Source organism: Mytilus edulis, chromosome 8 (genome assembly GCF_963676685.1).
Source record: "Mytilus edulis chromosome 8, xbMytEdul2.2, whole genome shotgun sequence".
Taxonomy (NCBI): Eukaryota; Metazoa; Mollusca; class Bivalvia; order Mytilida; family Mytilidae; genus Mytilus; species Mytilus edulis.
The window spans coordinates 8,680,038-8,752,126 of record NC_092351.1 but is presented as its reverse complement, the minus strand read 5'-3'; the positions used below and the strand labels follow the sequence as shown (position 1 = coordinate 8,752,126).

General features: G+C 31.6%; 4 protein-coding genes across 4 annotated transcripts in view; 3 read left to right on the top strand and 1 right to left on the bottom strand.

Annotated features, from left to right (window-relative positions):
* LOC139486882 (uncharacterized) overlaps nt 1-939 on the top strand; it is a 3,200-nt gene extending 2,261 nt beyond the window's left edge. Inside the window, exon 4 of the mRNA XM_071271941.1 lies at nt 240-939. Coding sequence (XP_071128042.1) covers nt 240-802 — 563 coding nt within the window. The 3' untranslated portion in view covers nt 803-939. The remainder of the gene's footprint in view (nt 1-239) is intronic.
* Nucleotides 940-19,369: 18,430 nt separating this feature from the next.
* Nucleotides 19,370-25,691, bottom strand: LOC139484723 (uncharacterized). The gene is made up of 4 exons (XM_071268615.1): nt 25,594-25,691; nt 22,102-22,160; nt 21,040-21,141; nt 19,370-20,329 (listed from the first exon to the last, which is right to left on the bottom strand). The coding sequence occupies exons 1-4, from the start codon at nt 25,683-25,685 to the stop codon at nt 19,608-19,610; spliced, it is 975 nt and encodes a 324-aa protein (XP_071124716.1). The 5' UTR covers nt 25,686-25,691; the 3' UTR covers nt 19,370-19,607.
* Nucleotides 25,692-36,297: 10,606 nt separating this feature from the next.
* On the top strand, nt 36,298-40,452 carry LOC139486881 (uncharacterized). Its single transcript, XM_071271940.1, has 5 exons — nt 36,298-36,635; nt 37,337-37,642; nt 38,041-38,343; nt 39,686-39,765; nt 40,137-40,452. The coding sequence occupies exons 1-5, from the start codon at nt 36,320-36,322 to the stop codon at nt 40,137-40,139; spliced, it is 1,008 nt and encodes a 335-aa protein (XP_071128041.1). The 5' UTR covers nt 36,298-36,319; the 3' UTR covers nt 40,140-40,452.
* Nucleotides 40,453-43,886: 3,434 nt separating this feature from the next.
* Nucleotides 43,887-61,817, top strand: LOC139484722 (uncharacterized). Its single transcript, XM_071268614.1, has 13 exons — nt 43,887-44,008; nt 45,075-45,123; nt 45,376-45,564; nt 48,493-48,828; nt 49,409-49,723; nt 50,296-50,358; nt 53,315-53,656; nt 53,975-54,289; nt 54,561-54,863; nt 55,973-56,044; nt 58,356-58,550; nt 59,159-59,817; nt 60,429-61,817. Exons 2-13 carry the CDS (start codon nt 45,078-45,080, stop codon nt 60,660-60,662), a joined length of 3,069 nt encoding a protein of 1,022 aa, XP_071124715.1. The 5' UTR covers nt 43,887-44,008; nt 45,075-45,077; the 3' UTR covers nt 60,663-61,817.
* The last annotated feature ends 10,272 nt before the right edge of the window (nt 61,818-72,089 follow it).

Genomic DNA, 72,089 nt, shown 5'->3' with positions numbered 1-72,089 from the left:
AAGCAAAGTGATCACATGGCATGTAATTTGACCAACATCTGAAGTAAGGTAATCGCTTATCTCCACTTTACTGACGTCATGTGTTTAATTGCCAAGTTTATGAGCTGTGTGTCATGGAATTTAGTATTTCAGAATAAGTTTATTGTAAAACTCATACTTCATAGGATTTTCTTCCTTCATATTTTGAATTACAAATCTTCACAGTGTAATTTATCTTTAATTTCATTTTCTGTGTATAGATGTCAAGACAGAATCGTTGACCCAGATTGCTGCACAGTCTGATGACAAAAAGTTTAGTGCCTATATAAAACCGAGGTGTCGGATTGATACATGGGCTTTGGAAAACACGTACCTCAAATATGACAGGAAGTCATCAACATTATGTTATAGAGGACAAGAAGTTACAAGCAAGGAGCCACCTGAAGCCTTGAATGATTTTATACACTTTTTAAAATCCCTCAGAAGACCAATCATTTTAGCTGCACACTATTGTCACAAATATGATGCACAGATTTTGTATAAGCAGTTAGTTGATTTTCAACTATGGGAGCTTTTTTCTTCTGTCGTGACAGGTTTTGCAGACACTTGTGTGATGTTTAAAAAAATCAAACCAGCTCTAAGAAATCACAAGTTAAAGGACCTCGCTTCATTTTATTTACCAGCGGAAAAGTTTTCACTTCATAATGCCGTTGATGATACGAGAATTTTGAAGTCACTTGTAGAACAACAAGGAAATGAAGATATGTTACGGAATGTTTGTTTCCAAACATGCCACCAAACTGAACTATACTTTTCAGTGTAAGGTTTAGACATTTCTTTGGGCAGCTTTCATACTATTCAATATTTCGAAATAGTAAATAGAATTATAATAAGATAATTTATCTAATATTCATAACATTTAAATGTGGTTACCTATATGTTTTCGAAGTTGAAAAACAATCATATTTTCTCTAAACAAATGTTGAAAATTTTGACAAACAACCGACAAACAGAATTCCTTTTTACATGAAGAATTTGTAAGCCTTCCTAGAATGTTACGAAACTTGAATAAAAACTGAAAGTTGAAGAAACAGTTTCTAAAAGCAAATATGTACTGATATATAAATTCAATGTTTAACAATAAACAGTACACTTCTACACTGGTATCAGTCTTCGTAAACGACAAGGGATTAGTAGGTACCCTTTAAGAATTTGTTGTTTACACAAAAGATCAAATACATTTATTTAACAAAGATAAACAACTTTAAGTTGACAAATTACAAGCTGTCCGTATCTTTTGCCATCTTTGTTATATCAGAAAGTGTTTTTGAAACGAATAATGAAATTTTGATAAAATATTCTACATAAAAGTCTTTTTGACCTGTGTTCTATTAACGATGTATTATATAAAAATACAACATTTAATGACATTGATACGAATAAAAAGAGTCTTTTTTTGCTGCTCGTACCCCAACGTCTAAGTACTGAATGATGGTCACTTTATTTGCTGTCTGCACTTTTTAAAGCCTGTATATGTTTGGGTGTGGTCTTATTCTTATATAGTACTTTACGTACTTTGATTTACGTTCGTTGAGTTACTTCTCTTTGGTATCAGTCTGATATGATTTATGTAAACCCCATATTTTATTTTGTAACATTATTCATGTGGAATACAAATGAACACGCTTCTTCCAAATTTTGTAATTCTTGTTGTCGCCATACGGCCCCACATGTAATTAGAACTATACAATAGTGATATTTGTTTAATGAAAAAACGTAGCATTGTAGATATATTTTATAATTCATAAATTTGATTTACTTAATCAAAAGTGCATTAATCAGATGATCATTCATATATATTTTCATTAAATGAAAGTGTGAAATATTTTATTCCTATTTAATTTAGCTACCTTGTTGTTTTGAAAACGGTTTACTTCATTCAATAATGAGGAAACAATTAGAACTTTTCCTGACGAAAAATCAAAACTTTAAACATTAAAAAAAAGTTGGAATGAACCGTTGTAAAAGTTTATATCTAGATTAATAAGTGAGTTTTTGTATATTATGAATGAGCCGTAAACACAAATGCACAAGAAAAGAATATTTCACTGCAAACATTCGCAGAAAGTAAGTACCCATCTTATCGAAAGCTATATGATGATATAAAGTTTGTTTTATGCCATTTTTCTGGGGTTTCTGTTTGTTGATATACACATTGACACTTTTTTTATATTATTGATGCGATATTATATTTTGGATGGTGAGTGAGAAAACACATGATGACAGATTAGGCTATTTATTCCATTGACAGAATAATAATAAAATGTTTATTCGAATTTGTTTGTTTTATTTTAAAATCAGATACAGCCCGTAACAGAGTAGTGATCGAATTCGCGTATCTTTACCGTCAGAATAAGTTACGTTATCGACAAACTTATTTCAGAAGTGACATAATTTAATTTTCTTCATCGACAAAATATTTCATGTCCAACGTGTAAGTTTTCATTGTTTAAGTCGAAGTTTTTTTAACACAGTAAAACATTTTTTAACTCAACCTCTGTGATTGGCATTTTCATTTTAACGGTAAAGGATCAAATACGGGATCTCCGAAATTTCTATCATTTGTTACGAGGAAATCATTATTCAATCGAACATGTGTCTTTGTTCATGACACATATTATGAAATACAAAGGAGTTGAAATGATCAAATACTTTCGAACTGACGGAAACAAAAATACATAATCTAGAACAATGAAGAATAAACAATGGCTTCGTCGTGCGAATCGACGAGATCATGTTACATGTAACTGATCTTAGCTGTAGAAACAGTTGGTGCGACCTCGATAAAATCTTTATCAATTTAATATTAGCGATAAATATTCATGACTACAATGATAATGAATTTATTGGAGTCACATCCACTGTTTCTACTGTAAACATTAGCCTGGGGTCCTGGCTAATCTTGTCAGTACCTTGCAATGCGCAGCTAGATTGGGCCGGGATGCCAGGCTACTGTAATCATGAACTCGTCGGTTAGTGCAATGAAGACTCTTTTAAAGAGTGAGATTGTTAAATTTATTCTATACACCTTCGAGGTATTACAATTATTTCAGTGTTTATTTAAAGTTAAATTCATTTTCAAATTTCTTCTGTTTAAAATTGTCGAAACTTCCGTTTAAGATTTCTGTGGTAAACTATCTATTCTATAGTTAGGACCATTTTATAATAAATACCCTTTTGTACAAGAATACTTTCTTTATAGAAGTATAGATCTGCTGGTTATAGATTTTTTTATAACTTTCATTATTGTGACGACGTGCTATGAAATTCAGATTAATTTATAAATGAAGTTGTATATAAATTTTTGGTAATAAACACAAATCTTTTAAACAGTTCGACGAGTGCGTCAATGTTACAGTAGTCTGTTTACTGTAGGTTACTAAGCTTGGCCCGATTCATCTGTCATTTATGGAAACTAATTCACCACTTTCTGAGACATTCATTTTTATTTCACCATCAGACATGGAGCTACATTTGTAACTAAAGGAAAACTCTCAAATTAAAGAAATTTGACATGATATACTGAAACTTTCTTATAATCAATTAAACGACTGCTTTTCTTAGATATGTGATTTTTCATGGTCAAACTTTTTCATTGTTAAGGACATTTTGAGATTTTTTATTGTAAAATAATGGTGTTTTTTAACATGTTTAAAGAAATCAACATTCAAAATTTAGAACTTCATGAACATGTACAGGAAGCTGAATTATTGCACATCTATATACTACTTTGTACTTCGATCTGTTGCGTTCTTAAAATGTTCTGACCGTCCTAAGATTTAATGTACGGAAATTTTCGGTAAATTAAATTCAAATATAAATTGAACGTTTATGACACACAAAAAGAGAAACCAGAATCTCTTGATGACCAAACGTATGTACACGTTGGATCGATTTAGAGCTTTTCAGAAGGAGTGAGATTCCACCCTTGTTGAAAGCCTTGTGGAGACCTCTAGATTTTTAAATTCCCTCCGTTTTTCTCATGGATGGAGTGTGGTCTCTCTGTAAATGACCCCATATCTTTTCATTTTCCTATTTACCGAAGGTTCCATGTGAAAATTTCCATTGGATCACTCTGTTAAACTAAATGTACAAAACAGGCTCAAGAAAAGGCGAAATTTCTTTTTCAAACCCGAACTGGAAATCCATTTTTTTTCTAATAGAGCACCTTACATTATAGTCATTGAGTTCAGGCATGTGAAAAAAAATATTCTCTGTGTGGCCCATTGCAAGAAATGGTTTTGCTCGTTATTTTGTCATATTAAAAAAAAATCTCAACAAAATTTTCCCGTTTAAACTGTACTAGAAAAAAGTTTGGCATGTGAAACGGACGAAGACATATTCTAACAGAAGTACAAATACCAGTCCTCCCTTTTGTGTATACATATGAGAAAACATTTCAAAGTTATTGATTGAATTCAAATCCATCACACATACGGTACAGTCCGAAAAAATAAAGGACTTCATTCCTATCAAACACCTTTTTAATTGTTTACCAGTATATTTTTTTTAGTTTTGGGTAAAATTGAAAAGGAAATAATACTATCAAGACGTCCTTCAATAAATTTTTTTTTCTTTTCTGACTTTGAAGAAATGCTACTTTTCGCCCAATCGAAATGGTGCATGGCCATATCAGTTTGTTTCATATTATTAGAATTATTTTCAATATTATCGGTATTAACCGTGATTATCGACGCATGAAAGTTTGTCAGCATTGTTAATCTTTTTAACGTTAAAGTACCAATAGTTCGGTCACTACTCAATTAAGTTTGTCGATAACGTAGTTAATTTTGACGGTAAAGAAACATCAATTCGATTACTTCTCTGTTACGGGCTGTATATATTTCTTATGACGCCAGAGACATTAAGCATTATTCTGAGCGTATAAAAATAGGAAATGTGTCAAAGAGACAACAACCCAACCAAAGATCAGAAATCTATCACTTTTAATGTTTCATCTTCTCCCAAAGTAGTGGACAATCCTCAACTAAAATATGTGTGAAACAGAGTGAAATATAAGGTCTTTTTTATAATGTCTTTTGAGGACTTCTATCTAAGGACAATTGTATTCACACATTACATATCTTTGATTGTTGAATTTTATTTCTGGTAAAATAATATGTGAGTTTGGGTTGCATAGATAATTTTGTATATTCTAGAAAATCATTAATCCCAACTACGCAGGAATAATACATTAAGTATCATCAATGTCTGTTTCTTATTGTTTCCAATTGAAATTAAAATCTTATAGTTCCTGAGTCATTAATTAATTTCAAATAGTTTTAAGTAATCCTAGCATGTTCAAAGGACTATGTGAGCTGTTGTCAGTTATCCTCTAATTAATGCAGATAACACTCATGATCTCTTCTGACACCATGGTTACCAAATGCATCATATACACGTGATTTCCCATTTTCAAAAATGAAAGGCTTTGAATCTATAATTGATCCTCATTAGATAGTATTTTGTTGTAAAGAAATTTCCAAGGAAAAATTCTGTTTCCTTTTTTGAAGAGGGACGAAAGACACCAGAGGGACAGTCAAACTCATTAATCGAAAATAAACTGACAACGCCTGGCTAAAAATGAAAGAAGACAAACAGACAAACAATAGAACACATGACACAACAAAGTTGCTGAAAGTGCTTGTCAAATTGTATCCAAATTTGGTGGGAATTATTTATGAAAGGTTTTCTTTCATTAACACTCATTTCTTCCTGATATGATGCAAACTATTAGTGCTAGAGGGAATCTTTTATGTAATGTGGACTTTATCCAATATTTGAAAATGTCATATAGAACTTGCACTTCAGCAAAAATGTAAGACACAAGTCATAATAATATAAAAAAAAGACCATAGCAAAATAACACAAAGGCGGGATTTATAAGTACCATGCCACAAATAAAGGATATTGCAAAATATATACAAAACAGTAAAGGTTAATATAGTGCGGCGGCTACAAGCATATTTCAGACGAATTGTGCACATCCTGCTACAAGCATGAAATTTGGCATAGACCTTCCTCAACTATTACTCTTTTATTTCAGATAGGGAGGCATTTGAAAAAAATGTCTCACTTCCGGTAAAATCCAAAATGGCGGACATCATACTTGAATCAGCCCAATATCGAAGTCTAGCATGAGAAAAGGTATTATTATCATGCTACTATCATAATATTTGGTAAAAACCTTTGTTATGTACTACTTTTGGATATATTTTATAGATTAGATGTCTTCAAAAACCCTACTTCCGGAAAATTCTACATGGCGGACATTGCACTAAAATAAGCTAAGTTTTTAAGGGAGGGTAATTGAAATGTGTTTTAACGTATTGCTACTATCATTACATAGCGCTGGAACCTTTCTTTGGTGCTTCTCGTGGATACAATTTATAAGACATATGTCTTTAAAACCATTACTTCCGGTAATATCCAAAAGAGCAGAAATATCAATTTCTTACTTTAATATTCAACTGTTTTCAAAATGAAAAGATTTTTTTTTTTGTGCTGGTCATTAAATTTTTGGCTTGAAGTTATCCTTTAAACCACTTATTTTATTCTGTTGTAAATGTGTAAATACACTCTTACCACTTTCGGTAAAAAAAACCAATATGGCATCAATTTCAAAGATAAGTCCTCAATCCATATCTTCGATGTAGAGTTTTGGATAGATTGATTACAACAAAATAAAATCACTAAAGTAATCAAACATTTAAAAAGAAATTACTACTATTCGGCCAAAAATAAATGTTTATTCACGGTCAATACCACATGCACACAAGGAGGTGCACGGGAGACTAGATTTTCCACATTAACAACGACTGCGTAAGAGCCAAGAGCCAAGAGCACCAAGTTCACTTTAAAAGACAGACACTAGAATCATGGTGCATGTGTCTGATGCAGTGAAACACGAACTTAAACGAGTCATGATTTGAACAGTCGTTACTGATGATGCTGTCATTACTGTTGCGCTATTCCGTGACATAGGGGTAGACGAACTATGGATTGTGTTTGGAAAGGCAAAAACTTTGAATCAATATCTATCAATGGCCTTTTAAATGCACTAGACAGTGAGTGATCACACACACTTATTGTGATCCATGCCTTTACCGGTTGTGAAACGGTTCTCTGTTTGCTTGAAAAGAAAAAAGACTGCATGGGAGACAGTAATGGCATTTGAAGATGTGACTTTAACATGCAGAATGATGATTGATCAACCTAAATCACCAGGGTTTTACTGTAAGATCGCACAAACTTAACAGATTGGGTTAACATGGTCAACGAAGGAAGAAAATAACTGTTTGCGCAAAAAGGGAATGGTAATTGATGCTATTCCCTCAACTTGGTCTAGTCTTTTCCAGCATGTAAAACATGCAATATGCTAAAGACTCATCAGTGACGCTCAGATCACAAAAGTTATAAAGCCAAAAAAATACAAAGTTGAAGAGCATTGAGGACTTTCCAGGTTGACGTTTGTTTTTGTAGCAGGTCAGTGTTTCTGTTGTTCTGATGTTTTCCTCTTATAGGTGATTTTTTTCCTATGGTTTGGTTTGTGACATGGATTTATTTCAATTAAATCGACTCATGACTAATGAATAGCGGTATGTCTTATTTAGTGGTATTTTACCTGTGCCAGTGTTTCTGACGTACATATATATAAATACAAGGATTATAAGGTTCATTGTTTGACATTGTACAAAACCACAAGTAAACAAAAATGATAGACGTATCTATAAATTAAGTTTCCTTTATCATTATAAACGTGATCATGGATGACTCTTGAAAAAACAACACTTCCTGTTAACATCCTTAGGTATTTCATTTATCTATCTAAATAACTCTTCTTTTTTTCCGATTTATAACTTATAATTTAATTAAGATGACAGATGAAACTTTTGCTGGCAGTACTTTGCAAGACTTTAACAACGAATATCTCATGAAAATGATAGCACCAGTTGTGTTTCTAATAATTTGTTTATTACTGGGAGTATTTGGAAATCTAACTGTTTTATTCATCTACGGTCGAAAGTATTCCGCAAGTGTATACAGATCAATTATATGGAATTTGGCTCTTGCTGATCTGATGTTTTGTTTGTTTGGAATAACATTTGACATAGCTCGAATTTTTAACTATTATACATTTAAAAGACAGTGGATATGTTCCATTTGTGTTAGTCTATTGGTATTGGGAATATTCTATTCATCTCATTTGCTAATATTGTTGTCAGTGCATCGTTTTCGACAAGTTTGTATGTCTTTAGGATCACAGGTCACACAACAGACAGTAAAGTTCTGGATCATTGGCTGCTTTGTAACTGCAATAATTGTAACATCTCCAAAGCCTGCATTACAGTTCTATGAAGCAGTAAAATTTAGAAACAATATAACAGGACACACGTGCCCTATTTCGTCATCAAATCCCTCCACTAATGCCGTCATTTATAGCTATTTTTCACTTGTTTTATTTGCATTTTACACTGTTATCCTATTTGTTATATATTTCGCCATTGGCAGAAGAATATATAAGCAGCATAAAGATAAACAGAGAAAAAGTGAAAGTGCTACTGAGGAAAAGATTTTCAGTAAAATGACAAAAATTACTTTGACTGTCTCCGTAATATTTGCGCTGAGTTATTTCCCAGTTTTTCTACTGCAGATTACTTTACAATCGATACACGAAGACCAGTTAAGCTCTGTTGAGATAGCGTGTTTGCATATAGTTGAACGGTGTTATGTTATCAATCACGTAGCAAATCCTTTTATATACAGTGTTTTCGATAACCGTTTTAGAGGCCACTTTAAGAAGCTTTTGTCACTGAAGTTCAGGAAACCCGTAGAGACCAAGACCACTGTCTCCGCTACTTGCGATACATCAACATCTGCAGTTTTAGAAAGAACATTTTGAACTCGAAAAAATAAATCCACATATACTACTTCTTTGTACCACTTGAAGGATTACCAAAAACATTTCAGAATTTCAGAATCAATTCAAAGCATGGTATTTGTATTCTAAAATATTAAATCAATTTACTTTGCACTTTTTAAATAAGATACGATTTATAACTAAAAATACTGAGAATCAATTTTAATTTTTAAAACAATATTTGTATGCATTTATATTTTGGAAAAGTAACTACTAGTAATTTAAAAAAAAAAGCTAACAGCGTACGTATTTCGAATCATTTAATATTTTTTTTTAAATGAAAATTAACATCTTATATATGTTTTATGCGATTTCAAACATGATCTTTTCACTGTTTCACGCCCGTCATATATACTAATGCATCACAAAACTGTCCTAATTCCAAAGCCCCGTAAGTCTTTGATAATTTCGGGGGGATTAATTTGTTCCTATTTGACTTTGATGATGATGACAATATGTTTTAAAGTTACCTCCAAAATATAAACAAACACTTCCAAATTCTTTGTTGCTGAAATCCGTATGTTGTTCTGAAAATGTTGTTTTGTTTCGTTGTAGTTAGATTGCTGTCGCATTGATGTTAACTAAACATGTGTTTAAATAGTTCATTAACTAAAGTAAAATTCATCTGACAATGCACATTAACTTTTTCAAATACAAAACGACTTTTTCTTTACAAATGACCTTTTCAGAATGACTTATTTCAAATTTATTTTTCAGAAAATATTCATAAATAATTAATATAAAAAATTCTTCCTGTGTTTAAATTAACATTTTAATTAACAGATTTTCTCAAACAACGGGTTTGGCTACTAACATTTATGAGAATATTCACTTCTGTTTTTAAACATATTTTGGCTCTGTTTCAGATCTTTTGTGATAAAGGTTTACGAAACGCGAAATAATCGCTTGCAGTTAATCTTCTTTTTGAAAAACCTTTAATCTTCAGTTTATGGATTGAATTTTTTTTTTTAGCTTTATTTCATTTTTCATACAATTTGAACTTAATGAGGTCTAAATTAAAAAAATCAGACATTGGTCTTTTTAATGATAAGTCTCCGTTAATGTTTACTTCTTAAGCTTAATCAATTCTTTATTATCGAATCTCCCAAGGATTATGAATTTTAGAAATTACTGAACAAAAATATATGTATATATCCTGTACCTCTGACCTTGATATGAAATGTTAACAGGAAACAACGTTAAAAAACCCGATAAAGGACGAACACTACTCGACAAAATAATCAATGCACATGATTTTAAACTAGTATTTTTTGGGCCTTTACCTATAATGATTTACTTTTATAAATTGTGACTTGGATGGAGAGTTGTCTCATTGGCCCTCATACCACATCTTCTTATATCCAGTTATGTCAATAGTTATTTTAAGAATTCGTTTTAATAGCAGATCAGTGATTGTTTCTATTACATTCATCTGCAAATGTTACAGAAATGCAAATGTTACAGAAATGGGAAGAATTGGAGCTTAACATCTGTGTATTGTGTATACACCTGTCTATAATAAGAGCATGTGAACCCAACATCTTCTTCCGTGGATTCAAAACAGAAAACTAAACGTTGAGCATAACGATCCCAACCGAAAACCATATTGCAAGTGTATTTCACAGTGGTCAACCAATACATGATGGCGTAATTAATTTTTGGCCATGGCGTTATCAGTTTTGTTTTATCTTTAAGTTTGAATGTCCCTCTGGTATCTTTCATCCCTTTTAAAATTTCTCTTTTAAAATTTGCTAGAAGATTACTTCTAGTAAACCAATGAATTCTTGATTTGTGATTTTATTTTTGTGGTTTATAAAAATTTCAATGAAAAAAACCTTGAACTGAACAAACATTATTACATTATTTTATTTCTCCTCATAAATCGTATACCCTACTTTTACAAAACTTCCCACACTCAGTTTACTAGTAGATGTCGCGAACATCAGTTTATTGAAACGACTTTTGAATACATGGACCAAATAATGTAGTAAACGGCTTTGATGAGGTTGTTGTCATTAACACATTTTCTAAAAGTAATTAGGAAGAATATTGACAGACAGACATTTCATAATAAAACGTTCATACCAAATATATTTTCTAAATGTGATTAATATAAAACAAACACGCGATTTGTTTCTTGCTCTCTAACTTTGTGTAATGGTCTTTCTAATAAATGATTTGTAGGTTGACCTCTGGTTCCATCTGGTTAATCGTTTACTGATTCACTGATATATATCACATATCTTTTCATACATGTATTTTTACCTTTGCTGATTAGATTTTGTTAATGACTTATTATAGAAAACTACGACTGATATTGTTTCGGTAACAATGTGTATGCTATAATTTCTCTGACTTTTCTGTCAAAGCTCGTTAATTATTCTTTTGATGGATTATGGAATAGTTTTTTGAAATTGTGTAACCAGTGAACTATGGCCATATTGATCAATCTTATTATTAAAACAAATTTATTTTTGATTGTCATTTAATAGTATATACTACACGAGGAAATATTTGAATGAAAAAATCCTTGGAAAAAAGAGGAAAATTAAATAAAAAACATCATATATCGAAAAAGATCACATGTTCATAAGACATTTGTTGGTAGACATCAGTATATATACATTAGATCTACGTGTATATATTTTCAATGGTGGTACTTATAAAAAAATAATACGAAAAAACTGTTAAATGATTTATATTAAATAATTGAAAAAACCTAACATGGTATGCCATCAATGTAATATCATTTTGTACACTCTGCATCTACAAACTTATATAAATAATATGATTCAAATTGTAAATTGATAAAAAGATACATGAGTCAGCAGCCGATCAACACCAAGCACCAGAAGGGATTGAGTCCAAAATACAATCTACAACATTAAACACGCGTTTAAAAAGATGTTAGACTTTAAATTACCCATTATATATACAAATATCGAATGCATTAAAAATAAGTTATTAAAGACCTGCTATCAATGTAAAATTTCATTTCCTTCCCAAAATTTAATCTCGATTACATGAATATTTAGGGGAAAATTGCAGGATGTTCAATAAAATCAGATCAGGAAAAAGCTATCAGCTAAACAAAAGCACAAGTGGGAGCAAAACAATAATGAATAACATTCATACAAATTGCACCAGACATTTCCTGTGCAATATCCTACGTATATTTGTTATAAGTTCATAAAATTAATCTTTTTTGCATTATGTTATTTGGAGTTGGCAATTCATCGAAATGTCCAACGCAACTTTTGATGACAAAACTTTGCAAGACTTTAATGACGGCTTAATTCAGCAAAGGATTGGACCAGTCGTGTTTCTTGCAATTTGTTTGTTTTTTGGAGTACCTGGGAATGTAATTGTTCTTATTATCTACGGTCGAAGGTGTGTCAGGAATGTATACAGATCAATAATATGGAACTTAGCTTTGGCTGATCTGATTTTTTGTTCCTTTGGAATAACATTTGACATAGCTCGCATTTTCAAGTACTATTCATTTACAAAAAGGTGGATATGTTCCATGGGTGTCAGTATGTTGGTATTTGGAATGATTTATTCGTCTCACCTGCTAATTTTGCTTACAGTACATCGATTGAGACAAGTGTGTATGTCATTGAGACCACAGATGACACAACAATCGGTAAAATACTGGATTATTGGTTGCTTTTTGGCTGCAATAATTTTTACATCTCCAAAGACCGAATTACAGTTCCACGAACAGATAAACTTTAGAAATAACATAACTGGACATATTTGCCCTATTTCATCCTCCCAGCCGTCCAAATATGCCGTCATCTATAGTTATTTTTCACTTTTATTGTTTGCATTATATGCCATTATCCTGGTCGTAATCTACCTGACCATTGGCATACGAATGTACATTCATTACCAAGATAGACGGAGGAAAAGTGTAAATACTATTGAAGAAAATATTTCCAGTAAAATGACCAAAATAACATTAACCGTATCCATAATTTTTACACTGAGTTATCTACCGGTGTTTTTGCTTCAGATCACGTTACCGTCGATACAAGCGGACAAATTAAACTATATCCAGAAAGCAATTTTGCGCATACTTGAACAGTGTTACGTCATTAACCACGTAGCTAATCCTTTTATTTACAGCATTTTCGATGAATCCTTTCGGAAAAACTTCATCCGGCTAGTATTATGTAAGTTCGTTAAACCAAAAAAGACGAAAACCAATGTTTCAGAATCTGCCGTAACAGCATCATCTGTAGTGTTAGAGTCAATGATATAGCATAGCATTTCCCTTTTCGTATTATACTGCAGGTACAACTAATCAAAAAGCTTTGGGAATTAAAAAACTTATTCAAAGCATTGCATAAATATGGTTTGTTATGTATATGATTTGAGATTAGCAAGTTTAATTACAAATGTATTTTGTTTCAAAAATGTTGCATTTTGCAAAAGAAAGACAACCAATTTGATTTTCAAATGTCTAATTTTGTACTATACTAGCATGTATTTATATCATTAAGAATAAATATTACATGAAAATATATATGAAAATTCTGGAATGCTTTCTTCATTGCACCTTCTAATTTTGAGCGTAATCAATTACCTATAAATCATGAATAATATTTGATTTAACTACATAATACACTTTGATATTCAATTTTCAACGTATTTTAATTGGAAAAATGTCTTTCAACCGGTTTTAGCTCAGTCACATGTTCATTATTCATGGACACAACTAAGTGAATACCCATTTACATTTGTATCGATATCGTGTTTTACTCTAACCTTACATAATTGTGGTGCTGATGACTGGACTCTTATATAGATGTAAGGTCTATTCCTACTGTATTCATTTCACACAAATGTAAACAACAAACGAATTCAATGAAGCCTAGTTTGAGGATGAAAAATGAAGATAAAAAGTAAAATAACAAAAATACCATTCTCCAAGAAAATTCAAAACAAAAAGTCCGTTTTTCAAATGCCAAAATTTAAATCTCAATCGCATCAAACGAGCAGGAAAATAACTGTCATATTTCTGACTTGGAATAAAATGGTGGCCATAACCTGGTATTATTTACCTCGCTAAACCTAAGACAGTCTCATAACCTTTATTTATATGCATGAGGGATACTACAAAAAATATTCCATTAAGCTTAAATGCTATTCAGTTGCACAAAGCTAGTTTTAAAGTAGATATGGAGTATGGATTGATGAAATCATAGATCAAAAACCTAACGCCATGATCACATTTATAAAAACAATAAAAACAAACCAACAGAAATAAAAGACAGAATACCAGTTCCCTTAGCAGTAAAAATATGCATATATCCTGTACCTCTAAACTTGATATAAAAAGGAGGCAAAAGATACCAGAAGAACAGTCAAACTCTTAGATCGAAAATAAACTGACAATGCATGGCTAAAAATGAAAACGACAAATAGACAAACAATAGTACACAAGAGACACCATAAAAGTCTTAAGAATAAGCAACACGAACCCCACCATAAACTGGGGGGATCTCAGGTGCTCCGGAGGAGTCATACAGGAAGAGTGTCTTAGTCTTAGTTTATGATTATACTAACAATGTTAAGTAAACCTTAAATAGAAAAGGAAAAACAAACATGACGAAAGGACGAACGGACGAAACTACACGACAAAATAATCAATGTATATGTATATGTATATGTTAATTTGAATACTTATTTTAATAACTTCATTTAAAAGCCGATCAGTGATTGCTTCTGTGGGACGATTTATAGCTTTTGTCTATTATCAAAACATATGAACCCAATATCTTCTTCCGTGGATTCAAAACAGACAACTAAACGTTAAGCATCACGATCCTTACAAAAACCATCATTGCAAGTGTAACTATCACGATTAATCACATTAATGTGGCATTTCTGTAAATATAGACAATGATCTTCATATTCATACTTTATTTGGCCCTACAAACTTTTTTTGATTCGAGCGTCACTGATGAGTTTTTGGGAGACGAAACGCGCGTCTGACGTAAATATAAAATTTAAATTCTGGTATCTATGATGATTTTACTTTCCATAGGAACTCCCTTTGGAGCTAAAACCGAGACACATAGAGCTGTGATGCATGTTTTCAATATCTATATGCCGTGAACTTGTTAGAGTTTAAACTTATACTAAAATTGTGTACTACCACTACCTTGATGTTTTGCCTAGTTCAGAGTTTCACCGCAATAATATGTTTTTATGTTAGTAACAGTCCCCGGTTATGTCTATATGAGATGAAACATTAAGATCATATCTTTGAAGCAGTATATCAATAAATCAAATTATCTTTGAATACTATATATCTTCCCAAAAGAGGCGTGGTTTGAGAAACAGCTGTATATACAAAGTGCAACATATACTAACACTTATTCAAATAGGAAACAATCCAAAAACCCTTTTTCTCAAAATTATTCTTATTCATCAGAATTATAGCATTAAAGAAATCACTGCGTATACTCTCAATTTCCTTTAACAGTACATTTTGTACCCCTATCCCTAGCTGTTTTAATTTATTTTAAAGAATTTGAAAAAAAGACTTAATTATTGCCAGCAAACCCTAGGTTTTATGACATGAAATGTCTAAAACCTCTTTGAAACTATTCTGATAACAAATTGAAAATATTTCAGAAAACTATAAATCAAATAATTAGTAGTTATTCATTCAAACATTCAAGATTATGGAAAATCTCAAATCCTGCCTCTGTCTCCAGTCCACATCTTACTGTTTGCCTATTTGGCAATGAAAGTTCACGATTTCTGCCTCAAATGGTAAGTTTAGAATTCTTTTCACAACAGTATCATCTCTTACCATATATCTAACATAATTTAACCAATATATGAACTAGAAGCGTTTTAACAAAACCATATTTGCAAAAGTTGTATGTATGAAGATACCAGTCTGGTGTATGAATTCATTAAAATTTTCATAGAAATTACTTCTTACATCTGATTTTTGCATGACTTCCAAGCACAGTTATTTTTTCCATACAAAATACTTTTAAAATAATAAAATCGTAGCATTATTTGTATTATGACCCAGGGGGTTGGCATTTTTATCTGTTTTTTGCCCCTATGGCCGCATATTACCTAAATGATTCCTCTGTTTCTAGTAATGTTGCATATTTAGAACATATTGAGGATATAACACACTATTGTAAGTTTTATTGAGGTCCTTCTGTACTTCTAGATGGTACTTTTTTTGCCGCGGTCACAAAAAGCACATTTAGATGCTACGGCTTACTTTTGGGTTATCGACAGGACACAGACACTCAACCAATAACATTTAAGAAGGATCAATGAGTTTCATTGACTGCGAAGAGTAAATATAAGCACTTCTAAACAATTTAAATTACAAATATGCCTATATTATGAATTTATTTTGATTTCAGGGCTTTAGGTAAACCATGCATACTGTACTGTAAACTGTGAATTTATGCTGTGTCATCATAGTTCAGGCTAAGGATTTTCTCAATCTTCATGACATATTTATAAAACTTCATAAATGAGTTAATTTCTTTAAAATCTCTGAGATATTGTGAAATTATGTATGTTCTCTTTTTTAACCCTATATAGTGATGTTACAATAGAGATTGAAGAGGACCGGATTATGGCTATGACATGTGGAACATATCCAAGGCTATCAACCACAGAGATATTCAACTGTGGAAAACCAATGCACAATGGTGTACTTATTACTGACGAGAAGTTGACTTCAAGTTAACCATATGAAATCCTTGCTTTTTTGTGATTGTACTTTGGTAGTCGAAGGGTGGGCGGAGTAATGTGGTAAATGGTTCAAACAATCAAGAAATTAAAATTCATATCATACCGAGTATAGAAAATGTATTTTTATTTTGGCACATAGGAGCGATTAAAAAGTTGCCTTTTTCATTAAGCGAAAAAATAGACAATTTGATATTAATTGCCGAACTTGTACACGACAGGGTGACTGCATTTGAGGGGTACAGAATCGATCCGAATATGCATCATGGTACATTTCCCGCTTGATATTTGGCAGCCATGAATAAATCAACATTTAGGCAATGTTTTCCTCTCCTTTATTGACTTTTAAGATATTTTCTGATTGTTAGCAGAATTTCTGATGATAACAATAGTTTATAATTTCATCCTTAGGGACATGCAATTTCAACTAAAGATAATTGTTTAATACATCCGTTTGCATCACAAATTAATGTATATTTGTAACTTTAAAATATTCTCTAGAAGCCGTGTTTTAATGACTGTTTGTATAAGCGCTAGAAATATTTGTAATCCGGGCAACTTACAAATGTATCATTGTATTTTTAGGAACGATTGGTCATATTTTCTTGTGCTGTATTGACTAAGTGATAGTTCCGCTGCAGAGGACGCCTTGATTGTCAAGAAGGCGGAAGGTCTGAGAATCCTGGCCGAAGATTGATATGATTAGTATTCGCCTCTTCTCGGACAAGCACTTTTAAAATACATTCATTTAAAAAACTGAAATGAAAAAGGAGAAGCGTTGACCTCTTTTCAATTAGCCTTTACTCGCCAAATGTTTATTAACATGTCCGAAGTCAGGATTGTCATTAGCAATTATGTGTCTTAGTATTTGGTATTAATTTCATTTGGAGAATCTGTCGTAGCAATTTGGTCTTTTTTTCCCTTTAACATTATTTATGAGGGGCCAGGGGTCAGCTGAAACGCCCCTTCGGATGCACGATTTTCTCGCTTTATTGAGAACCAATTGGTGGACTTGGGCTGTCTTTGTTCTTCGGTCGGATTGTTGTCTCTTTGACACATTCCCTGTCACTTACTTAACCATCAGCAGCCATGAATAGATTACTTTTGTGCCATGTTTTCTCTCCTTCTTTTTCTAATGCTGATATTGTTTTATTGTTAACATTTTTAAAATGTTTTTATTCCATTAATTAGAGCGTTGGTTTTTCGTTTGAATTGTTTTACATTTGAGATTTCGGAGTCTGTTATAGCTGATTATGCGGTATGGGCTTTACTCATTGTACGTTTTGTTTACCTATAGATGTTAATTTTATGTCATTTGGTCTTGTGGAAAGTTGTCCTATCGACAATACGAGTAGTGTCACATATTTTTTATATGCATATTTGTGATTATTTTAGAACTTGTATTTACTGAATATACTGGTTATGCTTTTATACCATAAACAGTTGTGTTAATTCCCTGAATATAGTAACAGAGCTTTATTATTTTCAATGACATTTCATAATGGATCTCTTTTTCCCCAATCAGGGGGTCATTCAAGGATGAAAATAAGTTTGAAATTTGTGTAACAATTTTAGTAGCTATCAATGTTGTAATTGAAGTTGCAGTATGAAAACAATATAAGGTCAATATAAGGAAAATTTAAAATTAGTTATATTCGGCACAAAACTTGGGAGAGGCTCGGTACAACCTCGCCCTTCTCTATTTTCCCATCCTCTTACAAACAAGTCTTTATTTTTCTGACAGTGGTCAATATAATTGTTGTTTACCAATTATATCTGAAAAAGCAGTGGTTATTGGTGACTATCATATAGTGTCGTTTACGTTATTACCAAAGACTACATAACCTCAAAATAAATTCCAAATCTGATGGACTATGCTACATACAGACTGTAAGTTGAGCAATAACGAAACAAACATGTCTAATTACATATTTATTTACATTTTATTAATATGTTATCAAACTGAGGTTCATGGTCCATGTATGTGAAAACCTTTCATTTTTATATATCATTGTCATGAGATAAAGAATACAATAGATACAAATAAGTCTGCATCATATCTTGACTTAAACCTAAAAATTGACAATGATATCGGTTGAAAATAAAATTTTACAAAAGAGATAATTTAAGCTTCCCGATATTGAACTGTCTATGTTTAGGTGGCTTCGTTCAAGCAGTTCCTGCATGCGGAGATTATATCTCACGGTTAATATGATATTCAAGGACTTATCAAGATTTTCTTCACAGAGGGTTGCTGATTAGGGACTTTCCGTTTAGATTTTTTCTTGGAGTTCATTATTTTTGTGATTTTACTTTTTGCTTGCTGTCCACGGGAAAGCTATCAAACAAGTTGAAATCATGCCTTCGTAAATTTAGAGACGCCATCACGAGTTGGTTGACCTTTATGGTATATCCGTTTCACAGAGGACAACGTTAACGAATATGTTCCGATTGTCATTACTGCAATCCCGTTCTCTTTCCCCCGAATAAGACTTATCATCGAATTTCTACTAATACGAGCACTACGGGTACCACATGTAGTTAAGGTGGAATTCTTGTGCTCAGTCTTAGGTTTATATGCTATATTTTGTATATTTTTGTTTGGATGTCTGTGTTTTTCGTTCTTTGCCAATGAATTTTCAGTTTATTTTTGACTTATGAGTTCGATTGATATTATCATTTAACTCTTTCCCATTCATTGTTTTAAAGTATATTTATAAATTTATATCTATATAATGGTATCGAATTTGTATCAAAGGCATTTCAGCAAAATCTATATTAAAATTACTTCTATAAAATTACAATGAATATTATATCATTATGATTAATTTCTTTTAAATTAATCTTATATTTCATTAAGTAAGCGGATCGAGTTCAAACATAAAACTCGTGGTCATTTATATGTTCATGTTACATTATATGTTGACGGTATACAATCAAATGAAGTTGATACAACGCATTTTAGTTCCATATATTTAAGTGGCTGTTCCTCTGAGGTTTTCTGTAAAGAATAATATGGATTGAGATAAGCAGATTTGTTCTCGACACCTGACGAAGAAGATGATTCACAGCTACGTGTTGATCCTTTATATGTATTGCAATCTTCGTTTTCTTTGGGATCTTTAAACAATTCCTGTAACAAATTTTGATGATTTGAAGCTAACCCTTTTTCCTCTGATGAAGAATTAGGTAATTCCTCTGATCGTTTGTGTGTAGAAATATAAACATGTGGATCGGTATCAGATACAATTGGTTGATATGGATTAAGATAGCTATTGTTCCCCATGGAAGTATTATCATCGCTGTCTGATGATTTGCTACTTGTGCTAAGACTGTTTGTTTGGTCAGGTTCAGACCCACCTGAAAGATTTTGTTCACTTTGGTTTTCAGTTGAGTTTAGTTCAAGCTCCATAATTGATTCATCTATCGTTTCATATTGGTTCTCAATTCTGTCCTCGGGAATGTCATGCATGATCATACTTTCATGTGGCAATTGCTCGTTGGTTTCTACGGAATGTCCAACAGATCTACTTTTATGTCGACGAAAGAATACAATGCATATTAATACACCGATGGAGCATCCACCTATACCAACCGAGTATACTATCACTTCTCTTTTCGAGAGTCCTAAGAAAAATAATAGAAATTGTTTTAGGTTTACAGGGAACCAGGGAACGGTCTAAAAATTACAAGATGTTGCTGATAAGAATCTATGAAATTTATGTTTGTTTTGGGGTTAATATTATTACTCAGTATTTGACATTTTAGCCAATTGTGTCTGGGTTTTTTTCATACGTCAATGTCAATATGTTGGAATTTAAATCGACTTCATACAAGGAGAGGTTTAGCTAGCTTTAACACCAGGTTTGATCCACCATTTTGTACATCAGAAATGCCTGTACCAAGTCATGAATATGACGGCTGTTTTCCATTCGTTTGATGTGTTTGAGCTATTAGTCTTGCCGTTTGCGTAGAGACTTTCAATTTGGAATTTTTCATATATTTTGGTTTTTGTCTTATTTTACCTTTTGATATGTACAATGGCAAACTCATAAACATTGACTATATTGTGGCTGCTAATCTCAATGAAACCGACAGTAACGAGAATAATGCCAATACCTTTTTATTCTTGTAAAACTTACCTTAATATTATCGTCTATATGGTAGTAGTAAAAACAATAATTAATCAAAATTGTGTTTTCTAAATCACATAAAATAAAGAATAATTACCCGTTGCAAACTACATATACTATTAAATCTATGCTTGATTTGAAAACATACTCATCAAATGACAGAAAATATGTGCGGATGATGTTAAAATACCACTAATGTTTTACCGAAAGGAAATAAACCAATAGTAGATGACCCAGCGTTTATGTTACTAGTTGATCTTATAATTTCAGTTGTATGGCATTTATACGTATCTTGTGTTTTTGAATCTGAAAAAAAACAACAAATCATACATTGAAACATGTGTGCATTTATCATAAAAAGAATAAACTTGTAAACCCACTGATCATGAGCTTCTCAGTGCAATGAATTAAGTCAATGCTCATCTTCAAGTCGTTTTTTTAAGCATTTTCATAAGAAATCATAATTGATTGGTATGTTCTCGACTTTTCACATATACTGAGGCGGATTTCCACTAAATATATTATATCAATCAAGTTAGATTAGCACTTTTCAACTGATTTTTTTAGTTTGGTCATAACTTGTACTGTCACTCCTCTGTCCTAGGTTAGGGGGATGTTGGGCTCTTGCTGAAATGTTTAAGTCCGCCACATTCGGTATGTGCCTGTCCAAGTCAGAATCCTGTAATTCAGTGGTTGTCGTTTGCTGCTTTGTATCATATTTGTATTTCGTTCTGTTTCATTGTGAATTCTTTATGGCTAACCATGGGGTATGGGTTTTGGTCATTGTTGAAAGGCTGTACGGTGACCTATATTAAAGTTGTTACTCCTATGTAGTTATGTCTCAGGTGGAGAATTTTACCACTACTGGATCATTGTTAAAGTTCATGTCGACAGTTGATTTGTGGTCATTAAATGAAATAAACACTTAAGTAATTCAATGCGTCTGAAAACTTTTCTGGATTTACCTCCATCAGGAAAATTCAAATCTAAATATTTGATAGCAATAAATGAGCAAATACGTTAAAATGAAAAGTCTTCAAAAAATAGCCACTCTTGTGTGATTTTCCCTGACTGAATTAAAGCCTTAGTTTATTACAGTCATAATATTTCAATATTCAAATCATTTAGACTATCATTTCGTCCGCTCATAATTAATGTTTAAAATAAAAACTTACTCCTGGTTATACTATTTTTTTTAATTTTGGTTCATAACTAGTATAGACTCTTATGAATTAGTTATTAATAAAAGTATTCACATATACAAACCTGATCTAACAGTAGTTGTATCATCTGTCCTTACAACACATCCATGTATATGATCACACCTGAGGAAAATATAGTCATTTTTATAGTAATTGCATAATTTAATTATTTATAAATTGTGTAAATGTTTAGTGTTTTGACAAAAGTAGAGATTATTCAAACCAATATTACTTGATTGCCTAATGTATTTTAGAATGTGAGTTGCATTGAAGTTAGCAGTAAATACTAACATAAGAGTTAAAACTCCACCAGCAGTCACATCGACCCAGTGGTTGTAAATAAACTCACCATAGATACCAGGATTGAAATTGTGTCTTAACGCCAGACGCAAAAAGTCACACGGACAAAGCACACTAGCAAAAATAAAAGATAATACAAACAACACATTGACGTGATGCATAAGTACCGAGCCACGTCAAATGGATATCACAAAACACACCTACAGTAAAAGTAATGTTAACTAAGACAAGTAAAAGGACAATATAACACATGATTAAGATTATAAACAAAGTCAGTACTCAGAATCTATATACCAATACCATCATGTTTTATTTGTGAAGTTGATACGGAATATTTATCAACAAGGTCTTGGTACCTACCGATGGATTGTTTTTAGAAAAAGGACGAGAAGTTCTAATTCATCAAATCCCTGCTCAGACAATGGTGACGTTTTTCAAAGTCTAAGTATGAGATGCAAGCTCTTGAATATCGAATAAGTTGGGACTTGTTTCTTTATTATTATGAGGCTGACTTCATACAGAAACTTCTTATGAAGAAAGATAAGAAGTTAGCGATATCCTTTAACTCTACTTTCCGCTATATAGATGATGTTCTTTCACTAAATAATTCAAAATTTGGTGACTATGTGGATCGCATCTATCCCATCGAACTAGAGATAGAGTATACTACAGATACAGTTAAGTCTGCCTTATATCTTGACTTACATCTAGAAATTGACAATGAGAGTCGGTTGAAAATTAAACTTTACGACATAAGAGATGATTTCAGTTTTCCAATTGTGAATTTTACATTTCTGAGTAGCAACATTCCAGCAGCCCCTGCATACGGGGTATATATATCTCCCAATTGATACTATATTCCGTGCTTGCATTTCCTATCATGATTTTCTTGATAGCGGGTTTCTGCTCACAAGGAAGCTATTAAACAAAGAGTTCCAAATGGTGAAGTTGAAATAATCCCTTCGTAAATTTTACGGACGCCATCACGAGTTGGTTGACCGTTATGGAATAACCATTTCACAAATGATATCGTATATGTTTCTTATGTCGTAACATCAATCCCCTTCCCTTTCATGAATGTGACCTACCGAATTAGACTATTAACCGGATGTGTAATCACATAAGCAACACAACGGGTGCTTCATGTGGAGCAGGATCTGCTTACCCTCCGAAGCACCTGAGATCATCCCTAGTTTTTGGTAGGGTTCATGTTGCGTATTCTTTAGTTTTCTATGTTGTGTCATGTATACTATTTGTTGTCTGTTTGTCTTTTTCATTTTTAGCCATGGCGTTGTCAGTTTATTTTCGCTTTATGAGTTTGACTGTCCCTCTGGTATCTTTCGTCCCTATTTTGGGAAATGAATATTCCATATGCAGGTGTAAAATATTAAATCTCCCTCAGCCTCATTTATAGTCTTATAATAAGGATATTTAAATCTGGTATGGAGTTGGTATACTGTGGATTTATTTATTGTCATGGATTGCTGAAAACCTTCACTTTCGTGGATATTTAATTTCGTGGTTTTCCCAATGTCTGCATACAAACCAAAGTCAAATATGCAATTGGTTGAACAGTTTTATTCGTGGTTAACTTGAAACCACGAATTCTACGAAAATTGGTATCCAACGAAAACGAATGAATCCACAGCATTGCAACTAAGGTAGTGAATATTGATAATTTAAAAATTTAAAATCGTCTCGTTTGTCATAGATTCTGGTACTGAGATAACTGTGTATGTCAAAGTCGAAGTATAAGTTTAAAAATGAGGCTAAGGGAGCCATGTCTGTTGTAACTTGTGGCAATTGGACTTTATCGGGTTTGTTTCTTTATGTATCAATGTACTTTATACTCTGAAAGTTTAGTTAATTCGTATTTTAAACATTAAGTCTCGAGCGTGCATGTTAAAGGTTACATGCATTCCATAAAAAACGTTTTGCAGTAGCTTGCGAGAAAAAACAGATCATGCATTTTTGATCCACATGCAGTTTTGTATTGCGACTAATAAATAATAAATCTTAATTTAAAATTACAAGCCTTTTATTTTCTGAACAAGCACACGAGTATACACATTTTCGTCCATACGATCCATTTTTACATTGCTGACAATTCCCTCCAGATTCTGATAAGTATCCGTCTCTGCATACTTACAAGAAGAAAAATAATATGGACGCTGTTTAACCAGATAATTAATTTTTTGTTCTGTTAACTGAAAGTTCATGATATCTCAATAATGGCTCAGACTTTTAATAAAAATCAAAATATTTGTTTGCTTTTATAGTTATAAAGATTATAACACAGTGTTGAGTACTGTTCCCCTTTAGTTGCAATTTCACCTAGTGAGCTTGATTATTTTGTTCAAACCGCGTTGTCAATATCAAGGAATTGTATGCTACCGTCATACAAGTTAGAGGGTTAGCTAGCTATTAAACTAGGTTAAATCCACCTTTTTTACATGCCTGTGAGGAATATGACAATTGTTATCCATTCGTTTGATTTGTTTCAACTTTTTATTTTGTTATTTGATTGCGGACTTTCTGTTTAAAATTTTCTCCGGAACTCGGTATGTTTTTGCTTTTTACATTTTGAAATGAAGTATGGAAAAAAAAAGTAAATGAATGATTCAATAGATATTTGTTTTGGAAGTTAATGAGTAATGAGTATTCTTACCAACACATGTTCCATTTATTTCTTCATGATTATCACAACAGTATTTTTCGATTTCTCCAGTGCTAAAAGTTAATTGTAAAATTATTGACAAAATGTGGGAATGACACTTAATATGACGATTTTCATTGAATTATTTCTTTTTGATATATTTATTGTTTAGTTTTTAGAGAAAACAAAGTAAAAAAAAACGAACTCTGAGTTAAACCCAAACCGGAAAGTCGACAATCAAATGGCGAAATCAAACGCTCAAGCACATACAACGAATGGATAACAACTGTCATATTCCTGACTTGGTACAGGCATTTCCTTATTATATGTAGACAATGGATGGATTAAACCTTGCTTTATAGTCAGAGCTCCTCTCTGTTTGACAGTCCTATCAACTTCCATTAAATTGAAAACGGTGTGTTAAGAAAACAAACAGACGTAACAGGCGAAAATGTCGAAAATAGGGGTACAGCATATGTGTTTTAATCTTAATCGCTATAAAAACAAACAAATATCCCAACAACAAAAAAGCAAAAAGACATATAGACAAAGCACAGAAGCATAAGATAAGAATGCAAAAATTTACCATTAATCAAATACCTCAATGTTCTCTCACATCTTTGTCCATTAATTGTCTTTTGTAAGAAAATAATCATCAATATCAATACATCATTTGTAAATTTAGTGTTCATATTGTGTTTTATGTCGATACGGAAATAATTTTGAGAGCAATACATTTATTCTGATTTCCGGGAATTAATGACATTTTCATTTCCGTTTTTCTTTAATAGATACACTCAGTCTGTGTGATAAAATAACGTATTAAATATTAACAAAAACAGATTTGGAGTATGATGTAAATTCAGAAATAATTGTGTGCATTGATTATGGCAATTTTTGTAGAATGGACAAACAAGCGGGATTAAATATTGCGATTTCGTGAACATCTGCATGCAGATAGATTCGTGAATGTATATCGATTTGTATCAGATATCAGCATGAGTCAGCATGAGAGCTGGTAATATTGAAATACTCCAAGTTACATAATTTGAATTAATCAAAATCTTGCAAAAATACCGGAAAGGTAGATTTAATTCTTACACTTTTGATATTCGATTTCAAGAAATCATGAAAAATAACAAAAGTACACTCCGAGGTAAAATTCATAAAAGAAAATCCCAAATAAAGTTGCAAAATCAAAAACTCTAACGAATGGATAACAAATGTCATATTCCTGGCTTGGAAGAATTTAGTTACTTTTTTTTCGTCAATGCATTTTCTTATTTTTTTATTATTCATGTAAAATCCTGTGTTTGACATGTATCAGCCTTCTATGTTATAAACACAGCGGGTATTTTGAATTATTCTAAATCTTTTTATGTTATTTTGCATTTATGCTTTTCGTGTTTTTAAAGATTAGGTTGACATATTATATGTAATCCGTTTGTATAATTTTTGTATTAAAATGTAATGTTAAATTCGTTTCGTTTGTGTAAAATAGATCGAATATTTACTAAATTTAAAGACAAATCTCAATCTATTTATATTAGAATAATACTTCCTTGTTAATGGAGCATGGTATGTTACCTTTATCAAAGCTATTGACTATATATAACTATTGTTTTTATATGCATATCCTAATCTATGAAATATAGTGTAACATACTACTATTTTGCATTAAGTTTGAAATATATGATTATTGTATATGGTATATAGATCCATTGTCCCAATATCGATCAAAAGATTTGTGTTTAGATCAAAAGTTCAATTTTGTTTTAGACCTATTGATAAATTGTGAAATGGAGCACAGTGACATAATCCTATTTTCATTTAAAGCAGCTAGCGATTTAACTCGAGATTTCAATGCCGAACACGATATTTGACATGTTTGAGCTGGAAGACCTTATATATTGATCTATGGGTGAATGCAATACTGGTGTATATTGTGAATCATTATTTCATTAGATATTTCTAAATGCATGTCGCGAAAATATTATTTTAAGACACAATAAGAACTAGATGGTCTTCTTTACATCTACTTGTGAACATTGATTTAAAGTCTTTAGTTTATTGCGTTGTGATTTGTGTGCAGTTGTTGTTGATACGTTGTTCTGTTATCTATGGCGTTATCATTTTAATTTCAACTCTTGATCACGAAAGTATGTACTCTGAAATGAATATTTTACAGCTCTTCTTTCTATTCCTGTTGCTTAACTATAACACTGCTTATGAGTTATCGTGCCCAACTTCGTCCCATTGGACATCAAGAGCTGAAGGATTATGTACAATTAGACTGGCATTTCGGTATTATTGTTTATGGGATACCAATAACAAATCGTACACAGAATCATGTTCAGAAAAACCAGATGTTGCACCAAAAGGTAACAACTAATATACATAAACAAACATTGTTAAAATGTTTTGCTTATTTATAAAACGCAAAAGATTACAGAATATCAACTGCTATAAAAAATTACATCAGCAAAAGCATGTTTAAAAAGTTTATTTCTCAATCATATAAAAAAAAGTTAGAAATGGTGTTTTATCCCCTCCATGCAATATTAGTATTATACTCAATAGTTTTGTATATATAAAATTATATTCTGCTCTAAAGTTTCGAATGTAGTGTATCTACAAGTATTTTAAGAATGGAAACGTATGATAGTTTGGAATTAACGGAGATAGTAAGTATACGTCAAAAAGGCAGTGACCCAACGTCACACATCTAATAAAAAACATTTGGAGGTCAAGATGGAGACTTTTTTAAAAGAAAACTGCCAGCACAACACGTCAAGCTTTAATATAGTCTTTTTCGTAATTGTTACGACATGATTATGGTTAGTAAGGTGTAGCTTTAAATACATTTGAAAAATAAGATGATATGGTATGATTGCCAATGAGACAACTATCCACAAGACACCAACTAACATAAATGAAAGATTCAACAACTGAGAGTCATCGTACGGCCTTCGACAATTAACACAGCCAATACGGCATTAGAACAATCTCTAAAATCAGCAATGTACAAAATATCATTTTAATAAGAGGAAGATACAGAATTAAACACACTTGTCTTAATCTAGTGTTTTTGTCAAAATGATTTAAGATTATTACCTGTATTCTTGGACAGCGAGTGACAGTACACAGTTTAAATTTAATACGTTTGATTGCATTTAGGAAGAAAATACATTGTCGAAGGATTACCAACATTTGTTCCATGTTCACTTGAACGATATCAACCCATAACATTTTACCGCAATACAAGCAGTCATTGCATCTTACTCAAATCATTGTGCGCTGAAAAGGGGCAGACACTCTCAGGTCAGGGTTCGGCAGAAAATGACGTCAGATGTCGATGTGACTACAAACAAGGATATGATTATGTCATCAAACCAAAAGATATTTGTTCTTGTAATCCTACACAGGAAGACTGTTCCTGCTATCTGAAACAATGTAAAAACAACGAATATCTCTCATCTGGTATGTAAAGGTTAAATGCAAACATTAAAGATTACTTCAAAAGGTTTAAGATTGAGTGAAAATACTCAAAATTGAGGAAAAAAATGTGTTTTACTGTACCTGGCAAAAACACAAAATGTTGTTTTTATGTTATTATCTTTACAATTTAGTTTCCAGTTTTTACCGATGGGTCACTGACTTTTTGTTACAAAGGCCAATAATTTCATCTTTATTATTTAAGTTAATGTTTTTGCTGCTTCAAACTAACTGTTCTCTTTTTTCATCGATAACTATCAAGCACATCATGAATTTAAACCTTAAAATATACTTTTTATGTTAACTTTACTCATTACGTGCAAATCCAAACTTTTTGTAATGCTAAATGTTTTTGGAAACATGGGAACAATATAATCAAATGAGGGCTAAGTTAACAAATATATAAATAAGAAGAAGTGTTATGATTGCCAATAAGAGAAATATTCACCAAAGTTCAAATGAACTGAATGAACTTATAGACAATCGTACGGCCTTCAACAATGAGAAAACCCATACTGTATAGTCGGGTGTATGCAGTCCCGACATGAAAATATGAAACTATTCAATTGAAAGAAAACCAACGGTCTAATTTGAAACAAAACAATTTACAAAGAACAAATATGACAGACATGACCCAACAATAACCACCGGACTAATTGGGACAGGCTTATACATATGTGGCGGGGTTAAACAAGTTTTAGAATGTTCCACCCTCATTTCTCCCTGCACAGTGGTATTACAGCACAACATAAGAATAAATTATAAAAATCAGTTGAAATGAGCGTAACTCAATAGATCGAACCAAGGCAACTGCATCGTAATATTTTATTCCTTTAGAAATGGTACAGACAAACTTGGAAACTAAATTTGTGTATCTATGAAACAATTCATTAAAAAATGAAAATATATCACATTCGTCATAAATATTTTTCAATTTTTAATTTACCAAGTTTGCAAAATAATTGATTTCTACCTTTGCGTTTATAAATAGATAAAAGATCATCAAATGTGAATTTAGAACGATGTTTGCAGATAATGCCATTGCCATGATACTTATGCTTTCGTTGTCTTTTATCAATAATAGTCATGACTTCCGTTGGGGAGGTTTGAGGTATGTTCCCTTGACCCATGATAAGAGTTGTTTCTGAACGGTTTGAAGTGGTTGAAAGATTATGAATTTAATATTGTGTAAACGTCGGTTAATTAAACTTTTGGATTTCTTATGTCTTCTGAAGCGGTATAGATGTTCTTGAGTTTGTTTAAAAATTCACGTCCATTGCCCTATTGAATAGAAACTGATTTCATTCATGTTACAAGGTATATGAGGCTTTAGGATTTTCAAGTTATGGCATATGAAAAGGAGAAATAAAAGGTTCTTTTGTTCACTGACGACTAAACAGTATTATATGAACATAGTCTTGTGTGCAGGTTTGTAACTTTCACCCATTGCACGGGAATATTTGTAAATATCAACGTGCGTTTTATTTTAACGATCTTTCTGCAGAGGCATAGAGTCTTTTAACACAATTGTGAAATGTTCTAAATGTTGAAGGGAATTTCGATATGCAGCTATTAATGCATTTTAAGGTCGAAGCATTTATGTCAACGCTAATAAGACAGCAACACTAAATTGTCAGGAGAGATGTTTGAATTTGTAGCGCCAAACACAGCCTGAAGAATTATAAATAATATTATATAGAATTAAAAGAAAACTGCATAGTTAAAAAAAAACAACCTATAAAACTACATAAATCCGGAACTCTTGTCTTAAGGAAAATACCTGTGAACCTAAATATTGAAGTAAATATGTAATGTTTGCAGAGACAAATGCCTGTGTTAAATAATTACTTGTAATACTGGGGTTTTTTTGTTGCTTCTTTGTGTATTAAATCTTCTATGATTGCATTGGATTTTACAGATTATCAATGTTTGCTCAAGGATTCATTCCCAGTCAAGTTTCAATGTGGACAGATTAACGAATCACGGTTAGACATACTCTATATTGTAAAATTGTATTTTGAGGAAAGAACAATACTATTTCAATATTTAAAATTTAGTTTATATATCATATTTTAAGAGAAGGCATAGCTTGGTACATGTCCAATGGCTACATTTTTAAGTTATCTATAGTATCATGTATTCATATATTAGTATGTTAAGTAACAAACATATAATTTATCTATACATTTACATTACTTTCATAGCATATAATTTAAAAGGAAGCAGTATTTCATTGTCTTATTAATCAAGTATCTGAAACACGTTTTTCTTCTTGTTTTAGAGAGGAAAACAACACCACATTCCTTTCAAAGGTATTTACAATCATATTTCTACTTTAAATAGTTCATAACTTGTTTCCAAATCGAAGATGTGATCACTATATAGTCAGAAGAATATAAGAGGGACAAAGAGACAAGCTTATTGTTATGATAAAAAAGTAGTCCGCTTCTTTGAGTTATCATATGGAATTAATGGAATTAAACACATTCTGATTTAAGTAGTCCTCATTTTACTATAAAACTATCTCGAACCTACGACAGAGAAAAATCAACATTAGTGTAACTTACATCAGGTGGAAGCTTTCCCAATTCTCTAAGTTGTAAAAAAATATCATTCATGAGTAATATAAAATTGTAACCTAAGAGTGTGATGTAATGTCTTTTGTTCATGTTTAATTGTAGTTTCTGAAATGAGTACCACAACGAATGGACAGACGGGAGGAATTATTTTGATATTTGTTATTGCATTTTTTATTGGAGGTAACTATTTATTATGACAGCTTATTTCATGTAATTTCAAATCAATTCACCACAATTTTCAAATTGTTGTTTCATTGTATATGACTGTATGAGTTTTGCAACTTGTATAGCTACACAATGTGGCATTCTAATGTTACATGAAAAAGTGTTCGTTGCAACGATATATATATATATATATGCAGTTTTAACTAATGATACTTAAGCGGTAAAATGAAAAGGTGATTATCAACAGAAGAATAATAAGTAATGACAAAAAGTTATCCACTAGAGCAGAACACATAAAAAACAACTAAAAAAAATTGAGTAAAAGATGTCATTTAGAAAGATAAATGGTGATTTAATTTATTCAATGTTTTCTTTACTTGAGAATATAAACAAATATAACAAATTAAACATCGTCTTCCGCCAAATTAAACTTTTTTTACACCAAAAATCGAACTTATGAAATATGACACAGCATTCCAACATTTTTTTCCCGATTTAAATCAGTACCAAAAATGAACGTTTAACTCATTACAGTCCTATCGATTTATTTTATCTCAACACGACAATCTTTTGCACGACGAATCAAGTATTTGGATGAGATTTCAAGTTCTTCTCGTATGCATTGTTTTCATTTCAATTAATACTTACTACTATAATGAAAATAATATTTCTATTACATTGGTTTCACTGAATTATATCGATTTTCCAGTGAAATAAACACAAATAATTTCATATTTGAAATAAACGTGATTATTTCACTACTCTGGCGTCATACAACAAAAGGCGTTGTCAAGACGACGATAACGTCGGATCAAAACAAATTTTGAATTCGTAGAAAAAGATATAGTTCCTTACATTTTCTATAATAATTTCATAAGAAATGCATTTGCCAATGTGCTTAAAAATAAATAAATACACGCATCCGTGATTGATGTGTTGTTCGGTCACTCGTTGAATAATTTTCTCTATTTAAATTCTTTGATTAGTTATTCTATAATTATTAACATGTCATTATGGAGCTTAGATAATCACAAATGCATGAACTCAAAGGAAGTCTTTAAGACGAAATTCAAAAATCACTGGCAAAAAGATAGAAAGTTCGAACGATGAAATATATGTATCATGTTCTTGGCTGGTATCAAAATTTCGGACAGGATAAACATGTCATTTGACTATTCAAATTTCATTGCATACAAGCCCTGCAGGCAAATCATAAACTACACTTATTTTTAATGAAAATATAAAATTTTGAAATTATGTAAAATTCGTTTATCAGTGTACTCTTTTTCAGTTGCCAAAACCATATACCATCGCTTCAGGGGTAGGTTTTAAAATTTTGTTTCATGATATTATGGCTTTAATACCAGTCAATAAGCTTGACTTTAACACTGATGCCTTATATATGAAGATATTCTATTATTTTTATAAAGAATATGTATTTAGGGTAAATAAACAATTACTTTTGAAGTTTTGTTTTTGATAGTTTTAGAGCAAAATTATAATTTTGGCAAAATTTGCATCACTTTAAATAAATACATATTATAAATATATATTTTTATTTTGATAATAACATTCAGTCATCATATTGTGTCAAAAGATTAACATATTGGTGTTAATTAGATCTACAGCTGTCATATTCCTAACTTGGTACAGGCATTTTCAAATGTAGAAAATGGTGAATTGAACCTGATTTTATAGCACTTAACCTCTGACTTGTTTGACAGTCGCATCAAATTTTACAACGATGCGTGAACAAAACAGACATGATGGGTAAAATTGTCGAAATATGGGTACAGCAGTCATCACTGTTATTATATTTATTTTCTAGATCTTTCATCGTTTATGGCAGTAAAGTTAAGGTACACCTCTATGTCACTTATTTACTGATCTAATATATTTTTTCCAGTTCAAGTAATTTATAATAGTATTTCGTTAGAAAGACAGATCACTGGAAATTGGAGAGCACTAAAAGAAACAATAAATTACGAACTAATGCTGAGATCACTTGTTAAGGAGGAAGGAATGATCCACACAGATCGTATAAATGATTTTAAAATGAAGTCACCAAATAGTCAGAAGAATCATTACTTAATGTGTCTAATTCGAAAAAGTAGAGACCCTAGCAGTGTTAACAAATGTATAGGTATTTTACGAATGCAAGGGAATTCCACTATAAAAGTACTAAAGAGATCAGTTATCAGTCCAAATTGGAGAAAAAGAAGTAAGTAGTCTATTTTATGAGTTATTCTTTTAAGGAAATATCTGTTTTTGACAAATTCTTATTTGAATTTCTTCTAATAAATTGTTTCCATTAAAATACGCCATGCATGATCATTTGTATCTAGGATAATGTGCAAGCTTGAAATGAGTTTTATTTAAAAATTTAGTTCTGAGGTACTGAACGATATATTCGAATTGAACATATAAATCGGATTATTTTGTAAATATAAACTGTGAGGCAAAAATTAATAAAATGATGAGTATACCAAATACACCAGTTCTTCAATGATTTGTAAAACTTTTGTAGATTTAGTACACCATTTTCTGAATCTGGTAGATTGGTAATATAATAGTTCATATTCCATTTGTCATATGATTCATCCTCCCCCCCCCCCCAAAAAAAAACAAACTAAAAATAACCACCAACGAGAAAAACACATATCAATAATAAATTATATATTATTACCTTAATTATGCACACTCATCACAGACAATCTATGATAAAAGGGAAACCTTTTAACGACAATGAACTGACAAATAATACTTCTTATGTTTGGATGTATAAAAACATATACACAAAAAAAAAACAACATAAAAGTTATCAAAGATCACGCATGTATTAAAAATATGGAGACGTTCTTAGTAATAAGAAGTTTAAATAATGTGCAAGAAGTATCGGAGAACTGTTTATAAACTTTGGAAAATGGTTTTGTGCAGCATTCTCCTGGTTATCAAAAATAAAACACTTTATAATTAGCCTTAAACGTATACTTACAAGTTACAACCATACATAAAGAAAATTAGTATTGATTAAGTGTTATTTCGCATAGTTGTAAGTAAACTTTTTGAACTGATTAATTTTACGTTTTGTGTTTTTTTTTAGATTTAGAAAAATGTCGTCAACAGATAGATAAATGTACTCCATCGTTACACGAATTTTTCAATCCAGACCAAGTCGTGGACTATTTCTTTGAAAATTTTATATTTGATGTAAACGATTTCGAAGATGTACTAAACTGTGAAGACTCAAGGAATATGACACAGTGTTTTATGCAAAAAGTAGAAAAGTCATTACACAAAGGCTCATTCGAATGTTTATTAAAAGTTTTAAAAGATTACAAATATGACATTGTGTTAGAAGAATTAAAAACAGGTTTAGTTCCAGGTAATATAAGTGTTTTTTGTTATTATTCTGACTATTTGATGGTTGACTTTATTATTTATCAACGTTTTAGTCATTTGGAGAACCTATTGAGACAGATATTTGATAATCTTTAATATATGTACCCATTACGCGTCTATAAACTATTATTTTTATTTGTAGACATAGTGCAATGCTAATATAATATATCGACAACCGTCGTTTTATGAAAACATTATGTCGACCTCCATATATCTTTTATTGTAGTGTTGTTTGGTTATTATTAATGACATTTTCCGAAAGTGACTTAAGAATCGGTCATATGTCATTTATTTTCATGACTGTAAGAAACTGAAACTGGTATGAAAAAGTGAGTGCATTAACTGTTTATTTTATTTTCAGCAATAAGTTGTTTCTGTGAAGATGGCATCATTTATTCAGAATTAAAAGGTAATGTTCATGATTAACAATTTTATTTCTGTTAAGACGTATGTGTTTGCAAGTTGAATATTTATCAATTAAAATGCAGATTCAAACTTAAGTAGAGAATATCAAAAAGAGTAATTTCCTTGTCTTAAAAAACATGTGTCATTTGATAAATTTGTTCATAGTCTTTTGTAAAGTAAGGATCAATGCTACTTGGTTTAGATATTCTCTGCTGTTTTATACTTCAATTTCCGGATTTTTTTTTTATTTCGAATACATTTAGGAAGATGTGGTATGAGTGCCTATGAGACAACTCTCCATCCAAGTAACAATTTATAAAAAGTAAACCATTATAGTTCAAGGTACGGTTTTCAACATGGAGCCTTGGCTCACACCGAACAGCAAGCAATAAAGGGCCACAAAAAGTTACTAGTGTAAAACCATTCAAACGGGGAAACCAACGGTATAATCTATATAAAAACGAGAAAGAGAAACACGTATGAACTACATAAACAGAGGCGACCATTGTACATCAGATTCGAACAGGTGCAAACTTTTGCAGTGGGATTAAACGTTTTAATGGTACCAACCCTTCTCCCTTTTCTGAAACAATAGAATAACATCACAACATAGACAGACACACTATAAAATATCAACTGGAAGCACCGTCAGAAAATTCTTGAATATCGTCTTTTTTGCGCCAAATGTTTTGTCATATAGTACGTATAATACTATTTGTAACCGATCTAGCTTACTCGCCTAGAACGTTCTTGTTTTCGTCGATATCATTTAAGAATAAAACAAATTTGCAGTAACATAACAATGTACACTCTTCATCATGTACATTGCTATAAGAGAGGGGCGTAATTCATAAAAATAAAATAAACTGACAACGCCATGGCCAAAAAAGAAAAAAAAACCAAACAGACCAATAACAGTACAAACGACACAACATAGAAAACTAAAAACTTAGCACCACGAACCCCACGAAAAACTTGGGGTGATATCAGTTGTCTAGGCGCTCTTATAATGATTGTTATGAGTACACTGAATCATAGAACATATACGCATCTTTTTAAATATAAGTAAATATTGATAATAAAGCTTTAAAATGTTGATCATTCCATGAAGTGAGGTTGTGTTTATGTTTTAATGTGATATACAATTCAGACCTAAAATACAAATTATAAAATAAGTAAGTTCTATAACACTAGTGCTTTATAGAATTGTTGTTTTTAGCAAATTAAAATAAAAAAGAGTTGCACTTGTTTCAGTTCCAGAGGACAACTATGAAGTACACATGACTTTATCGTCCACAAACTTAAATGATAAAATTGAATTCGAATTATGGGATTCATCTTGTGATTGCCTTGTATGGTTAGTTAAAACATTTGCAATATACCCAATCACATCTTTCGTCTCCGGAAGCGCCACTTTCCGTTCATTATCAGATACAACACTTAAATCACTAAAAGAAGGATCTCGAAGCAGAAGCTGGTCACATTTTCTAGAAACTCTTTTCAATATTGACTATTTGAGAAATTCTGCAGATAATGGAAATGACATAATTGAAATGAATATTTTCCTTAACGCTGTGCACATAGATTGTGATAGAGGTATGTTTTAACAAAACTAATGTATGGAATTGTATAATCTTCTATATTACAAAGACGTGCTGTCAAGTTTTTACTATTCAAATATTTCACGTGTACTTATATATGAATAGACTGAAACAAAACTGTCTGAAAAGGACCCGACTCGAAGTAAAAACGATTTGTTTCTTTTTCTTGAAAAGCTTTGGTAATAGTTAAGTCAGAATGTTGCACTAAATCATTGTTCAGGCTATCATGGTTAGGTCATGTAAAATGCCTAAAATGAATAATTTAACTCCATTAACACATGCAGTCAGTATCTCAATTTCAAAATTCTTGTCATTTCTATATAAACAATGCAGATGAAGAACAAAATTTCGGTTAAACACGGCAGTTGCCTATTAACAGAGTCATTGCATGCCTAAGCCTCTTATCGTTTATTGTGAGCGTCATCCATATGTGTATAGCACATCTTTGATTGGAATACTCTCAATATTAAGATAGTAATTATTTCATCATATATGTAGACAGGTTTATGTCTGATGTTGGTTCTCAATAAAACCTAAAATGTTTTGTTGTTTACAAATGGGAATATTCGCGAACGTTACACTAAATATTTCGCTTTTTAAAATGATTTTTTTCTCTAGAAATTGGTTGCAGGTATTATTTACTTGTTTATATTCAAATGTTTTAATTTTTTTTACACGCATATATATCTTTTTTAGAAAGTTTAACGGGACAAAATCAAACCGAAGATGAATCGGTTAATGTTTTCACAGCTAACAAACATTTTCTTGAATCGCATATTGACGTAAATGAACTTCTTAAGGTATTTAAAGAACAAGAACAGTATATTTTTCAAGATTGTGATGATGTACCAGAAATAGATAAAAAGGCAGAAATGTTTGTTGTCTTGCTTGGGAGAAATCCAAACGTTACATGTAAATTTATTCGGATATTAAAGAAGCAACGGAAAAAAAACAAGAAAATATTGGATAGATTGCATACTTTTCAGAAAGTATTTAATTCAAGTAAGATTTTAAAATAAGGACGTTATAAGTATTAATATATGTTTATATTTAATAAAAAAAAAACATGAATGGATCAGTTAAATGCCTTCAAATATATTTTATGCGACTGAAATAGTTTTTCAATCATATTGCAAAGTATAAAAATATAATGAAAAAATAAATACATTCGATTCGATTATAATTATTCAATTTGCATAATCAACTTCAAGGAGTGAAGAAAAACCAGAAAGAATATGAAGTGCAAAATAACTGGAATCTATTCGTAAAATATGGATGAACCGCCAGAAGCAAACCCAAAACAAGAACACTTATCCACTTCATTGATTGAGAACATTACCTTAAGTCATTATTACACTGTTATTGTAAAGTTAAATACAGGATATTTTCATTTGTTTTAGATACTGATAATTTGCCTGATAACATTATATTCTATTTTCCTGAACTGGTTTGCATATCAGACGATTTCGATACTTTCCGAAATTATTTTGTTGAAAGAAATATTCTTTGCACGGAACTAGATATTATTCTAGAACAACGTCACGAAAACAATCGACACAATATGATAGCTTTTCTTATTGAAATTTTAAAGTCGAGAAGAAGAAATGTAATGCTGTCGTTGGTAGATTCTTTATTTATGTACGAACACAACATATTAGCAGAGAGATTACTTCAAAGACGAGAACACAGAATCGAAGTGTCAGGTACATAATTCTGCAAATTCAACTGTTTTACTTCTAAAAGATAAATAAGATTAAACAATATGTTGAACTTATTTATATCAGACACATCTTTAAATTGTTTTGAAAAAGTATGGAGTGTTAATAAACATGCAGAAGAGTCACTGTCCTAACGAAACTCGGAGTAGATCATAAAGTAACCAAATATATCAGATAGAACAATCATTGAGACAACTAGTTTTAACACATGTTTTAAAAGTATTACTGTAAATGAATAAACTATCCTTGATTTTTTTTGTATCTAACTACCATCTTGCACCCATACTAAAAGTTTAAAGACAAAGATACCGTTATATGTCAATGCAAATTGTGCCTCGAGATGTTATGCACTATTCAACAGGAAGAAGAACCTATGACATACAGGATCTATTACATAGTTGACATTTGATTTTAGAAAAACAAAATATATAATGCTCATCAAATTCCTGACGGCAACAGCATAATTTGTTCCAATTCCTTGAATAACCTTCATAGGCCGTATGGTTGCCTATGATTACTTAAACCCACTTCATTTGAACTTTGCTGGATAGTTTTCTCATTGTTAAAAATACCGCATTGCCTTGTTTTTTCAATTGATATTCGTGAACTATCTTTGAGCTGATAGAAGTTTTTGGTCGTCATTTTAGATAAAGCTCCAGCTATATTGCCTCTCAGAAGTAGCAATTTGACGATACGAGCATTAACTACTGTTGCATTTATTGATAATCTCATTATTCAGAAATCGTTGAGTCGTTCCGCATTTCATTTAAATGAAATGTATATTATTAGTAGAACGTTTCGATATTAATGTACTATTCGGAAGGCTATGATTGACATTGTAATTCGATGAAAAAAATACACCTGTTTGACATCGAGGGTTGTGAACAATTTCTCATAATATATGTTTAAAACTTCACTCATTATATAGAAAAGTAGATTGTATAATTTAAAAACATTAGGTAGGAATCCAAGTAGAAGATTAAGTTAAATTTCATATTTCGTTTTTTAGAATCTAATAACAGAAGAAAAAGGAAAGACATTCTTCTTTTTCATATTTCATACCAATGACAAAATTACAGAATTATAGATTCAAAAATTTAATCTGATGTAATACTTTTTTTTTTTAAATTCTGCATTGTTGGAGATTTTTGAATGAGTATGTGGAAAACGGGCAAAAGATACCAAACGGAAAGTCAAACTCATAAATAGCAAACAAACTGACAATGCCATGGCTAAAAAACAAAAATACAAACATACGAATAATAATACACAAGACACAATATGGAAAGAATTCTTAATATTTAAAATAGTATTTATTCATTTTCAGATTCAAATATCTTAACGGAGTCTATGTGTAGTAAGAATGATTTATTGTTTTCTGGTAAATTTAAAGTTTGCTTTGTTGATGTGAGTTTTTCATTTTACGTATTTAATTTTTTGCTTAATTGCTGGAAATAACTATTAAATATATGAGTCGAAAACATAAGCTTTAAAGTTATTTGCTAATATTAAATTAATTCTTTGTTAATTGTTAAGTGTTAAGTAAAATTTTATTGAGAAGACGTTTTAAGACAGTATGTTTATACTACTGATTAAACTGCACATAATGATAATGACGTCCATTTGGCAAATTTATCAAAAATTACATTGATTAAAAGAGGATGAAAGGTACTTTATGTTTATACATGAATTAATCAGCTTTAGAAAATTATTTTTATTTCAAATTACATCTGAACTTTTATTTGAAAATTAATCTTTTAATTATTTTTTTATTTCAGTGAGTGGTGATGTTTGACAAGTGCAGGAATCCTCTCAAATATTTTATCAAACTGCAATATTGACTATTCAAGTAGACAAAAGCAACCCACCTATAGACATTTGTAATAGTGTACCAAACAGATATTGTTATCAAAACTACATATCGATCATTATATTTTTTACCTTTTACTTTTAATTTTCGCATCAATCTATTCAGAAGGTTTAAGATATGGAACTTTAAATACCATGTTCCAATAAATAAAAAAGGGATTAAACATTCATAATATAATACTTGGGAAATTGTAATCTGTTTGAATATTTTGTTATAATAAACCCTTACTATGTTCAAAGTTGAAAACGTTATGCCTTGTCAATTAACAAAGAACTACCAAAACATAATATTGGAAAACAAACCACTTTAAAAACGTTTAAACAAAATTGGATATGACGGCAGGATGTCGATTCCCATGAGCAGATAAACAATTCCCTCATCGACCCCCAAAACAACATTTTACAGGACAATTAATGTGAAGGAAAATCTGCCCAATTAAAAGAAAACCATGGCGTATAAATGTGTTATTTTGAAGGTTGATAATTTCTTTCTCCTCTAGTGTTTAACCATTTTGTTTTTGCTTAGAGCGTCTTGTAAATTCCTCAACATTGTTTTTGTTTAAATGAGAGATGTAAGATACCGAAGAGATATCCAAATTCATTATTTAAAAACCCTGACATGTCATGGCAAACAAAGAAAACCGACGAAAAAATAAACAATAGTCTATAAAATAAAACACGTACAACTAAAATCTGTGCAACCTCAACCACACCAATATCGGTAGTGATCTCAAATGCTCCGGATAGAATAAGCAGAACCGGGTCCACATGTGACAATCGTCGTGTTTTTCATGTTCAAACACATTCGATCATCAGTATCTTTCAGTGATGTCGCAGTCGAGGAAAAGAGACGGGATTGGGATAATAGCAACTGACAAATAGGGCGAAAGATACAAGAGGGACATTCAAACTCATAGATCGAAAATAAATTAACAACACCATGGCTAAAAGAGAAAAAGACAAACAGACAAATTATAATACACAAGTAACAACATAGAGATACAAAGACTAAGCACAACAAATTCCACCAAAAAAGAAGGTCCTCTTAAGTTCTACGGAAGGGTAACAAATCCTGCCCCACATGTGGCACCCGTCGTGTTGCTTATAACTTTACAAACAGGGAATATAGCCTTTTTCGGTAGGTCATATTCATGAATAGAGAACGGGATTGTAGTAATGACATAAGAAACTATTCGATATTATCTGTGAAACAGATATTCCATAATGGTCAACCAACTCGTGATTGCATCAGTAATATTTACGAAGAGATGATTTCAACTTCACCATTTGGAACTCTTGGTTGCATAGCTTTCTTGCGAGCTGCAACCCTCTATCAAAAAATCACGATAGGAAATACAAACCCGGAATATCGCATCAATTAAGAGATATGTACTGTGTATACAGAAGCTGCAGGAATGTTGCTAAATAGTAATGGTTCGTGTCGCTCCGTGTTTTTGTAACTGTTCTTTTATATCGTTGTTTGTCTTTTCGTCGGTTTCGTTTTTTGCCATGGCGTTTTCAGTATGTTTTCAACTTATGATATACAAATTAGATGTGGTTTGATTGCCAATGAGACAACTCTCCCCAAAGAGCCCAAATGAAACATTTTGCAAAGCCTATACCTCATAGTGAGCAAATAGTAATGGAAAGTTCAGAATTGGGAAGCTAAAATCATATCTCTTGTCGTAAAATTGTTTTTCAACCGACCCTCATTGTCAATGTTTAGCTGTAAGTCAAGATATGAGACAGACATAACTGTATTTGTTGTATCCTTTATCGCTAGTTCTATGGGATACATGCGGTCAATATAGTCCCCAAATTTTGAATTATTAAGTGAGAGAACATTACCTATAAAGCGAAAAGTAAAGTTAAAAGATATAGCTAACTTCTTATCTTTCTACCAAAGAAGTTCCTATATGACTTTAGCCTCATAACGAAAAAGGTACAAGTCGACAAGAAGAGGGGCACTATTGGGTCCTATGGTAATGTCGAAAGTCTCTTGAAAAAGGCGTCCTCCAAACGTGGCAAATATGTTGTTAATCCAGACATCAATCATCTTGATAATGTCAATTTCAAAACATTTTCTTTAAGTCTGAGTGATTCTTTACAATGTCGGGTTTACCCTCCTCCCTAACTTAAGTATATCAACTATTTCAATTTGTCTTTTTTTTAAAATAATGATTTATCCCTCTATCCCTAAACAAGATATATGTACCTAAGTTTGCTAAGGCAGGTTATTGACGAGCTTAGAGGTACGTAAAGGACAACCATGCACTATTTTCCATGAACGCAATGACCAGACGGAAGGACAAACCATCAAACACAACAAAATACATAAAAAAACAAAAGATTGAACAACATAACACTACCAAACTCAAAGGTTAACTCACGTATTTGCAGAACAGGTATATCTGTATCAGACAACAACTAGAATTTGTCAAATAGATGTCAAATACAAATGGTTCCATTCAAAAAAACGGTTTAAGCGAGATCAGGTTTGCGGATACATCCGAGATAATTGATTGCGTGACATAGTTGATCAGGTGAACCTGAAAAAAGGAAAATAACAAAAATATCGAACTCCAACGAAAATTATAAACAAAAAGTCCTCACAAATTAGAAATTCAAAAACTCAAACACAACAAAATAAATAAAAACAACTGTCATAATCCTGACTTTGTACAGACATTTCCTTATGTCAGAAAATTGGATAATGGAAGGTAGCTGACACAAACAGTTTACAAAAAATAAATAAACAAGTATTTTTGTTGTTTAGGTAATCAGGATATAATTGAGATTTTTATTCGATATTCAGCATTTGAAGATAAACGAATTCATGTATATTAAAGTCAATGCTCTTAAACATTGTTAAAGTTCGTATTTCAATTTGCCTTTACATTCTATTGATACAATCGACGACAATTATGAGTCTTTTGGTGTTGTCAGTTTATTTAAAATTTTGGAATTTGACTGTCCCTCTGGTATCTTTCGTCCCTCTTTTGAAGACAAAACCCAAACCTGGCGTCACATATGTGACCCTGGTAAACAAATGTTGTTTCAAACATTTCATAATCATATATGAGATATACGTTTATTGATTCGCATCAATATAGACTGCCTCATTCGATTTTCTTTGTATAGTATGATTATGTCTAGCCGTATGTGCAAAGGATGGATGAATATGTGTTCTTTGAAGACTGTCTACGAATAAGAGTATATGTCAGTACGGAAATGGTATGCATTTGTTGGAGCCTCGATTACATATGGTGGCATAACTCTTTACTTTGAGAGCACCATCACAACTTGCTTAGCAGCGATGCAACTACATTATTTAAAGTAATAGCTCCATAATAAACAATTTTTGTGACTTCCTGTTATTTGCTTTGCTATGTATAGCCAATCTGTACATCTTAGTGTCAGCGACAGTTATTTTTTCATCTTGAAACTGATAAAAAACGAACGCACATGCCTTATATAATTTTTTTTCAATTATCACGCCAACTAATTTTCTATTCATATTAATAGTTTTTGAAGGCCTCATGGAAGATTAACATGTAATTAGTAAATGTGTTACCTTCGTTATTATTATTATAATTGTCTGAAGAACAAGAAAAGCAAATATTTTGAATTGAAAAAGACGATTGAATAAGATTCGTTTCGTTTTATTTCTAATCTGAAAAACAATATCAGCTACAAATGAAAAGTTGCGTCACATGTGTTCATTTCCCTTCTCAATGGGATGTAGTTGAAGATAAGATATACAAGTAACAAACCATTCAAGGTAATGAATTTACTGTTTGCTGCAAAATTTGATTCAATTTATTATACATGCAATTGTAATAGTACAAAACAGTATGCACGGTCTGTAACCTCCTGTTAATTGTGTCTTCAAAGAATACTGACAAACGTCACAATGAAGAATTTCCAGTTCAGCTGAAGTCGTGCATTTTAGTTCAACATTGAATAACGCCGTTGTTTTACTCGTGTATTTTTTTATTAAAGTACTTTCATATTTGGTTGATTTTTATCCAGGAAGTTTAATACAATGTACATGTTAATATAAAGATTTAAAAAAAGGTTTGGAGAATCACACACAGTGAAAACCATAGTATTAGCATAATTAGTCCTACTTGCGTTTTAATAAATTGCTATTGATTCTTATTTGGTAGGAAAGAAAAAGTTTCTACTAATATTTTCTGTGATGATTAATTCTAGATTGTCATAATTATTTACACTAATGTGACAGATGAAGGTAAACGTATCGTCTATCATATAACAGATGAATCTTTGAATAACATCTTTCCGATTTAAATAACCTAATCATATTGTGTAAAAAGTTAAAAATTCAAAAAAGGTAACAATTTATTTTGTTCTGATTTATTGCTTTGAGAGGACTCACTGGAGTTCAAATGTTGGAAGCCTCTTTTTAATATTCTAATTATTTTCAGTGAGACTTTATACGCTTGTTGGTATACCAAAAATTATATGCTTAGAGTTGAATATGAAAATAGACTCCTTTATATTTTTTGTGTGTGTTTGTGCTATTCTGTAAATATTTGTTCATCAACATACACCACGTCCTTCTCCTCTGTAATACAACGGAAAGTGGTATGGCAATTAGTTATTCTTGAGTAAACCTCTTATTTCAAAGTCAAATTATCATGCTGCTGTTCAATTTTATATCAGATAAAAGGAATAAAGAATGATTATGATTCTATTATATGCTAAGGACTTTCAGTTTAAATTTCTCTGAGTTCAGTATTTTTGTAATTTTATTTGAATAACATAGCCATAAGTGCAACATACCGTATCCTAAGTTAAAAAATTAAATGCAATTTCCATTATAGACAATGTCTGATACCAGGGAAGAGGAGGAACCTCATGATGACACCTTAGGTTTGTCAATTTACAATTCATATTTTTCAAATTCTTTAATAAGTTCAATAAAAACTCGTTCAATTATTTTAGATGTCAAATTAAATATGGATAAATCAGACGAAACTCCAGGTTTTGCTGGCACTAACTATAAACTGTTTTTATTTATGTATTAGGAAAATTATTTGAAGTTCACATTCATAACGTATAAATTGAAAACAAGTTGTGAGAATGCAGTAAAATCTTAACAAATAGGTAAACATTTATGAACAGGTCATGGAAAGATTCGTAAAAGGACATTAGAAAGTACAATTATTCAGGAAAGGAACCAATGCATAGATAGCAGTTCTTCAAGAACAAATGGAGCTGGTAATCAGTGTTCATGGCCTGGTTATGACAGACAATCAACATCTACCTCCAACCAAATAAGAGGTGAAGAGACAAATACAGATCATAGAAAAGGTAGTATATTTTGTAAACTTTTAACATTTAAAAGTTAAGAAATATAAATAATATGTATGCGGTTGTGTAGAGAAAATATGCTAGTTTTGTGTGGTTGTTTTTGTGTGTACGGGTGAATAAAAGAGAGGTAACCTAGCTAGGCGAAGAGGAATAAGTTTAATTGAACGAACTATTTATTGCTTAATTGAAACTTTGTTTCCTGCATAATTTGCATAATCAGGCAATTTGACAATGAGTTTATCAACAGGATAAAAAACCTTAACATTTCTTATTGTAGTTTTATCCATGGGAGTCACCTATTCCCGATTGTGACATGTTTGAGTGTGTGTTTGCATAGCAGCGTCTTTAAAAAAATTATATTTGCCAATAACAATGCCTACCGAGATTGACAACCTGATCATACATAGTTTAAAAGTAACGAGATTTAATATGATTGACAATAAGACAATTCTCTATTACAGTCAAAATGAAGTGAGTGTAAGCAACTATATGCCAACATGTGACGTTAAATAATGAACTGCTACCCATACCGTTTAGTCAGCTGTATAAATCCCCGACTCATACCGCATCTTCTTATACCATTGACGAAATTAAACAATCTAAGAATAGAAGGCACAAGTTAAATAAACAGGCTCTGAAAAGCCTGTTTCGCTCACCTGTATCTACTTCGGTTTTGAAAATCATGCAAAATAAGGTGAAAATCATAGAAAATATTATCATATATCTTTATAATGATGTAGGTCAAATTCAGTAGTCGGCTCTGTAGTTAAATTTAAAGCAGGTCATCCCTTTGTATTTCCTGAAAACCTCTTATCAGTATTTACATTAGTTTTCAAGTTGTGGCTATTTGAAATTGTTTTCAATTTCCCATAGACTTATCTAGTAAATCCCTATGGTATATTTTTAGCTATGGCGGTCATGTTGGTTGGATGGCTTGGTCATCGGATACATTTTGCAATTAAGATATCCTACTAAAAATTGTGGATTAGTTTAATTCTATTTGGCACAGTAGAGTATGAGGAAAAGACTTTGTAAAAGATTACAAAAATTTATACAAACATTGTGAAAAAAAGACTTTCAACTCCTGATGGGATCAACTGACACTTTTGATCATTTGACTTATTTGTAGATATTATTTTGCTAAACATTTGTGTGATGTTTACAGTTCATCTCTATCTATTTCAATATTCAAAATAATATCCCAAAACTGTAAACTTTTTTAGAATTACCAATTCAGTGGCAGCGACCAAACAACAGGTAGTCTGATGTGTCAGAAAATTTCAAGACATATAGATCAGGCCATAATGAACATTTTAAGCATATCATACTTTTGCCTAGAGGGGAAGACTTTAGTAAAAGTAAATGGACAACGACGACCGACGACGGACATCAAGTGATGAGAAAAGCTTTCTTTTAAACTTTTTGCTAGATAAGCAAAAAATATATCTCTTTAAGTATTTCTATGCTTGAAATCATAAATCGAGGTTGTCAATAAATATTTATAAAGGAGGAGCGATTCGCTCTTACAAATATTGCGATTTTCTAATACAAAATCATTAGTTATCAAAGATACCAGGCTTATAATCTAATACGCCAGGTTAGTGTTTCGTTTACATACAACTCACCAGTGACGCTAAGATCAAAATATATTTAAGCACAATTTTCATATCAAATTGGTATCATTTCTATCATTTCATATTTGCTTAAATAGCTTACCGAATGGTCCTCAATTATTTTATGTCTACCTGTGCGAATTTCAAACGCGCAATTTTACACCAGTACTTAAAAACCTTCCATCCTTTATGGGTGGATTTTACATAGATAAATAAAATCGTATAATATAAGCAATATGAGGATGTTAATTTGATGTTTGCCTTTTTGTGCTTCTTCGTTACATTTGTTGTTTTTATAGTGATTAAGATAATAACACAATGTTGACTGCTATACCCCTATTTTTGTCATTTTTACCTATTGTGTCTGTTTGTTTTGTTCACGCATCGTTGAGAATATAATGGAATTTGATGCGACTGTCATACAAGTGAGAGGTTTAGGTAGCTATAAAACCAGGTTCAATCCACCATTTTCTACATAAGAAAATGCCTGTACCAAGTCAGGAATATGACAGTTGTTATTCATTCGTTTGATGTGTTTGAACTTTTGATTTTGCCATTTGATTTGGGACTTTTTTTAAAATTTTCCTCGGAGTTCAGTATTTTTGTGTTTTTTCTTTTTCTTTTTATCCAAATGGGCTTCTGGCACAGGAAATATTTTGCTGTGCATGTTATTTGTACGCTCTTGTTTAACAGGAAAAAGATATACAGACTTATTAAGTAAATTTCTGTTTGTAGTCAAAGTAATTTGTTAAGATAGATATAGTTCTATTCAGTTTCTCTCTTTGAACCACTTCTAATGTAATATACAAAAATCAATCAAAAGTGATTAAACAAGCTTAATTGCAAAATAGACTATTACTTGGTAACATAAGTAAGTTTAACATGGTCTGGACATAACTCGTTTTCTTGTTTCATACTTCTTCATATTAGATGTGGCCGTCCAACTGTTGTGAATCGACTATAATAATTACGGATATTACGTGACTTCTATAGACTATACGTGCGTCTGGCGTACCAAATTATGAGTCTGGTAATTTGTTTTGGAATTTTTGCATCTACTTACTTTTTTATTTCAAAAACATCAAAATTGAATTTAAGTTCTTTCAATAAGCATAACATGTAGTGGAACTAGCATAAAAAATATATGACCAAACGGACTTTTCTCATCTCTCAGTGTGCCACGTACTGAACGTGTAAGGTGATTGTAATATATGCAAAAATAACCGATCAGCAGTCCCATGTTTCTGGTACCATATGTATCGTTAGTTACTGTTTACATGTTAAATTTGTTGTCATGATCATGCCCGTGTTTTAGATATTATTCAATGGAAAGAAGAATGCCGTTCATGCAGACAAAAAATCATCAGAAATTGGAAAAATGTGAAGAAATATGTATATCCTGTTGCCTTGCTAGAACAACTTTTTAAAAGAAAGTTACTTAAACGAGAAAACTTTGAGGATCTTAATTGGATGGATAGGTCCCTAGCACTAGACAAAGTCTTAACATCGTGTTACCGAATCATTTTCACAAAGAAACAATTTGACATATTGAAAGCAGCTGTACAGGATGTAAATTCTGGTGCTAATATTGAATGGGATGCCAGCATTGATGACACCAATACAGTGCCTTATGAAGATATCAACATTCCTGGTACGTTTTGACTGTTGTATGTTAGACAAACTTTTGATCATTTAGTCCCACAATATGCTGCCTTTTATTATTCTATTTTCAGGGAGCCCGTTTTTAATCTGTTTTATTATCTGCTTATTTGGAAAAAATATATTAACATTAGGCATTAGGCAAGTGGTAAAGCATTGTCATGATTGTTAATTAATAAACGTGAATTTTTGAAAATATGTTCTGAATTTGACTTCTAAGCCGATTATTAATAGGAGCATGGCAGTCCATCGGCAATGGTATCAACCTAATAAACGAAGGTGACGACATATTTTAAATTTCGTTTGTCCGACATTCATAAAATACTCCAAACTCATAATTCTATCTTATTTGAAGTTATATATATATAACAAACATTATCAGAAAAGAAAAAAAAATTAAAAACGAGAAAATACTGAACTCCGAGGAAAATTCAAAACGGAAAGTTCCTAATCAAATGGAAAAATCAAAAGCACAAACACATCAAACGAATGGATAACAACTGTCATATTCCTTACTTGGTACATGAACCCTAATTTCTGGCAATTAGGATTTAAATGATTTTTTTTTACAGAATATGTTGTCTCATCAAACGTTGGATTCAACCGAACGTTAACACGAACTGTAAAGGGAAAGGTTGCAATCGACATCAAGGATGATTTTCTCGTTCACTCAATTATAACAATTGATGAACATGAAAAAGTATCCAACGATCTTAGAAAACACACAGTGTCTGATACGTTTATACAGATGATTTTCGACAAATCTAATACGCGTTCATTAGATTGTTTGGCACATAGTCTACAACAATTCAACGAGAAACAAAAAATAAAGCAAAGTAATATTAAGTCTCTGGTGGATATGTTACTTGGAAAAAGCAAACCACCAGGTAAAGTTATAGTTAGCATTATATGTTATTCTAACTTACCAAGCAACATGATTGATAAGATTGTATAATCAAATATTTCATACATTGACTAGTTTTGTTGACATAAATATCAATTATGTGGTCAATTTTATAAATTTCCTGTTTACAAAAATTTTAATTTTTTTTGAAAAACTAAGGATTTTCTTATCCCAGGCATAGATTACCTTAGCTGTATTTGGCTCAACGTTTTGGAAGTTTGGGTCCTCAATACTCTTCAACTTTGTACTTGTTTAGCTTTATGAATATTTTGATATGAACGTCACTGATGAGTCTTATGTAGACGAAACGCGCGTCTGGCGTACTAAATTATAGTCCTGTTACCTTTAATAACTATTTTAAACTGAGGTATTACAGGTATTACAGACTAAACTACGCAAATTGTATTGCAAATTTCGAAATGAAAATATGACCGGTTATGTACATGTATACATGACAATCGCACGATAACTTCATTTTGTCTTTTGTGTTTGTCTTTCTATTTGATATAGTGATATATTTTTGTCGGTTGCAATTAAATACCTTTCAAATTACAGACTTATCAAGTGTAAGAAGCTCAATAGAAATGGTACAGTGCAGCTTTAATCAAACAATAGAAGGTGAGTAACAGCATTTATAAAAAGTAAAATCACAAAAATACTGAACTGAAAATCAAATATGAAAGTCCATAATCACAAGGCAAAATCAAATGACAAAACACATCGAAAACGAATGGACAACAACTGTCATATTCCTGACTTGGGACAGACATTTTCAAATGAAGAAAATGGTGGATTAAACCTGGTTTTATAGCGCTAAACCTCTCATTTTGTACGACAGTCTTCTCAAATTACGATATATTTTTTCGTTTTCCTTCCTCTTGTAATGTTTTTCTTATATCATACAAATTAGAATAACTTGATATTTGGTCAGTAGCTTGACAGTCATGAGTGGTACTGTGAGAGCACTGTTTTGATTGGCCAGACATCTACTTTCTGTTTGCAGATACTTTGACATTAGACAAAGCTTGAATGAGTATTTCCATTTTCGTAACACTGAAGTACTTCTAAACATAATGTCTTAATATTTAGTAAACATCTTAACAATGGGTAGTTAGAAGGGTTTTATAAGTTGCCATGCACCCACTTTCAGTTCGCCAATACTTTGATTTGTTCCAATTTGACTTTATACATGAGCTTCTATGGAAGAGTAAAAAGAAGCTAGCATTATTATTAAACTTTGTGTCACACTATACAGATGATTTACTATAACTAAAGAAATCAAAATTTAATGACTATGTTGAACGCATCTATCCCATCGAACTGGAGGGAAAAAGGATACAACAGATATAGTAAAGTCTGCCTCACATCTTGTTTTACATCTAGCAATTGACAATAATGGTCGATTGAAAACAAAACTTCACGATAAAAGCAATGACTTCAGCATAGCAATTGTGAACTTTTAATTTCTATGTAGCAACATTCCAGCAGCACCTGCATATGGATTATGCAATTGATACGTTGTATCAGATCTGGAACTTTGTATCATCATTTCCTTGATAGAGGATTGCTATTCACAAGGAAGCTATTCAACAAAGAGTTCCAAATGGTGAAGTTGAAATCATCCAATTCATAAATTTTACAGACGCCATCACGTGTTGGTTGACTTTTATGGAATACCGTATAGCGGGACATTTTCGTGGGATGTAAATTTTCGCTTATTTTCGCGGATAGAACAAAATCGCCAAAATAAATGCCACTAATTTAAAAGTGCTCATGCAAAGGTATTGATAAAAATTTTGAATCCGCTAAAATATTTTGAATACCTTCTTCAATAAAAATCGCGAATTTTTACACCCGCGAAAATAACCCGCTATACGGTATCTGTTTCACAGATGACAACTGCTTTGTTCCAATTATTGTCACCAAATACTGTCCATTTTTCATCGAATGTAACCTTCGGAACTTAATCACCGGGTCTGTACTGGCATGCGCAGCACGACGGGTGCCACATATGGAGCAAGATCTGCATACCCTTCCTGAGCACATAGGATGTTAAGTGGGGTTCGTGTCGCTCCGTGTTTTTGTTACTGTTCTTTTATATCGTTTTTTGTCTTTTCGTCGGTTTCGTTTTTTTGCCATGGCGTTGTCAGTATGTTTTCAACTTATGATATACAAATAATTAGATGTGGTTTGATTGCCAATGAGACAACTCCCCCCAAAGAGCCCAAATGAAACAAAGTCAACAATCATAGGTCACCGTACGGTCTTCAACATTTTGCAAAGCCTAAACCTCATAGTCGGCTAATAAATGACCCCGAAATAACAAATGTAAAATAATTCAAACAAGAAAACTAACAGCCTAACAGCGGTCGCCCACCCTCCCCTAACCTGGGACAGTGATGAAACAGTATAATATACGAACAAACTATAAAAATCAGTTGAAAAGGAAAAACTCATCAGATAGATACACATGTACAATGCACAAAAATAAATAACAAAAAGCCAGAGTGGACGTGGCAGTGTACTTATACATCCCCACATCAAAGGCAATAAGTACAGATCTGAGAGTATTCGCAGTAACTGATAGCTAGTTCACAGAAAAAAACCCCAACTAAAACGAATGTTTGGATGTCCATTTATATCTTTTGCCTCTATCTTGAATGAATCTAAAATATATCGTTACACTTTTTTCAAGTAAAACTAAACAGAATAACTACAGTACAGAGTTTCGCATTGACTACTCATCAATTTTTCATTAAATTTGGAATTGTTATATTCGAACGTCACTGATGTAGACGAAACTTATGTCTGGCGTACATATATATATAAGCCTGGAATCTTTGATTAGTTTTCTGAACGTTGGCTTTTCTGATATGTCTTACCTACGTCTTGCTTCCCCCTTGCGATACTTTAATCACGAATGGTGTGTGTATGACAAGGAGTGCATTCTTAACTTGATAACATCTGTTTATTTCCGGAACTGAATCATGTCAATGTTTTTATGTCTTTAAATGCTAGACATAAACAATGTGCAGGAGGGGAACATAGATCAGAATCAAATTATAAATAATAAATGAAATCGTGATTAGAAGATATTTCAAAAGGGTTCTATTAAGGCGAAGGATATTTTAGAAATTATTTAAATCTTTCAACATTATTTTTTTACGGTAACATATGAGTGTTTTTATGCTTCGGCCACGCATCGCCTTTAACATGTTTAAGACTGCATTTACGACCGTCAAATCCACAAAAACGGCAGCAAATTATAAACTGCAATACTGCTATTTCTTATGTAACACATTTAACGGTAATTTGGTCTTTGGAGGTAAAATTATTGTTTTAATTAAGGCAAATTATTTTACTGTTTTTGACAGTTGATCTAATGATAATACACAGGAGACACAATTAGAATAATTTAATTTTTATTTCTTTAATCCTTGATCTTCAAATATTTGGTTATAAACGGTCCTGTTGTAGGTTAACTCAGAAAATCATTTCTAACTCACCAAATTTATATATTGTTTTTTATTTACCAAAAAATATTATGTAACCTTCGATATATATCTGTTCACAGCATCTGCTGATCTTATGGTAAAACTGAACCTTACCAATGACAGTCAACAAGACCAGTCTACTTTCAATGATAAAGTGGTACAAAATGTTGAAAACATAACGCCGGACTTGATGAAAGTTCTTCGCAGTTATCCAACAGGAGCAGACAAAGGATCTGTTATCATATTTTTGAAATCGCTAGAAAAGGATCTTGCAAAAAGACTTCAGCGAAGTCTTATCGATGGCAGTTTCGTTGAATTGTTGGACAAATTGTTCAATGATAAGGCAATAAAAACAGCATTGTCTAAAGGAGATTACAAGTTGGAAGTAACAATACAACCTTACGAAGGATCATCACTCCAAGGTATGAGTATGTAGTAAAATTTACTAGTTATACAAAGAGAACTCTCATCATTGCTTATACAAATTATAAGTTATACTTTAATGAAACCAATTCGTTTTTAATGATTAAAGTACCAAAAGCATAACTATACTTTGTTGGATAATTAAAGATTTGATAAATAATTATGTTAAGGAAATATCAAAATCGATATCAAATAAAAGTAAGTTGACTCACACTCAATATCTAGCTTTATTTTTTTTACTTCGATATTAAGCTTGTAACAATACGTTTTTGGTTAGATCTATGTACCGTTTATTCTTTTTTATTGTACATTTATAGATGAATCTAAATGTTTGACTGAAAATGAGAAACATCCATCATCAAACCTGTTATCTGTTAACAGATCCTTTTTGATCGACCAGATAAATGTTATTGCATTAATGCAAGCTTTTTACAGAACTAACACAGAGACTATTGCGAAATTTGAAAAGGCTGGAATTTATAAAGCAACTGAAATCACAAAGCAGTCGGAGATATTTCTTGATGTTGTTGAGGAAGAAGGGCTTCAAGAGGCATTTTGTAATATTCTGCAGGAAAAAGAAATGACATACGTTCTTAACAGACTTCAAACGTATCAGAAAGTGTGTTCTGCAGGTATCAATTTTCGTTTTGATATAGAAACATCTGCAATTTAGTTTCGTCTTTCTTCGTTGTTTCAAATTCACAATCACCGTGTAATGATACAATTACGAAATGTACTTTGAAAATACTAAATGTAATTACTTGAATTTTGAGTGATGCTGTATTTTAATGTCAGTTAGGTTGTTTTGGTCCAAAATTTAATAATAAATACCAAAAGTTACTGTAGAGACATGAAATTAAATTAAAAGGATCAGTTTTTGTATCAGATGTTTTATTTTTTCAGATTATACCAATTTGCGGAAAAATATCATTCACAAATTTGAAAAACTTGTAAAGGATTTAGATATCGATGACATGAGGGAGACATTTGTTGAAAGAAAAGTATTTGATATCCATACCTTTGATAGATTGGAAGAGCAATTTAAAGACAACAGGGAACAAGCAACAGCAGCACTTCTCATTGAAATATTGAAAGCAGGACACGAAGCTGTAGTGACTTTGGTAGATGTTTTATACATGAACGCCATTGATTCATTGGCCAATGAGTTACTTGCGCCGTTTCCTTTGACAACTTTTGATGAAGAAGGTGAACCTTACATAATACTCAATTATATAACGCTGTAATTTAGAGATTATATATAACAAATGGGAATCAAGATCAAATAAAGCATTGAAGCACACTTTCCTGATGACTCAATGTATCAGTGCTTTATGGTTGTAAATACGATTATTTTGTAATGATTTAAAATTCTAATTTTAACTCTAAAGAATACGGTTTATATAGTAAAAGAAAGGCAGAAAATACCAAAAACCAAGGGAAAATTCAAAGCCAAAGACAACTGACAACGCCAAAGCAATTACAAAAAGAAATACAAGAGGACAACACCAGTGTGTAACACACATCAGTGGCAACAGAAAAAAGAGCAAACCTAACCATACAAACAGCAAAAATAGTTCTATATACATGTCAACATAAAATCTTTAAGAATATTCTTAGGAATTATCGAACAAATTAAACTACCCGAAACTGGACTTTGTTTTACATTTAACTTTATGTTTCCATACACAAAACTGCATTTGACCCTAACGTTTAGTAAGCTAAACTAATATTGAAAATACACACAAACGATTCTTAAAATAAAACTATGAGGGGAAAGCATTTTTAAAAATGAAAACAACATGCGTACAAATGTAATTATGATAATGAAACTGTAAGGAACAGCGTATTTCAATGTAGTATAAATAAAAAGAGATGCACAATTTATGTCGACCATACCACTATCATAAAATACATTATAAATCAAAACACAACTACAGGTTAATTAAACCTTGATAATATATATAATCGAAGACAGCTAATTTGTTTTTTGAATCAAGATAAGTTTTGCTATCTCATTTACTTGCCCTGTATTACTATCTTATTATTTATATCAATGAACAAAGTACAGTGACTTGTTTACCTTTTGTACCTTATTCTAACGTAATTCTGACCATAACTAAGTTCGCTACTATATAACAGTTACAACAATATCTAGAACTTTTCAAATTATTAATCTATGGAAGCAAAATTCAGTTTTATTACATAACGCTTGTGTTAATAAGAGACAAATGTAGAATAATCGTGATCAGTATTTACTTATGTTGGTCTGTATTCAAAATTCATTCATCTATAGAATTTTACGTTATTTTCTTTAGATGCTGAAATGGAACTAAGAGAATCTGAAGGCTTGTTGTTTGAGGGAACTTTTCGAGTAATTGTAGAAAAAGGTATGACGAATAACCTTTGAAAGCTGTATATATCTGAATAATTAGTTTATGACAACAGTATAAGTTAAACGTACTCTTGACAAAAGAACCGTTGGTGATTTGTTGAACACAGACTGCATTCACATTGGGGACAACGGCTTTGGTACTGGGATTATTTTTGAATGATACATGCAATTGTCAACTGTCAGTAATAATCTATATCAATGCCATTGTTCGTAAAAAATTAAGATATCAAGATAACAACAATAAGTTCACAACAAAGCGTGTTTGTCTGATTTGTGCATTCTTATATGTTCTAAGGAGTCGAGACATTTTTGTATTTGTCTACGGAAGCGTATTGGCGCCACACAACTTTTTTTTATTATTTCTTCCTATGTCTGTGTTATTACGCAAACCTATAACGCAAACATTTGTTTTGATCTTATTTCTTATTTAAGATTAAGAGGATAAGCAGTTATAAATGGAGGAGGCTGCATACATTAAAATTTATACTTCTGTGTTATTATTGCAAAGAAAAACTTGATTATTTAGAATTTATTTTTGACAAATAACGAGTAGAATAATAGATATAAGAAGATGTGGTATGAATGGCAATGAGACAACTCTCCATCCAAGTCATAATTTCTAAAATCAAATAATTTAATATGGGTCTTCAACACGGATCCTTAGCTAGCACCTAATAGCAACCTATACTGTGCCCCAAAAAATATATACATGATAATACATGTATATATATTACAAATAACATTGAATAAAATGAAGTAATATCGAAGAAAATAAAAAATCAACCCTGCTAAAACAGCTGTATAGCCAAATATAAAAAAAACTTCCAAAGTAAGCTCTCGTTTGAGAACTTTGTGAAGTTGATTAGATTCAAACAAGCTACCCTTTGGCAATACATGTATAGAATGAAGATGTTTTATTAATAAAATTATGTATTCTCCATTCAAATTTCTATTCAAACATCTTAAAATACTTCACTATATATTGAAATGAAAACTCAATGACTTTTTATCCTTAACATATTCTGAGATTTGAAAAAAACATTTCTATATTAATAATCCATTTTGAAGCAGAAAAATCATTTTGTCTATTTGACTTGGGAGTTTCACAATTTCAATAAAAATATGCCTATACTAAATCTATTTTCTTGTTAATTTATATACTTTTCTGATGCAAAAATCATTCTTAATTTATGTACAATTGCACTTTAAGTATTCACTTATTCCTTTGCATATTTATTATAAAGATTTGGCCTTGTATTTATGTTCTTTCCTTATTTACTAGTAAATCATAACCGAAATTAATGACAGACGGACAGAGATACAAAACTTAATGAATAATTGAAATCAAGATGTTTGCGTTATAGGTTTACGTTATAACGCAAAGATAGCTTAAATAAATTTAAAATAATGTGTGGCGCTAATACGATTCCCGTATTTGTCTTCGTCACACATAAAACTTACAAATGCCAACATTATACACCTTCATTCACAATTTGTTTTATGGTATATTGACACATGAATACAACGTAATTTTACATGTACGACAATGTGATAGCAGCACAACAATTCATAGCAACCGAAAGTTGTCAATGCTCGGTCATCGACAATAAATAGATATAGACGCTATGCAAAATCTGCCATTAAAAACCCCAAATGACTCAACATCTGTACAATGTATCAAGGTACAAAGCATATAAACCAACATCTGAAGCAGCATTCTGACAAATTCCCTCTTTTAATCTCGATCAATAGCAGTATAAATATTGAACTAAAGAGCACACATAATTCAACAATATCTAAATAGAATTTAATAGAAAAAGTAATAAAATACCACGCGGGCCATCATAAACAATAGGTCAAAGACAATAAGCAAAAAAACCCCAATCATACTTATTTTAGGGCATTACAACAATTTTGAATAAAAATCCAAATTCACCAAAATAGTAAATGCACGCATTTCATCTACATGTAGTACAATTTGATCGAATCTGTTGATACAATTGTATGCCGTACTTATAGATTGAAATGTTATCCATGATCGAAAGACATCCAAAACAAATTCTTACAAATTGATGCGACAGACATACGAATTATGCTTGTTTGTAAGAAAAGCTAACTGGTTAAGACTTGTCTAATTGACATGAAACAAAACACAAACCTCAATATATACACAAAGCAACGATCTCAACTAAAAGTATGCTCAGTTATTGAACACTAACTCAAAGCCAATTAAAAAGAAAATAATAATGTTTTTCAAGACTTTGTTTACTTAACTGACCTTTCTAGTTATTTTTATTTATATATAGATAAATGTGCTATGGACAAGAAAAGAGCAGTAGAGGAGACCTGTTCCAAATGTCTGAAATATGAGGAATTCTATGCGAATGCATTATTGGAAAGAGAAAAAGCCAACACAAACCTCTATGACAAAATATTGGTTCAACAAGAATATAAACGATTCCTAAAGTACACAAAGAAAAAAGATATAGAAATTTCAGATGGTATGTACAATATAACACAAATATTAAGCATATTATTTTTGTCTATCTAAGATAATTGCGAATGAATTTTGAGAGAGGAATATTGCTACTCATATTTGAAGTCGCGGCATACATGGGGTCCCACTTACCCTGCATTTGCATTTGAAAGTCAATATGTCAATTATTCTTTTATTATTGTGTCTTTTTTAAAATTTTTGACAAAGGTTGAAACCGTAATCCCTATACTAAACCAAGCCCCGTCAGCTCATTGACTATGTAAATCATGTTCTTTCAGATAATGGTTTAATTTTGTAGGTTTCTAAATACTTGTTCCTGTAGTATCGTTTCGATAGGGTGGCTCGTACATAAAAGAACTATATAGAGAAAGACTAACCACTGAATCCGTGCATGCTTGCATTGGTTTTATGAGTTTTGAATGACAAGCATATTTTGTTGTTAAAAGGAACATTTTTTAACAATTCCTCAATCATCATAAATAATAATGTTGGAGGTTAAAATAACTGTTCATTAACATTTTGTATATTCCACCCTAAAAAGAATTATTGTTGTAACAATAAATTTAAACAGCTGTCAATTTATGTAGTAAATTATATTTATTCAATTAACAGAAAGATTTAATCCAACCATTCAGAAGGAAAGAGAACACTTTTATCGCCACTCAACAGCTGTAATTGATCTCAGTAAAGAAGCATTAGTGATGTTGTTGAAATATGAACTGTCCAAAAACGGTGTCAAATTTGTAGACTTTCTGGCAAAGAACCGACATCATTTTTATCACTGTGTCTATACATCTTGCTGTCGTTGCCAATATTACATACCAGAAACATTGAAAGACTTGCCTGTATCTGTTGAGCATTTGGAAATTATACTAAATAGCAAAGGCACAAAACTAAAAGAACATCGACATGGAGTCTTCCCACAGTTGTGTTGTTGCCCTATCAATAGCAACTTAACAATTGACCAGCTTGACTATGTGCTACTGAAACTTATGTTGACAAGTCTCCAATTACAATTTTATGTTCAACAAGCTGTTGATACAATTGAAACGTGCAGAAATGAATCATTTTACAAGGCAGATTCTGCAAGACTAGAATATGTAAAGTATCTAGAGTTTAAAACAGAATTTCAAGATGCTATCCTAACTGTGTGTCGTTATTGCAACACGGAGAAAGAAATTGTAGGAAAGATGAAGGCCATAATGTTGAGACCACTGGATATGACTTCCTTGTATAGACGTCAACAGAAGATTCTCGATGTAGTCGAGGAGGTATATGTTTATCGATTATGAAATAAAGCATGCGTATTATAAGTAAAAAAACTAAAATTGAATATTTTCAAATATGTTGATTTTGTTTCCTCGAAATCTTCTTCAGCGACGATAACTGAAGAAGTCCTGCTGCTCTTCTCAGTTATTGCTATGGCAAAATACCAATATTGCGCTGGTCCTTTGCAAAGTTTTGTGGTCAAATCATTGGACCACCGCTTTTCAAGAAATCCGTTGTTACATGTAAATTTACCGAAAATAACACGTCAATCATATCATTTTTGTTAATAATGATACGTTTTTTTTAAAAACACTTGCTTAATAAAGTTGTAATTCAAAATTGTTTAAAATGACACGAGGCATCAACTCCAGAACTTTTAAATATATATATGAATCCAAGTATTCTCAACGGCATGGAATACATTCGCCGATTTGGTATAAACATTTCATCGTCAGTGTCAACATTAAAAAAATACAAAAAATATCAAATATCATAATGACTTTGAAAACACCGTTGAAAATATACGAATCTTCTAAATAAATGACAAACTCAAATATACAAAGCTAACTAATTTTAATGTAAAGTTTCCTTTAACAAAATTTGACTTTTTCAGATAACAGATGAAATGATCCGAAAGCAAGTAGAAGACAAAGTGGGAGTGATTGAATTCAAATCATCACTTCCAGAAGAAGAGTGTAGACAATTTTGCGGAAAATATTTTGAACAAAAGAAAGATGAATTGATTTCTTTCCACCGTCAATTAGAAAAAGATAAACCTCGTTGGTGGGGTAAAAGATACTTTCATCGTAAAAGCAAGGGAGGACCTATACAATCAACTAAAACATAGGAGAGCAGTCATTCTGATGTTGAATTTTACAATTTGTGTAAAGAACAATTTACTAGACAATATGTTTGATTAATGCAATTAATGAATTAAAACGATATTTTTTTAAAACATTCAAATAAATTCGGGTATTGATTATTTATATTGTTATATACTGGGGCCTTATTTACACTCAATCTTAGACCATGTTCACATTGACTTAAACTCGGTGTTGTGTAAGTGTAACTCACACGTAAACTAAACACAATTACATCCCAGCTCTTTTGTTCTACCAGGGTTGATCTGAGCCGGATCATCCCTACCAGATCCCCCCAGCTTGATTTTCTTTGTTTTGCATGCTTTCCTTTGTTTTGAAACATTTTGGCGGGAATGCCTAATCCACAATAAAGCTTAGATTTATTTAAAAAAGACACACTTTTAAAATTTATATAGAAAAATCCAGTCCATGCTGGTATTCGAACTCAAGACCTTTGGTATATCAACCCACGACACATATCCCTACACCAGGACGACCGGATACCAATTCTCAGTAATTTAACATACTTAAAGAAAGCAAGATATTTTCATAAGTGGGGAGAGTTGGCGGACCTTTATTCAGCGGGATTTTGACCCTTTTCATAAATAAGGCAAGTTGTCAGACTGATTGTTCAATGAGATTTTACCCTTTTTCATAAGTGGGGCAAGTTGGTAAACAAGAGTTGGCGATTTTTAAGAAAGTGGCGATTTCGTGTGGGCCGATTGGACAGTGGGCGAGTTGACATAGTTTTATATTTCAGCATGGTGTTCGAGGGTCATAAAGGTATATATTATTGTGTGGCGTTCTAACTAGATTTTCTGAATTGTAAATGTTTTTTTACTAATCTAAAACACATGGGATGTAAAAAAAGTTATCCCACTCGGACTTGGTGTGTCAGTGTTAGATCACCCTCTGGCCTCCGGCTATCGGGGTGATCTTACACTTACACACGGCGTCCTCATGGGATACCTATTACTTACGTTCCCATTGATAACCCTCAATGTTTACATGTAGTTTAAATCATATTTTGTCTACACGCAGTCAATGTAGGCCTTGTGTAGGTTAAGTATATACAAAACAAGGTGAATTTTACCAAGTATATTTAAGCAAAGAACAATTTTTGAATAAATATATATGATATATATTTTTTTATAATTTTTTTTTACGTAGCTTTATTAACCCCTTATCAAGACTCAAAGCATCAGCATTGCCGAACACATAGTTCTTTGAAAAGATGTTTCCGAATCTACTGGACGTACACAGAAATATTTGTCACTGGTCTTTACTCAATCAACAGTTCACTCATAAATGCATTACTAAAAAAAGTGTGAGATAAATTTTATTGTTCGTCTAGTGTCTCAGATCCATTAAAATACACTTAGAAAAATAAAAAAACCAACATTATCCCCTCCCTTTGCCAAATACTCCTTGGAGAAGAAATACCATTTGAAACAAACAGAAAAGATAGAAATGAAGTGATCCTTAACATCTAAATCCTTTTTCTTCATCTGTAAGCAAGCTGCTGCAGCACCTGCAGCCTACGTTTTCCAATACGTAATCGAGACATCTTTACTATCTTCAAAATACTGCAAATCATCAAAATGGCTTTCATAAAGGAGCAACTACTTAACTTTCAAGGGGGAAGGAAAGGGGGGGGGGGTATTTTTTTTCTGTGTCTGAATTTTTTTTTGCGCGAACGTTTTCTTCACCTTTTTTAATACTAGCAATTACACAATTGTTTTAATATTTCACAGTATAATATATGGGGAAAATCTGGATTCAGAATATAATTTGTTATCATCTGTATGACCAGAATATTTGTTTTTATTATCTGTATGACCAGAATTTTTTTTTTTTATCGAATTGGGAATCAGAAAATTTTTTAAGAAAAAATCCCCCTACTATTTTTTAAAGTCAAATGGTCGTTCCCTAACTGCCAGAAAAGTTGTTCGAAAAATTTGCATTCGGTTCTACGTGATGCACATTTTAATGACATATATGGTATAGTTTATAGGTGTGAACAAATCTTATGTACAGGTAATTAAACAAGGTGCATGTATAGATGTGAACAAAATTAATGTGAAACCAGTGTACATTACATTTTATTATTTGTAAACATGTTTACTGTACATGGCGTTTGGTGTGAACACGGCCTTAGATAATTACATTACATGTATGTTTCATTCTATATAATGCAGTTCATTTGTAACGATAATTTTCATTGGACGTTGACAATTAATTTGAAGGGTTAGATTCCACGTTCTACCAATCCGCAACTAAGAAAGCCGACATTTTGATTTCGATTTTTTGGGGTATGTAATTTCTTAAAAAAAAAATCCAAGAAAGTCACACTTGTAGCCTGAAATTCTTATTTTGTCAATATTGAAACCATTCTGAAGTGAACGCAAAGTATAAATACGTCTAGGGTTGTAAAAGCGTTGACCCGCGCTTCAATCAAAATGTACTTCGGTTAACGCTTTTACATCCCAATAAATTACAACAAGAAGCATTCAATTCGTAAATGTATGAATGAAAAATACCATTTTTAACAAATTTTGGTTTCAAAATGTGCAAATTAAGCGTCGAATACAGCTAAGCCGTCTGTCTTCTACTATTCGATTATAAATAAAGCGTTTGAACTTAGATGTTTTTTAACAATTGTATTGGAATCAAATATGTCGGTTACTGAGGATTTTTTTTTTATCCCAGGCATAGATTACCTTAGCCGTATTTGGCACAACGTTTTGGAATTTTGGATCCTCAATGCTTTTCAACTTTGTACTTGTTTGGCTTTATAAATATTTTGATATGAGCGTCACTGATGAGTCTTATGTAGACGAAACGCGCGTCTGGCGTACTAAATTATAATCCTGGTACCTTTGATAACTATTTACTAATTATTAAGTATTCAGTGTAGTGTTGAATGACATGTTGTTTGTGTTTCTCTCTCTTTCTTTGACATTAGTACATATACATCATAAAAAAGGAAATATAGTATAATCGCCAATGAAGCATCTATCAATCAAAACTCAAATGGAAGTTAAGTTCCGGGGATCCCTCAAACCTACAGAAAAACATTTGTACCATACAACCTCCTCCTTTAAAAAAGCAACAGAAATTGAAACCCACGAACAAAAATACTGTCATTGTTGCTATGTAATCACTAAACCATTTCTTAATTTATATAGATATAAAGAGATGTGGTATGATTGCATATGAGGCAACTATATATGCACCAAAGTTCAAATGAAGTCGATGGTAGCATTTATATGCAATCATGCAACCTTCAACTGCGAGAAAAACCTATACCGTATTTTATGCTATGAGAGGACCCAACTGTAAAATATAAAACAACTCAACTGAGAAAGCTAACTGCATAATTTATAACAAAAAATACCATTTACCAAAAACAAAACATGACAGACATTAACTAACATACGTACACATATGAGAAGACTCGCATTTACTGACAGCTAGTTCAAAAGCCAATAACAACCAATAAAAAATAATGTATCTAAGCATAAAATATCAATCAGTACATATCCAGCATTAAATGGATTTAGTGTAAAAACGTCATTAAAAATCGGAGTAAAACATGACCCTATGCAATGCAAGGCAATTTATCGACATATTGTAGAGCCACGAATGTTGCATATGTATATACACAAAAATATTTAGTTTGATTGTAATTAACTGGTAACAAGGTCATCTTTTTTTTTATAACATCATAAACAATATCCAAAGAGTATAATGTTGAATTGGTAACCTTTTAGAATAAGATTCTCTAAAGCATCGATAATTTTACCCGGATCGTATGTTTATTTGATTAAAAAACTTTTCTAAACTCTAAACAGACTTAGAACTTATTAATAACCTTCTAATTGTCATTTGGTGTTTTGCGCTGTTGGTTTTATGTCTTATTTACGCAAACAAAGGACCACATAATTATACATTACCTGTATTCGAATTTCTAAGATGACTTCCTTAAAAAAATTAACAATCTACATATGGCTGATCAACCTTTTAATTATATTTGAAAGCACAGAAATGTTTTAAATCAATCTTTGGCGAAAAAAAGATGAATTTATATTTGAAACTTCTTAGTTTGACTACTCATGATTTCACATTAAATTAAACGTCTTTTGTGATTTGAGTTGTTTATTGGTTTACAAGTCCTATCAGATGTTAAAAACTAGACTGACATGTTTTGTATGACTTTGACCACTAGAAAATCACCGAGACTAACTATATATGTACATTATGACACATTGACTATTTTAACTTCCGTAAACCCTTCCAAAGCACCTTTAGTCACCCATTTTTTGGTGGGGTTTGCGTTGTTCGGTAATTAGTTGTTTTGTAGGGTATTATAAATTGTTTGTTTTTTTGTCGTTTTCATTGGTGTGATCTGTTTTTGTTTTATTGTTTTGGGATGACCTTTAAGTAGTATCGGCTGGTTCTTTTTTTTATTGAAGCAGATCCAAGGGCATAATATTGAGAAAAAAAATAATTGCATTAAACTTAATTGATTTTAACTAAATCAAAACAAATTAAACGCTCCTATTTTTTTTTTAACTAGTTTTCTTCTTTCTTATTTAGAAAAACAGTTTTCATATTGTTCCACCTATAATTCTTTAAATACCGGAAAATTTAATAAAAGCAAAGGGAATTTCTAAATATCATTGATCAATATGATGATAATTGGTTGAGTTTTGTTTCCTTAACGTCCATAATATTTCATCATATTCAGCCAAGAACATAATTATCAACAGTTTATCAAATATGCAAGTTTTGTATAGTTTTGAGCCTGGGGATTACGACTGCAACTGAATAGTGTGATCGATCGGGACATAATATTTGCCTGCACACTAGCCAAATACAGACCCATAAAAGCTTGTTGTTTTAGTTGTTTTTTTAACTGTCTAGAACGAGACGTCGAACCCTTCTGGTCGGGACGTGATCTTGAATCTATAAATCCTGCATAAAAAGATAACAACCAACTTTAGCATTGGCTTACGTTTGTGAATGGTAAAAGTCCTAGGATGAGCATACAAGTATTTTTAAGCCCGAGTAAATCCTTGTTTAAAATGTTTTTGAAGTCTGTCGGGATTGAAAATTGCACTAAACCTGCAAAATTCACAGTAATCTGGTCTTTAAAATTAGTATCATAAAAATATATCAATCAATCTTAAAAGTTTATAGTAGTTTTCGTTTGCAGATAAATATCAAAGTTTGTTCAATTTAAATGAAATTTTGAACAGACTTTTTTGAAATAGAATTGAGATTGGAAATGGAGAATATGTCAAAGAGACAACAACCCGACCAAAGAGAAAACATCAGCCGAAGGTCACCAATGGGTCTTAAACGAAGCGAGAAAATCCCGCACCCGGAGGTGGTCCTCAACTGCCCCCATATAAAATTGTGTATCAGTTCAGCGAAAATGTACATCACACTAAACTATATGTATATAAATAAACCAAATTAAAAAAAAAAAACCAAACACTAACAAAGGACAGGTACAAAAAGGAAAAAAAAAAGACAACTGTATTAAGCTTTCTAGAATATAGTTAAGTTAAATTAATTAGAATTGAAGACAAAATGGAGAACCCTAACTCCTATGCGTCACATTTTTTTGTTTATTCCATAAAGAAATGTATATTACAAAGATGCATTAATACAGTTTGAGCTATATCCAAGAGCGTGTTAAATATGCCTATATAAAACATTCATATGCCATCATTCGGCTATCATGTTTTTAAAAGTTTTATATTGTGTTTTAATGCAAAAAGATATACACATGAATGACTTGCAGTTGAAACCTGATTAACAGGTGTTTACACATCCCACTTGTTTCTTCATGTATTAGTTTTTACAAAAAAATAAACAGAAAGATTAATGGAAAACCATTTCTTAAGGCCAATTACTTAAGTACTTTAGTATATGAGGTGTCATTTGGCAATTTGTTATTTTATCACTTATTTGTATGTCTTACTTTGGTGAACATTTTTTGCTTTTAAAATATTCGCAATATCTATAATATAGGTTCTATAAAAAAACCTTTTAAAAATGTTAAAAATCATCTTCGTAAATATAAGAAATTAATTTACGATCTTGAAAAAATATGGCAACGTGTTGCTTTTTGTGGTATATGTTTTTTTCATATATTGGTTAGAACAGAACAGATCAAAAGAAAGTAGCCAGCAATTTGGCAGTCATATTAAGATAAACTGTATGATGTTGTGATAATTTGATATCTTAATTTAGATCGTTCACATTAGTTACAGTTGGCAGAAGCCTTAATTTGTACGTTGTATATACTTTAATAAAACATAGTAAAGAATAAGATGTATCGCGGGTAAATCTTGTGTTAGGTAAAATGTGAAGGGGTGTTCCAAAGGAAGTTGTAATACGAGTAATGAGACAATTTGGTAGACTACCCCTCATTTAAGAATGGTACAGCTACCATTGGGGTATATGAGCAGGAGCGGTTCCTAGCTCTTTGTCATTCGTTAGATGTTACGAAGACGATGGCCATGATACATACGGTACGTGATAATTAGACAAAGGATATTTGAGATCGTTACCTCTTATATAGTTTCTATTACTAAGTGTAATAAAGAACAGGTTGGTGCCTGTTAATATTCCCTAATATTGAATTGCATTCATGATTGTAATGCAACAAAGGATAAGGTTGAATCCTGTTCTTTAGACTTGTACAACTTATAGTTTGTCAAGTATGAAGTTTACCGTGCAAGACAAGAGTGTTCAATTGTAGGCTACCACAATGTACTATTAAGACCAGTTGTAGCTTGAAGGATACCAACATAATAAGGACAAGTATGAATATGTGTGACAAACTTGTAAGGTGCATTTTTGTAACAAGAGAACAAAGACAAGTGTGGGTCTGTGTGACCAACTTGTAGGGTACACCATTGTGTGAGTCTGTGTGACCAACTTGTAAGGTACACCATTGTGTGAGTTTGTGTGACCAAAATGTAGGGTACACCATTGTACCAGGAGGACAAGTTTGTTCCTGACCCAGGACACATTTGTAAAAGTACTAATTGGTACCAGTTGTATATATTTGAAGTAAAATATTAAATTGTAAATATTTTATTAGAGAACGGAATGAGCAGTTGTACACATTTTTGTTCATTGACGTTAATTTATGAATAACGATTATTTGATTTATATTTTGTAATTAGAACATTCTGGATCCAGTATCAAACTGGTAACGGACTCATTAGACACGTTTACCCTGTTTACACGTTACAATGTAAAGACATCTTAGTTAATGCATTACATTTTACATTTCTTCCCGAGGCGTATGTTCCATTTATCGACATACTAATAATTATAATGATGGGTAGTTGTTCAATGTATAATGTGAACTACAACAGGAATTTATTTTAGAAGAGAACCTGTCAATTTCTTATCAATATGATTACTAGTATTTGAATTTTGATTTACACTAGGCATATACCCCTGAGTCGGATATTAACGTGCTAAGTCGCAACGAAACGGTCCTCAGAAAGTCATATCACGGGTATTTAAATCTTAAGTCGAGGTAACCATTCAAGTTTGTCTCACATAGCTTACTGTTGTAGCGAAACATTTAGCCAAATCTTCTAAAAAGTATACAAATTAGTAGTCATCCGATAATATTTGGACTATGGATGCTTTTTTAAAGTTTATTTTTCAAAATATTGTCTATTAATTCAAAGTGAGATTTCTCAAAAGCGTATTATCCTTTTTTACTGATTGAAAGCAGCGCTAGGCGGAATACAAACCCCCCCCCCCCCAAAAAAAAAAAAAAAAAACACCCCATAAAACATGTATTATTTTATTGTCTGTTAGAACACTGCACTGTATCATAATTTCTTGGTACATGGCGGGAAGTATAATTATAGTATCGAATGTGTTGTAAATTTTCAGTAAAAATACATCAACAATTAATAACTCAATCCTTACAGATATACACCGTGAATGAACAGTAAATTTACAATATGATCGATATATTCACTGTTTAGATACCATATATATAAGTAGTTAATCATTCCCCTTTAGTGATCTTTAGTGCTGAAAAAGGTCATGTGGATTATAAAACGACTGGCTTTACTTAGGGGCAAATGAGGTTTTACTAGGATGCCAGGCTACTTCATGCACACTTAAAACGTCTAGCTATATCTAGACCATGTTTTTCTTCATAGTTGTTTTAACTTGTCGCATGTTCTCGGCTTAGTATGGTATACTAGTAAGTGATTGTTGTTGTCCTTTCCTTAAGTTTGTCAATTCCTATTATGGATTTTATCGATCGTCTAACATATTGGATATTCAAATCATTTAAAAATAAGGATATGTGGTATGATCGACAACGAGACAACTATCCACCAAAGTTCAAATGAAGTGGAAGCAAGAAATTATATGCAATCGTTCGGCCATCAGAAAAACCTTTACCGTATAGTCGGCTAAAAAAGCTCCGACATAACAAATTTTAATCAATCTAATTGAGAAAACTGTAACGAGTAACCGGACGGGGACGTTTAGATATTTTTATCCTCGGGTTCGTACCAGTTTCCTGGGATTTGAAAAGCAATTCCAAAGTTCTAAAGTCAATAAAAAGTTAACACTATCACTATCAAATATGAAACAAATACTATACGACATAAAACGAATTTCAACACCTATCAACCTAACCCGAACCTGTTGAATTAAAACTGCTTAAAACCCTTTCAGTCCGATACTGTTTAAACCAACTGTTTGAAACTATAGTCTGAAACCTAAATGTATGAAACTGGTCTGAAACCTAAATGTTCGGAACGGGTCAGACGGTTTGGAACTATTGTCTGAAATCTAAATGTTTGTAAATGTTTGAAACGGGTCAGACGGTTTGGAACTATTGTCTGAAATCTAAATGTTTAGAACTTGTCTGAAACCTAATTGTTTGAAACGGGTCAGACGGTTTGGAACTATTGTCTGAAACCTATATGTTTGAAACTGGTCTGAAACCTAAATATTTGGAACTAGTCTGAAACCTCAATGTATAAAACGGGGCTGAACCTAAATGTATTAAACGGGCTGAAACCTAAATGTATAAAACGGGGCTGAACCGAAATGTATGAAACAGGCTGAAACCTGAATAAAACGGGGCTGAACCTAAATGTATCAAACTAGGCTGAAACCTATCAAAACGAATGTATGGAAACTATTAAAACTGTTGTAAACTTTCGACGTATGAAACTTTATTAAAATACATTTATAAAACTGTTGGAACATGGTAGCACTAAGGTATCATGGTTTAACAGCAAACACTCACTGCAATAGTGAGAGATGTAGAACGCAAATCCTTAGCACGAACCCTGTTTATACAACTTCTACGGAACCGAAACTATCTTTATCTTCTCAGCAGGTTTCAAACACTCAACTTTGTTTGACTAATACCGTTACTCGTCGTTATATGGGTCGTTTTCAAAAAATGTCGAATTTTCAGTACACCCATGCTAACTTTTTTATTTCTAATGGAAATTTCAGTTGTAATGGTTTAAATGAAAGCTTGTCAGATTTGTGATTCAGAACATTAATAATAAACACACCATACATCTATTTTGATAAGATTTAACTGCATTTAAGACCCATTTTGGGGGTATTTGTCTGCGTACAGTGTCAGAAAATCACATTTCAAATGATTTTTTTGCGATTTTCTGATCGGCTTGATATCTGCAAAGGGGACTTTTTAAGAACGTTAAATATTACTTTAACGAAAAATCGTAGCTTCTATATCATTGAATGTAACATATTATCTACAAACTAAATCGAATCTGCGTACAGGAGGTTCATGTCTTTCCTGTTACCGCTACTTAAATCAGCCGTTTAATTATTCTCCCTATGAATATTGAATCAGTCAGTGTTGATCTCAAAAGTACAAAGTAATCTTTACATTTAAAACGCCTCTTTTCTTGAACGACAGTGTAGAGAAAAGAAATTTCAAGACATTTAGTGAACAAAATATAGCGTACTTTTTTTCATGTCTATGCTGTTACCACCAATTTTGATTAAATACACCAACAGTATACTTGTAAAAAGTGCAATAACGTGTTGGAAACCAAATTCACAATAGAAAAACATAATCACTTCACCAAAGGGAGTAGCTATTTCACAACAGCAATCAAAAACGAAGAAATTTGTCTATCCTGTTATGTCTATCCTGTTACTACGGTTGCTATGGTTACAGTAACAGGATAGACAATTGTAGACAAAAACGTCGTTAATTTTTTTATCTTAACATATAGGTACAAAACGAATGAAATATTTCGTTGTTTGAATCATCTTAAGGTTATAACGTCTTAATCTTCCCAATTAAGCATTCGCAGGTGGAATACTGATATCGGTAACAGGATAGACAAAAAGGTAACAGGATAGACTTTTATGTAGTAATATATCAGAAACGTACGTTCCTGTTACCAATGAAATATAGAGAAAAGTAAACTAACTTATGAGGGATTTACTTGATGTTGGGTTTATTTGAAAGGGTGAAAAAATGCCGAACAATATAAATTGCTATCTTAGACTTGCATTACTGGTGGTAATTTTTACAAACCTTTGAAAACCAATTTTAAGAGGCATTTTTCAGTACAACCTGGAAAATTGGCAAATAATCTATCATATTACAGAATGAATATATATAGAAGTTTATTCTCTTGAAAACCATCTAATTGTCTACGTAAAACAAGCTTAACATTTTATCTAAACCTTTTCTTAATAACCCAAAATTTCTTTTGAAAATGGTAACAGGATAGACAAAATAATGTACCACCGATCAAAAAATGTTTCAACATATTCTTGTATGACATCATTAAGATTGTATCTTTTAATATGTTGTTCTTAAAGTACTGTTTGTTTTGATTTGCTTATGTAGAGGGTTGTTTGAATAAGTAACTTTTAATATTTTTTTCAATTTCAAAATTCGACATTTTTTGAAAATGACCCATATATTAACGGTCCTACCTTTCTATTCGTCTTCTTACAACGTCTCCGATAAGAATGACAACTTGCACTTATTATTATTATATTGATATTTTGGGAGGCGACTTTCCTGATATGGAACTTGCACTGAATAGGTACCCACTATTTATACTTCGAACGCGGACCTCGAAGAGAGCATCCTAGCAGCAACTGTACAGGTAAAGCGTCTGATAGCAACCAAGGATAAAGGGATGATTTTAGATACAGTTTTCAACGATAAAAAGGATTAAATGGGAAACTCATAGATACCGGAAGATATATAACTGTAGAAATATTATAACCTTCTTAAACTGCAAATTCGTTACAAAACTAACGGACTAATTTAGTACAAGAGAGCGGGATATACCAATGTTTTATTCAAACTCATAAGTTGAAGACAAACATGCAATGTC

Coding starts and splice junctions, on each gene's coding strand:
- LOC139484723 (XM_071268615.1), bottom strand. CDS start 25,685: ATGAACACTAAATTTACAAATGATGTATTGATATTGATGATTATTTTC. Junction 22,161..25,593: donor AGATGTGAGAGAACATTGAG/GTATTTGATTAA, acceptor TATTTTCCTCAG/GTGTGATCATATACATGGAT. Junction 21,142..22,101: donor TACAACTACTGTTAGATCAG/GTTTGTATATGT, acceptor GTTTTTTTTCAG/ATTCAAAAACACAAGATACG.
- LOC139486881 (XM_071271940.1), top strand. CDS start 36,320: ATGACTTTATCGTCCACAAACTTAAATGATAAAATTGAATTCGAATTA. Junction 36,636..37,336: donor GCACATAGATTGTGATAGAG/GTATGTTTTAAC, acceptor TATCTTTTTTAG/AAAGTTTAACGGGACAAAAT. Junction 38,344..39,685: donor ACACAGAATCGAAGTGTCAG/GTACATAATTCT, acceptor ATTCATTTTCAG/ATTCAAATATCTTAACGGAG.
- LOC139484722 (XM_071268614.1), top strand. CDS start 45,078: ATGTCTGATACCAGGGAAGAGGAGGAACCTCATGATGACACCTTAG. Junction 54,290..54,560: donor TCAGAAAGTGTGTTCTGCAG/GTATCAATTTTC, acceptor TTATTTTTTCAG/ATTATACCAATTTGCGGAAA. Junction 54,864..55,972: donor GACAACTTTTGATGAAGAAG/GTGAACCTTACA, acceptor TATTTTCTTTAG/ATGCTGAAATGGAACTAAGA.